This window comes from Pygocentrus nattereri, chromosome 17, assembly GCF_015220715.1.
Source record: "Pygocentrus nattereri isolate fPygNat1 chromosome 17, fPygNat1.pri, whole genome shotgun sequence".
Lineage (NCBI taxonomy): Eukaryota > Metazoa > Chordata > Actinopteri > Characiformes > Serrasalmidae > Pygocentrus > Pygocentrus nattereri.
In genome coordinates, this window is record NC_051227.1 from 18,905,758 (window position 1) to 18,977,846 (window position 72,089).

General features: G+C 39.4%; 4 protein-coding genes across 5 annotated transcripts; all 4 read left to right on the forward strand.

Annotated features, from left to right (window-relative positions):
* Positions 1 to 11,226: 11,226 nt before the first annotated feature.
* On the forward strand, positions 11,227 to 33,468 carry zbtb32 (zinc finger and BTB domain containing 32). 2 transcript variants are annotated; one of them, XM_017720820.2, is made up of 5 exons: positions 11,227 to 11,322; positions 17,899 to 18,979; positions 23,245 to 23,345; positions 27,429 to 27,602; positions 32,512 to 33,468. In XM_017720820.2, exons 2-5 carry the CDS (start codon positions 18,015 to 18,017, stop codon positions 32,739 to 32,741), a joined length of 1,470 nt encoding a protein of 489 aa, XP_017576309.1. In that variant the 5' UTR covers positions 11,227 to 11,322; positions 17,899 to 18,014; the 3' UTR covers positions 32,742 to 33,468. The 2 variants fall into 2 exon arrangements, with proteins under 2 accessions (XP_017576309.1, XP_017576310.1); XM_017720821.2 differs by lacking the exon at positions 11,227 to 11,322 and adding an exon at positions 11,629 to 11,824.
* A 10,282-nt stretch (positions 33,469 to 43,750) lies between these two features.
* On the forward strand, positions 43,751 to 44,686 carry LOC108441353 (olfactory receptor 52J3-like). The gene has a single exon (XM_017720843.1). It carries the CDS (start codon positions 43,751 to 43,753, stop codon positions 44,684 to 44,686), a length of 936 nt encoding a protein of 311 aa, XP_017576332.1.
* A 4,571-nt stretch (positions 44,687 to 49,257) lies between these two features.
* LOC108441354 (olfactory receptor 52B2-like) lies at positions 49,258 to 50,238 on the forward strand. Its single transcript, XM_017720844.1, has one exon. The coding sequence runs from the start codon at positions 49,258 to 49,260 to the stop codon at positions 50,236 to 50,238; it is 981 nt and encodes a 326-aa protein (XP_017576333.1).
* A 7,171-nt stretch (positions 50,239 to 57,409) lies between these two features.
* Positions 57,410 to 58,366, forward strand: LOC108441380 (olfactory receptor 52K2-like). The gene has a single exon (XM_017720864.1). The coding sequence runs from the start codon at positions 57,410 to 57,412 to the stop codon at positions 58,364 to 58,366; it is 957 nt and encodes a 318-aa protein (XP_017576353.1).
* The last annotated feature ends 13,723 nt before the right edge of the window (positions 58,367 to 72,089 follow it).

Below are 72,089 nucleotides of genomic sequence, written 5' to 3' on the forward strand. Positions count from 1 at the left end.
TATAGTCGGGCTCACCTCAACACACAGCTTGGGCTCTGGGTCCAATCTTCTTGAGAGGGGCTGGACTTTTTTCTTTTCTGGAGTTGCCCATGGTGAGAGGCGGCGGGCAGGTGTGGGCTTTCTCATAGCCCCTCGACTCGGCACCTGTATGTTGGGGTTTTCCCCGGTGGACGAGAGGGTAGCTTCCCTACGCCTTCAGGTTGGGGAACGGGTCCTGACTGCTGTCTGTCTTATGCACCGAACAGCAGTTCAGAATACCCAGCCTTCATAGAGTCCTTGGGAGGGGTGCTTGAAAGTGCTCCTCCTGGAGACTCGATTGTCCTACTGGGGGACTTCAACGCTCACGTGGGCAACGACAGTAAGACCTGGAGGGGTGTGATTGGGAGGAATGGCCTCTCTGATCTGAACCCGTGTGGTGTTCAGTTTTTGGACTTCTGTGCAAACCACAGTTTGTCCATAACGAACACCATGTTTGAACACAAGGATGTCCATAAGTGCACATGGCACCAGGACACCCTAGGCCGCAGTTCAATGATTGACTTTGTAGTCATGTCAGCGGACTTGCGGCCATGTGTATTGGACACTCGGGTAAAGAGAGGAGCTGAGCTGTCAACTGATCACCACCTGGTGGTGAGTTGGATCAGGTGGTGGGGGAAGATGCCGGTCAGACCAGGCAAACCCAAACGTATAGTGAGGGTTTGCTGGGAACGTCTGGCAGAAGAACCTGTCAGATTGATCTTCAACTCACACCTCCGTCAGAACTTTGACCAGATATCAGGGGAGGTGGGGGACTCAGAATGGGCCATGTTCCGCTCCTCCATTGTTGAAGCGGCTGACTGTAGCTGTGGTCGCAAGGTAGTTGGTGCCTGTCGGGGTGGTAATCCTCAAACCCGGTGGTGGACACCCCAGGTGAGAGATGCCGTCTAGCTGAAGAAGGAGTCCTAATGGACATAGTTGGCCTGTAGGACACCAGAGGCAGCTGGCAGGTATCGACAAGCCAAAGCGATCTGCGGCTTCAGTCGTTGCCAAGGCAAAAACCCGCGTGTGGGAAGAGTTCGGTGAGGCCTTGGAAAGTGACTTTAAGTTGGCTCCGAAAAGATTCTGGCAAACCGTCAGGCGACTCAGAAGGGGAAAGCAGTGTGCCACTAGCACTGTCTATAGTGGAGATGGTGTGCTGCTGACTTCGACTGAAGACGTCATTGGGCGGTGGAAGGAATACTTTGAGGACCTTCTCAATCCCACCAACACGTTCTCCAATGAGGAGGCAGATTCTGGGGACACGGGAATAGGCTTGTCCATTACTGAGGCCGAAGTCGCTAAGGTAGTTAAAAGCTCCTTGGCGGCAGGCCTCCAGGGGTGGATGAGATCCGTCCCGAGTTCCTCAAGGCTCTGGATGTTGTGGGGCTGTCTTGGCTGACACGCCTTTTCAACATTGCGTGGACATCAGGGGTGGTGCCACTGGATTGGCAGACTGGGGTGGTGGTGCCTCTTTTTAAAAAGGGGGACCAGAGGGTGTGTTCCAACTACAGGGAGCATTCGACTGTGTTCCCCGGGGTATTCTGTGGGAGGTGCTTCGGGAGTATGGGGTACATGGCTCTTAGCTACGAGCCATTCAGGCCCTGTACAAACAAAGCAGGAGTTTGGTTCGCATGGCCGGCAATAAGTCAGACTTGTTCCCAGTGGGAGTTGGACTCCGTCAGGGCTGCCCTTTGTCACCGATTCTATTCATATTTTTAATGGATAGAATTTCTAGGGGCAGTCATGGGATGGAGGGTGTCTGGTTTGGTGACCTCAGGGTCACATCGCTGTTTGCAGATGATGTGGTCCTATTGGGGACATCAGGCCGCGAACTTCAGCTTTCACTGGATCGGTTTGCAGCCGAGTGTGAAGCGGCCGGGATGAGGATCAGTACCTCCAAATCCGAGGCCATGGTTCTCACGCGGGAAAGGGTGGAGAGCCCTCTCTGGGTCGGGGATGAGCTCTTGCCTCAAGTGGAGAAGTTTAAGTATCTCGGGATCTTGTTCACGAGTGATGGTACAAGGGAGCGGGAGATTGACAGGCGGATTGGTGCTGGGTCAGCAGTGATGCGGGCTCTTTACTGGTCTGTTGTGGTAAAGAAAGAGCTGAGCCATAAGGCAAGGCTCTCGATTTACTGGTCGATCTACGTTCCCACCCTCACCTATGGTCATGAGCTTTGGGTAATGACCGAAAGAACGAGATCGCGAATACAAGCGGCCAAAATGAGTTTCCTCCGCAGGGTGTCTGGACTCTTCCTTAGAGATAGGGTGAGAAGTTCCGTCATCCGGGAGGGACTCAAAGTAGAGCCGCTGCTTCTCCACGTCGAGAGGAGCCAGTTGAGGTGGTTCGGGCATCTGGTTAGGATGCCTCCTGGACGCCTCCCTTGGGAGGTGTCACAGGCAAGTCCACCGGGGAGGAGACCCCGGGGAAGACCCAGGACACGCTGGCGTGACTATATCGCCCAGCTGGCCTGGGAGCGCCTCAGAATCCCTCCCAGGGAGCTAGTGGAAGTGGCTGGGGAAAGGGAGGTCTGGGCCGCATTGCTCAGGATGCTGCCCCCACGACCCGAACCCCGGAGAAGCAGAAGATGATGGATGGATGGATGGATGGATGGATGGATGGATGGATGGATGGATGGATGGATGGATGGATGGATGGATGGTTTTCTTAAGTAAAGTTGGGGAATGAGTGCCATGAACAGGAGTCAGACTTCAGAGTCAGACTTCTGAGAGTTTCAGTGATACTATCCCTCAAAACCCCACTCATGAAGAAAGAAAGGATCAAATGAATTCTCTGCACACAGATTTGTTCCTTCACCCTAAAATTGGCACCTTCTTTTAACTAGTATGATATTTGTTTTGATATTTGCTTCAGTGGTGCAGCCATCCTCTAACCCCACATCCTGCATTGTACGGCAAAGTAGTTAAACCAATGAGATTCTACTGTTAAACTGTACTACACAGGAAAGAGCTTGCATTTTCAGTAAATGGGTATAAGTGAGAAAGTTTGGGTTAGGCACAAGTTACTGTCTAACCGCAAACCTTGCATCAGGAGGTCATTTGGTGGGGCAATGCCCCACCAACCAATCTTCAAGACTCACCAAACCCACTACTTTTTTTTTTAGTGACAGGTTTCAACAACAATCAAAGTGAAACCAAACGTTTCACGCCCCCCACCCCAAACCCTGCACCCTCCATATTTCTCGGATGCCCCACTCATAATTATGTTCTGGTGCCAGTGTGTGACGCTAGCTATGGCCCAGGTTTCATCATCAAGATATGATTGTGTTTCAGTTGCATTCTGATTGGTGTTGGAAAACGTACTACATGATTCCATGGAAAAAGATCATTTGACCTAGATCATTTGGCTCATAGAGTGATGGGAAGAGAAACATGACAGTTAGATACTATCCCTAGATAAAGGAATTAAAACAAAGGAAAATCATAAGACATTATTTAAAAGATTATTATTATTTAAAAGACGATGTGCTATTATTTCATACCATTTGACAGAGCACAACAGAGCTCAACACAGCTGATGTCAAGAAATCCAATGGGGCCAGCATGTCTGATCAGATCTTGTAGTGTGTGGGCTGAGGTGATTAAAAGATGAATGATGACAAAAATGTGAAAATGTGTAGTTTGGGCCACTGTAAGTTCATAATCACTCAGCAGGTTTTTATTTATGCAGCTAATGCCCCCCTTTTTAAGATCAATTGATTCTGTGGAGTCTTTCCAAAAGCAACTGAAGACCTACCTTTTTAAGCAGGCATTTGGATAATGGTCAAGGCAGCTAAGGCATTGCCAGTCCTGTTTTTGTTTTAAATCTTTTGTACTGTGTGTCATGTTGTATATTTTATAGTGTGTTGTGTTTTTTGCAAAGCACTTTGTGGCTTGTGTCTGTGAAAAGTGCTGTATAAATAAATTTTACTTTATTTTTTCTAATGGGCTGCCAAATACCAAAACCTTAATTAAAATAGTCTTTATACCCAGGAGCTTAAAACAATCATCTGTGTATTGATACTTAACATATGAGCATTGATTTAGTAGCCTGTCAGACCTCCTGGTGGTACATGTCCAGTACTTTTCCAATCATTTTGGAAATCTTGCCTTTTTTCCCATTGTTTATCTTGATACTAATACTAATACTAATTGGTCAAAGAATGTTGGAGATGGAGCTGCCGGGTAGAAGGAGAAGAGGTAGACCTCAGAGAAGGTTTATGGATGTAGTTAAGGTGGACATGGAGATGGTTGGTGTAAAAGTGGAGGAGTCCATGGATAGGGCAAGATGGAGGCAGATGATCCGCTGTGGCGACCCCTAAAGGGAGCAGCCGAAAGAAGAAGAAGTTTATCTTGACATACTAGCATATTGTTTTTTTTTTCATTAAATAATAATCTTTTGAATGACTTCTTAGGATTTTCCTTTGTTTTAATTCCTTTATTTGTGAGTAGGGATAACATCTAACAGTTACATTCCTCATCCCACCACTCTACGTAGGCCAAACAATCTTTTTTTTTTTTTTTTTCCGCGGAATCATGCAGCACTTCTTCCAACACCAATCAGAATGCAACTGAAACATAACCATATCTTGATCATGAAACCTGGGCTATAGCAAGCTTCACACACTTACACTTTCAGATTATGCACACGTACGTTCACGAATCCTAACCAATGCGGACTAAATGTGATTGTATCAAAACAAACATGACTGCGGCAGTTATGTGTGCATTGTGCAAAAAAATAATCTTCAGTTTTTATAGTAATTGAGAAGAATGAACATCCTGTTTTAATAGCAGTGTGAGTCAGTGTCAATATCACTGCAGTGGTATCTGGATGATACAAATCGCAGCACAGCTTAACAGTCTTTTGCGCATGACTTCAACACTGCATTTCATGCGAGACTGTCAGTGCCCTCCCCCCCAAGCCCCCCCCCCAAGCTAAGATCATATTGAACACGTTTAATACCAATTCATTCAGTCAAAAAAAAAGTTCTCAGAAGTACATTTACCCATTTTCTTATCTCATAAATTCCAGCCAGGCACCAATGAAGAAACAAAGAACTTTTAAACATTAAAAACTTTTTATGTACTGAGATATTTTTCAGATTTTAGTCATTATAAACGCCATAAAGAAACCACAAACCACAGCAATGCTTTGAGCACACGTATATACAGCCTGTCTTCAATAATTATCACACATGCACTAATTGTTCTGCAACACTGTCTTGAAGATGTCGCGGTGAGTCAGTTGGTTAATGGTCCGATGCCTTAAGTGTTAAACTGTCAGTAGGCTGGAGGTGATACTGCCCTTGAGGTTTTGCAGAAGGTGGCTCTTGAAATTACTGTCAAGCACCTCAAAACATAGTTAGTGGTCCCTAGCTGCTCTTTGCTTTTTAACTGACATTTCAGTGTGCTCGTACCATATAGCATTAATCATAACCACATGATCAGTCAGAGGTGTAATGGTTGGCAGGCAGTTATGAGTTTTCTTAAACTCTCTGCTTCAGTAACTGTATTTGATAATGTCAAATGGAAAAATGGACATAGAGTTAAATGTGCACTCTTAGTAAAACAGGCTGTATTTTACCAGAAAGGCTTCTATGACATAGTGTAACCCATTTTTGGTGCTTTATAGAACCATTCTTAAAGAGCTGCATACAAATTTGCCCACCACAGAGAGTATTAATATTTGTACTACTACTACTACTACGACTACAACTACCACTACCAATAACAATAATAATAATTGATGCAAGAAACAATACTTTGGAAACCTCTAGTCCTAAAATACAAAGAGCTGATCTACATTGGAAGCCACTGTAATATAATCAATATACATTTACAGCATCGGGTAGACACCCTTCTCCAGAGCAACTTATAATTTGAGCATTTTACATAGGTAGATAAAGGCAGTGCTAAGAGTCTTGCCCAAGGACCCATTGGTATAGTGCAGGGTGCTTGCCCTGGCAGGGGATTATAGGTCATTATAAGTATAGAAGATACCAATTCTTAAAAAAAAAACATCATGCAGTGAATAAACTGTTATGTTGTTTGCGTGGACCCCCATGTGTACTGACAAATGAAATGAACCATTTTTCCTTTAAGCTAAACATATTTTCCTAACAATTTGGCCATTATTGTGTAGTATTGTTTAGGCTTTAAACTATAGGAGGGTTTACTGAACTTTTTAAACTAAAAAATGAGTTTAAATATATGTTACCCCAACATCATACAAGCTTTTTATGTTTTCTTTAAACATCTTGTTAATTAAACCAAGTGTGAGAAAACAAATGTTTGGCACCAGTAGCTTGATGTTGACGCAACACAGGAAATCCCATAGAGGCACTAGTGGAAATTGGCATTATTACTGTTGTAGTGACCTAGTAAGCAAAAGATATATAACTACTTATAAGGTAAAGATTTTGCATTAAACACTGCTAAATATTAATATGTTTATTGTTGTATGACAAAAAAATATTTAAATAACATAATATGAACATAGTATACAATGATGGGTCACAAAGTTTGCTGATATAATTTCTTGGCAACAGCGGGCCACTTTGAACAAACTTTCTAGGAGGAAACATTGTTTACTGTGATTAATGATAAAATATAACTTTATTAATAAAGCTGAACATTATGGATTATATATTTTCTGTTATTCCTATTTAGAAATTTTAAAAAGCCATTTGGCGGGGTACAGTACAGTGATTTAACCATAGATAAGTAGGTTTTTTCTTCCTCACATCGTGCGTAGGAGCAACCACTGATAAAATCACGCCCAGCCTCGAATGGTTTATTACCTTTTAAAGATCTTGTGGAGGCAACTGTAGAAAAAAAACACCTTCATTTCAACTTTCTATTTGTGCAATAAGGCCTACTTTTGCCATGCTTACTAATGCAGGGCATCTGGGCTATATAGGAACATTCAGAACTGTGTGGAATGAACTTTTTTTTTCCATGATTCAAAAAACCAGAGTTGTGACTGGGACAGCCAGAATAGGGTACTTCCATTAACTGTTGACTTACCCCAGTCAACACAGTTCTTTACAATCTTTACAAGAACGTCATGACACTGTCACTGGGACAGTACCTCTCTTGTCACTGGGGTGGTACACTCAAAGCTACATCTCAGTACCTTTAGTCAGGGAACATCATTGTACCATAATCCATTGAAATTATATTTTCTAAGTTGTATTGACTCCACACACCTCGTCTCGTCTCCAGGCTTTTTATTTTATTGTTCTGTTTTAAAACATACGATTATGAAAAGGTGGGAGGTCTGGGCCTCATTGCTTAGGATGCTGTCCCCACAACCCTAACCCCGGAGAAGCGGAAGATAATGGATGGATGGATGGATGGATGGATGGATGGATGGATGGATGGATGGATGGATGGATGGATGGATGGATGGACGGACGGTTGGATGGATGAAAAGGTGTGTAAATGTACTTTTCCACTGGAAGAAACTTACAGAAAGTACACTTGGACCTTTAAACCACTGTTGTACCTTCAAGAGGACATTTACATTTGTACCTTGATTAATGGAAAATGTACCTGAAAAGCACCTTCATTTCTAACAGTGTACAATAAGTTCCATTGACTGCTGCATTTCTTTTTCTTGACTGTTGAACTGCCATCTAAACACCTCCACTCCTGCCACTGTTCTTAAATATAGCACACCTCTCAGAACACCTACCATGTAAAGTTGAAAGATGGGATACCCCTCATTCAAAGTTGACAGTGAGTAGGTTTATAGTGGCGAGTCTGTGGCAGTTTCCCTAAGTGGTTTCAGTCCCAATAGTACAGTTTCAGAGTGTATCACTTCCATATAGACTCAAAAGCCGTTGAGTACAGTATGCAAAACCTGACATTTCCTTTTAAAGCATAGGGGGCAGTCTGGAAATTACTGGACCATTCAAACCAGGAACTGTTCTGTGCTTACATAGTCTGAAACATCTAGAATCATGCATCTGCATCTGTTCAAAAAATACAGGAACAAATGTGAATATAACTACATTATGAAAGTGAACATTTCACTAATGTCACTTATAGATTGCTTTCAGAGTCTCCTGATGTTCATCTGTGAAATCAAAAGATTGCATTAGATTACATTATCTATGCAAAAGTAGCTGTCTAATATAGGAAAATTGTCAAAAATGCGCAACTACAATTAGCCCTGTGTAGATCTAATTTTTTAAAAAGGTACTCAGTTTCTTTTTAAGCGAAAAGGAAGCATGGTTAATGGTCGTGGTCTCTATGGCTTTACTAAGGTGCTGTTTCCTGTGAACTATAGCCTTATAAGAACATTCTCACACCTAACACTATCATGCCACAGGTGTACGCACAGCAGATGAAAGAATCGCAAGTGGTCAGATTCGCAAATAAACAAATAGGATGTTCCAGTTTTTTGCATTTCTCGGAAACACTTGGACGTTTTAACTGTTGATGTCTTTGTCTTTGACATGAATAAAATAATGAAAATTGTTAAACACATCAAGGCTGAACTGTATGTATAAGCAATTATTATAAAACATAATAGCACTTCATACAAAGAATGAACTCGAGTAAGTGTGAATTCATTTCTGAAGGCAGCCGTTAAAAGCTATGCACTAACTTGCCGGGATTGCTAGTGCTGATGCCCATTCTAATAACACTGATTAAATTACCATCTGTGGTTATCATAAGCATGTCAGTATTGTTTCACAAGTAAGACTGTTTTCACACCCAGTACTGTGCAAAAGTCGGTGCACCTCAGCATGCTACTGAAGACAACTAATCTTGCCAACATGTGTGTTTTTTGCCAGTACAAACCACTGTATATCAGTAGAATAGATGAACGTTAAGATAAAAACAATGATAATTTGGGAGGAAAAAAAAAACGATGCTATCTTGTGAGTTTCTCTGTTTCATGTCGCCAAGTCATTTCATGGATTTCCTAAAAAAATTGGATAGTTTTCTCAACAGATCAAACTATCAAACTAACAAAACGTAGTTTTTCTGAAATATTTGTATCATACATTTGATATTTTCCAGAAACAGAACTCTGAATGCCCAAAATAATAATCAGTATTACAAACGCAATGTGCAGCAGACTTAACAGGCCATAAGCCTACTGATAGATGGATGCCCTGAACACTAACTTAGCACAACCCTATTTTTACATTTGTAATGCACTTGCTTGCTAGTTCTACTCAACATTCACGTTGAATGAGATGTTATTTGTCATGCATGGTTTCTAGTTGTAGGCTACTGTAGGCCTACTATTTTATTATTTCAGTCACACCTTTATTTTCAAGGTCTGAAATGATTCTGACATGGATAATATGTTGCTATTTTGAGAAAACATAGTGCCACTATCTCAAGATCTCAAAAGAATGATCTTGGGAAACATGATGTGGCATGAAAATGAAATCAATAACTTGAGATCTTCAGAAAACAACTAAAATGAACTATCCATTGCTGTAAAATGATGATATAAATAAAACATGCATACCCATGGCCTTATAGGCTTGCATCAATGCCCTTTAACATAAGCTGTTTGATGCATTTGACCAGGAAACCTCTCTAACATCAAACTGAAATTGGTTTTACACAAGAACACTTGTATTACGTAACCTTGGAAAATATTGTAATGTTGCGTTGGAAGATAGTGATAGCGATTAACCTCCAATCTGAATGGTTACAAAACAGGTATATCAGAGCAGAATTTCACATGCGAAAATGCTGCAAATCTACCTGATATATCTGGAGACACAACACTCTCCAATCAAAAAATCTGCTTGCCTGGACCACCAGGTTAAAAGCCTTTGCAAGTATGCAGAAGTTCAAACTATCATGCAAATTGTTAAGATCAATTTCTCAATTTCAAACAATCAGATAAAAAACATTTTAAACCACTGAGGCTAAATGAGGTTCTTGCAGCAGGATCTTGCACCTTTAGAAAGAAATCAGGAGAATATGCTGCATGTAAAGTGGCTGTTTCCGATTCTTTAGAAGGATTCTGTGGTGTCAGATAGAGATAATGATCATTCTAAAGAATGAGAGTGGGCAAAGTTGTGAACAGAACACACATAACATTAGATGTCATCAGAATGTAATTTTTCACCCAATAGCCCACCCATCCAGCGTGCAGCGCCCCAAACAGATGAATATAGCAGCATCTGGTAAAAGGTATTAAATTGTCAATAGTGGTACCCCTGAACTCTCTGGCCTGGTATGCAGCTTCACTACCTTCAGATAAGAAAAAATTATTGAACCAAATTACTTTGCAGCTGTATTTTTCAGTTAATCCAACTCCATACAAGGCCATTCATTTTACTTTTCTATTTTAAACCTTTACGTCGTGTGCACCTTGTTTTTAGGAAAGTGTACATTTTAAACTCATGTAAGGTACAAATTCAGATCTGAAGACAAGACTCGAGGGTACATTTATACTGTTTGTACCTTGAGAAACAAAAATACACCTGTACAGCATCCTTTTCACACCTTTGGGAGAGGACATGGGTGCGAGGATGAAGGTGACAATTTGATAGATAAACAGGGGGATTTCAGATGCCTCTGGGAGTGTTTGATGTTGAGACGCGTTTCAGTTGTGGCTCAACACCGCACAATCTCACTATTTTTTTCTTTATTGGCTGTTTTCCACCTCTTGACATTTTCGAATTGTGGATTGATTGTCTGAGAATGAGTGGGCAGGAGAAGAAAAAGAGAAAGTTAGAGCCGATTCTGTAATGATGTTAGTGAAAGAGCACAAACAGTGAGAGAATGTTGTTTGATTACTACTGTTTAACTTGCAGTGACATTAAAAATAATCAGGATTAAAGCAAAGAGTAGGCTAAGAAAGATGAATGGTTTATTATGAAAGGACCACAGAGTGTGTGCAACTGATTCATGTTATAACACCATAATAATACTATAATAATACATTAATAATATTGTAATAAAATAGAATTCTTAAACTTTTTGCCCCACAACCAAAAAATGCCATTGATTATTCTGCAATTTGGCAAATGTATACATCTGCTTACACATAATGACAATATGTACCCACTTCTATATTGTAACACTATGGCTATGAAAAGAATTAATCACCTCCTTAAAATGTGCACCAAAACAGACCAATCAGAGGAAGCTGATGAGTGAGGGGAGGGGTTGACCAGAGTGCAGAGGTAGCCCTACTGTAGCTCACCTACATTTAGTCCTCCACAGGTCGATGTCATTTCTGGGCAAAGCCACAATGCATGTGTGTGTCTGTTTGTACACTCACCCATATCAGGACATGGCCTGAACCTCGAATGCACTGGTAAGTTTCTCTCACTGTCTGTCTCTGTTTCTTTTTCTCTCTCCCCTCCTCGTTAACTGAAAAGAAAAAAAAAACATCATAGATAGATTTCAAAAGCTTCCGTGAAAGTGTCACATTGATTGTCAGTCTGTTTGTGGAGAGTCTCAGTTTGCAGGCCTGGAGAGGATGTGTCATTGCTAAGAGGTTTTCCCCTTTTTACTCATGGGCCTCTCTCTTTATCTTTCTTTCTCTGTCTGGACCTAAACTGAGCACTTCATTTCAGCAGTTTTGTTTTTCAGTGAAGTCTGTAAGTTAGCGCCCTGCAGATGACCTTTTGCAAGAGCCCGGTGCATACGCTGTTAGTCACTATTGAGGAGACGAGCATAGAGCACTAGCAGCTGTGATCAACAACTCTGTAATTATATGATCAGTAAAGGTGATTTGCCGTTAATCGATGACTTGGCTTATTTGCGTAGGGATCAGATAGTAATCAAGGGCTTACACTGTAGGAAGTACACAACGGGTGAGTTGACTAGTTTCAACTTTCTGCCTAGCATAAGAGGCTGATAGATGATCATGTAGAGCACACTTATGTACCTGTTATAGCCTTACCACTAACTGTTAACAAATTTTGTGGCAGTAGATTTTAGTCAATGTAAATACACGTGCTTCTTTACTGACCAAGAATGCATGTCTTCTGAAATAAACTAACAATTACATTTAATGTGCACAGCTGTGAGATAGATTTGACAGTCCTGTAGAATAACTAGCAGCATATGTGACCTGTAGCGATCTCAACCTATGAAAGGCAGCAGGACATTTGCAATATGTACAATTGCTTATGTATATCTGTATGCTTTCCCATATATAATTATCCATTGTCAGTGTATGTTTTATCAATCATGGATAATTGTAAATTTTGTTGATTTTTACAGGTTTAAACTTTTACGACTTGATAAGTGGTTAAAATTTTTCATTTTTATGTGGTCTGAAACATTATTCGAAGTCTTAAGCAACATACTGCAGAATTTCACCGAGTGCAATTCTAGTAGGCCTGGACCAACATGTTAAATTATAATTGAAGAATACTTTTATGTTTTCTTCAGACGTGTCCTCGTTTCCGTATAACTCTGTTGAGTCGACCTGCCTACATAAAGCCAAAGCACTTTATTTTTCACTCTCACTCTAGATCATTATACCTCTGAGAGTATGAATATGAAGAATTACTCTTTAAGTTGATGGAGAATCTATATGTATATTAAAACCATAGAAATTTAAACTAATTTGAGTTTAAACTGCCATCTAGATTTCCACAATTTTCACATTCAACTGCATTTTCAGGAAGAAAAATACTTTAAAAATTATGCTGAAGGGCAAAATTTGTGGTATTAAGTTGGTGTTTCTTTGGAACACAACAATAATAATAATGAAAACAGCCATTCTAATTTTAGTTGACTACCTGATTCATCATGATGACTACTGCCTACAGTACGTTTGGAAGCTGTTTCGATCATTCGCATATAACATTATTGCAGTCTGCCAAACCAAAGTCTATTTAATACTAAGTCCAAACAAGTTTATTTCTCATTCACAGGTCAGTACGTCTCAAATGTTATAGTATCATAAAAGCTGCACTACACATTGGTAAAGGTAACCTTCAGCGCTTTGCCGTGTCTTTTCCACTGGACTTGCAGTGCACTGGACTAACAGTGTTTTCTGACAATGCACTATTCCAGTGAGGAGACACTTTTGGTTTTGTTATTTAAGATGCTTCTAGTGCATCTATTTCAAATTTAGACACAACATATTTCTTTGGTACTTAGTTTTTGACTGTACTTATGAATCTTGAGCATAATAAAGATATGTTTGATAAATAAAATGGACAGAGGAGAGATGTCCCATGGTAAATTTACAGGGGAAGGAGAAAACCTTTTTTAATGGAGGGTTATATTTTAGAGTAATTCTGATTCATTTACTTTGGCCCATTCACCATCAACTGTTCACACATCATGAAAGACAGCTAGTGTTTTGAAACTTGGAAAAAAAAAAAACCAAACCAAACCAAAACAAAAAAGAAGATTGCATCAAAATGTTACATCAAAATAAAGTTCTATATTGTAATGCTACTGCAAAAAAAAAAGAAAGAAAAAAAAAACATTCAAATCGCATGTGGTGTCATTATATAAGACAATACCATTGGTTGGGAAGATGACAAGAGGTGGCAGTCATGATAAAGGTGAAGGAGCTTCCTCAAGTTCTCAGGGACAACATTATTAACCCCTTAATCCAAAGTTTATTTTAATTCATTATGTATTGGAATGCTTATTATGCAGTAACTAAAGGGACTTCAGTGCAAACTGGAAGCTTATTCCCAGCTTATAATAGTGGGTTATAAAACTTTGGGCACATTGGTGGGCACTGGCCACTTCTAGAGTTAAACAATACTCAACGTTAAGAATGTTTTTTCCCTTCTTCTGTAAAGTCACCATTTTGTAGATATATTTGTTTTTTGGACTGCTACAATATGCAAATGAAAAGTGTACTAAAAGGCAAATAATTACCCTCATCCAGCTTTGTCTAAGCTTTTAAAATAAAATGTTAAAAGACATCACAAACATACATTTGAAGCTGGTCCATGCACTGTAAGTACATTAAATGACGGAAATAAAGGTGTTTTGAATTCTTGGTCTCTCTCACTGTATTAGATGTTTCACAGCTCTTCATTTCTGGTTAGCCGACGTACTTGGCTGACATAAGACTACTAACATAACGCCACACTTTTCACAACCAAACATTCTACAATTCTAACGTACAGCATAAGCTGTATTTTTTTGGGAAATCATTTCCAAGAATTTTGGCAGCACTTTTAAGCAACTCTAACTTAATTCCAACTAGTTCATCATATATATTATTCACACCTACACAAATGTTGCTAGCAATAACTGCATTTCTCAAACTATAACTGTACGCATGAAGTCATTGACACATATGTCACATTTGTGGTAAATTTACTTTTACAAGTAATGCAATCTGAAGGCCTATATTTCGTGTCAAGTTCCATGCAGTCAAATATTTTTTTAAATGGAATGACGATGCTCATGATTTCCTTTATGTGGTTTCTGCTATAAGAAAATGTGATCTATAAGATAAGTGCATGTCATTTATACTTTATTCTCTATTTGAAGCTTTTGCAAAACAATTGAACTGGTTATTTATAATATATATATATATATATATATATATATATATATATTGGTCAAAGAATGTTGGAGATGGAGCTGCCGGGTAGACCTCAGAGAAGGTTTATGGATGTAGTGAAGGTGGACATGGAGATGGTTGGTGTGAAAGTAGAGGAGGCAGTTGATAGGGCAAGATGGAGGCAGATGATCCGCTGTGGCGACCCCTAAAGGGTGCAGCCGAAAGAAGAAGATATATGTATATATATAGGTCTCCAAGATTTTACCATTCAGCAACACTGCAAAGCGATTGGGTTACCATTAAGTTGTAGCAGCGAGGATTAATGGGTTAAGTCAACTTAGCATCAATTCCAGTCATTTGGAAAATGATCTCTATCATACACCACATCTACTTTCCACCCAATCTGTCATCATCACAACCAGACTGAGGGGGCGTGATCATATCTTTAATATACACTCACACGCATGTTTGGCAGCCGATAATACATTCTTTCCCAAAAAAACAGATTTCACTAAACAGACACTAAGTCATTGAGGCTACTGTAGTGTACAGAGCATGATGGAAAATTGTTTACTCGTCTTAGTTTTGCAGAGAATCGGTCAGGATAGCTATTGCTGGCCATTGCTCCATAGAGTGTATAGCTCCAAATGTGAATTGTTTTAGTCCATTTTTAGATTCTCAGATAAAGCAAATACATCATTTATTTAACCGCTTAAGTGGCCAGGGCCCACCAGGGGGCCCCGAGGTTTTATTAAACACTTCTTTTAACCTAAGAATAGTTCAGCCAGGTTGCATTGAAGTCCCTGTATCGACTGAATAATAAGCCCTATCTGAACTAATGAGACTGAAATTTTATGGGGTCAGAATAAGCATATAAGTGGTAATGCAAATTACTTCAATTGTCAATTGTTATTCTCTACACAAGATGTGCTATTAATCGCAGCCTTTATTTCTACACAACTTTGAGCATGAAAAACTTTCTCAGCTAGACTCAAACTTTACCTTAATGTGCCTCTGTTTTCCAGAAATAGAGCATATGGCAGCGTTGCAAGTTCTCCGTAATTCTGTGACGTATAGCCCCGTAATCAAACGATGTACCACTCACCACATCACACTGTTACTACAGTAGATGTGTATCTTAACCAACCTACTGTATCACTTTGATACTGTTGTTGTTGATCAAACAAACTTGCAGCTTTGTCTTATGAGAAGCTGCGTACAGGCATTAGTCAGAGTTTCACATTCTAAGGAGGTCTGTGGCTTCAGCTTGAGCTTTAGGACAAAATTTCAAAGATGATGCAAAACGCGAAAGTCATTCTCCGGCTGACGAGCCTAGACAAGCAGACATACACCTCCTACAGTCTGTTTTATTCAGATGAGACGCATCGTAATCTTTGCGAAATGGCCAAGAGTTCCACTTAAACAGAGACAGCAGACTTTCACAGTGTCGATGAGTATGTTGGCTGACAGTCTATGGAGGGTAAAGGTGCTATGACGCTAACCTCTTGTGTAGGGGTGTTTAGGGATCAATCGATTGTTTAAATGTTTCTGTGGTGTTTGGGTATTTTTTACATTAATAAGGGTGCTGAAGAAACATGTATTGGATGATTTACATGAGGTTTGGGTGTCATTACCAGGCTGCATTTAAAAAACAAACAAACAAAAAAAAACAATAGGGGCAGTAATAAATGACTTCAGCCTACATGACCTTTCCACACTGTGGAAAATAACCATTGACATGACCTGCCTGCATTCCTCTGCTGGAACATCCATGTTTCTAATACATTTATTGTATTATATGTATTTGTAAAATATGTGGGATTCAAGGAGATCAACCCATGACTCTCTTTGTGCAAGTAAAATTGTGAAAGTATGCCCTCCTTTAATGTACAATATCATCATCCTAATTGTATGCAAATCAATTAGCATTGATGTGGGTGACAGTAAAGGTCTTCGGAGTACCGTCTTTGTCAGCCATGGAAAAATCTCATCAGAACAGCACAACTAAAACCATGGAAGATCTAGAAATTATCGTTGCTCATTTGCATCTGTCCTTGAGTCCACGCAAATATGTGCATTATCTGAGATTCTTAATACATTATTTTAAAACAATAGATAGACCCACTGGGGTGGCTTTCATTTTTACTTCATTTACAAGGTACTATGTGTAGCTAATGAAACAAACTATGCGAGGAATGTAAACTGGATATAACAGAACCACTGGTAAGTCATAGGAAAACATTAGCTCTTGTAATAAATTATTTTCATGTTTTTAGAGAATAAAACATACATTCATCATTGTCATAGCAAAAATTTTTATTTTCATGTTTGTAATTTTTTAACTTTTTTGCATAATTTGAAAATTCAAGCAGCCATTTACAATTTAAAATAACTTTCATCCCATTACATTTACTTCCATTCCAAGTTTACCCAGGTTTTCAGGCAATCTGAGGTGTATACAAGGTGTTCTACCATATTATGTATTATCGCTGACCAAAGAAAAACAAGTATCTCCAAAATAGTAACAGGAGAAGGTAAAAATACTAATTTAATGTCAGTTAATGTAAAGAAGTTTTATTCCAAGTGATTTTAGAACATTTCTGTTGGTCCATGCATCATGAAATGTATAAATGATAGCTGGTCAGTTAAAATGATATAGAAGAAAAATGGACTACAATGGAGATACACAGTTTTCATTGGACAGCGACAATATTTAGAACAGAGAACCTAAAGATGATGTGTTTCTGTAAATATTAGCACAAAATATCTATTTATTTGTTAATTGTAACATGTTGGAAGAAAAAAAAAACATAAAATGTAAAATGTGCCACTATTTTCTGCAAAATTAACGTTTGTTTTTTTGCAATACATTCAAATCAGCAAAAAATCTGTATTTGCGCATTAAAATATACAGAAGTGTGTTCTTTGTAGAGGATGTGTTAATGTATGTTCAAAGAAAATCAACAGTATATATCATATGACCACTCCATACTTTTGCACTGGATGGTGCATGTAAATTATTTCAAATGTTATTTACTGATTGACTTTGTAGATCATGAAGTTTATTTAGTCTATCTGGGCATGCTTAGCTTTTTAGTTGTCAGCATTAATGCCCATTCTTTGCTTTTTGAAGAATCAGTGGGTAAAATAGGGTTGTTTTCAAATGATGCCGTTGAAGAACCACTTTGGGTTCACTGGAAAAGAAATTCAGTGAATGATGATAAAGTGTGTGAATGTGAAGAACTTTTTAAAGGTATTCTAACACAATGTAACAGTGTCTATATTTTTTTCTTTCTCAAAAACTGTACTTCTGAGCAGAGACCCATTTGAAAACCTTTATTTTTCAGGTTTGCCTCTTCATTACAACTCTCCTCATTTCTTTTGTTTCCTCTTCATCAGGTTGAATGGAGATTCCCAGCACATGGTCCATCCTGAACACCTTACCCAGTGTACCTCTTCCACCCTGCTGTTCCTCTTCCATTCTCAGCTATCCCCTCATTCCAGAGTGAGTTGAGATGATCCGTATTTACAACCCCCACCGTTTGCCCTACATGCGTCAGGCAGAAACATTCCTACGGGCAGGTACTTTATGTGACACTGTCCTCATGTCGGATGGGCACGTTTTCAAAGCTCATGCCTTGGTGCTAGCCTGGGCCAGCAAGAACCTTGAGCGGCAGCTGACCAGTCAAAATCCAGGCACAGGCTATCACTGTAGTGTTGATAATGTTTCCCCCCACACGCTTAAGCAAATCTTGGACTATGTGTACAGTGAATGGGTGGACATCCCTGATGGGGATCTTCCAGAGCTTCTGAGTGGGGCTCAGCATCTGGAGATTCAGTCACTTGTGGAGCAGTGTCAGAATCAGGTGGAGATCCTAGAGAGGGTTAAAGATGCAGAGCAGAGGCTGTCTCCCAACGTTGAAATAGGGCATTGTGATTCAGAGGCATGCAAGAAAATCCCCTCTTCTGATGAGGCATCCCCCATTAGTTCTTCTTTAGATTCACCACCTGTGACACATTCTGACCATGAAAGGTCACAGCCTGTCTCTAGTCCATCACCTCCCCCGCCACAGAAGCCTCCCTTGTCCATGGTCATTCCACCTACTGCAGCTTCCAGAGATGTCACAGGCTCTAGTTTGCCCACACCACAAGGCCCATCCTCCACACTCCACTGGCCACCACTAAATCCTTCACGCCGGATGGTCCTCAGTTATAGAGACCTCATGGCAGTCCACACCTTTCGGGCCTCCCAGCATATGGTTGCCTGTTCCTATCCCACTCCCATGTACCCCTTCTTTCACCGCTCCCTCCAGCACCAGGTGCCTACCTCTCTGCTGGGCTACCCTGGCCTAGTACATCCCTACCATCATCTGCTCCGCCCTGGCCCTCTGGCCTTGGATAGTCCGACAGGACAAGGCCTCAAGGGGAAGAATGATTCCATCAGTGCAGTGCTGGATGGAGCAGCACAGGACAGAGAAAGGTAAGACACAAAGACATGCATCACTGTCTTATGTATTAAAACCATTTGAAAATGACCAATGTCCTTTACATTGTGGGTGCATTTTATGATGAATGGATCCATAGAAATGGCCCAAAAGAAATTTCAATAAAATCTCCTTTATTAATATGTATAAAAGTTAAGAGTATAAAAGAGTGTTTTTTTCCTTTCCATTTCTAAGTGAGAGGTTTTGTTTTGACAGCAATGACATGCAACAATGACAAATGTGAATTTAAATGGATATGGCAATGTCAACACACATGGTATTATATCTGTACAAAAAAATTATGAAAACACAGATCACCGGGTGTCATATAAACAAATATTATATCTAAACAAGCTTATTGTGGAAAAACACAAAAAAACATATTTGAATAGGTATAGATTCTAAAATCTGATTGGGTGAGACACTTTTAAATTAATTGTAAAATACTTTATATACCACACATATGACTGTATAGATCAGGTGAATTTTGTATTATTGTATTATTAAAAACCATTATACTGTTCCAGGTATAATCTTTGTGCATTATGTTGCTTTGCAGTTATGGTTTACCACCAGCAACCTAATTTGCTTAGTGTAAGAATTGTTCGTAATGATTATTATTAATAATTATTAATAATGAATTATAATATGTATTGGGCATTGCTGTATTTTACTCTGCTTTCTGTCTGGCCTAACAACACTGCTTCACAGTGGCAAATCCAGCACAGCACACAGTCTTAAGCGGCTTAAAGCTTTATCAAAAACACCTAGCTAGACTATTATAGAAATCTTTTAAAGTCTTGAAATCTGCCACAATATTGAGTCTTTGGACATTCACCTTTGTTGGAAATCCTCAACCTTGTCAGACCCTATTCATTTTCTACGGCACTTATCTTAGGATTTATGGAATTTGTCCTCATTCAAATGCAAAAGATTATTTGACTGGTGTAGTTAAGCCGACTGGAAAGTGCAACTTCTTACACAGTCGTGTTTTGTAATGCATTTCTGTAAAGCAGCTTGCGATATAAGGGAGTCCTCTTTTTATTTTTACTCATACTTTCACTTAGGTATAATTTCTAGGTACTTTTCCCACCTCTGCATAATGTTGAGTTGCATTAGTGCTGAGAAGTTTATTAGTTATATAACATGAAATGGTACACTTTTTCCACAAGATTTTCCCTAATCACACTTTAAAACTTTATTTTTTTACTGTATATAAAGCTTGTTTTGAAGCACCACTTTACTTCTTGAAATGAATAACACTGAATGCAAAAATCGTTTTGTGTTGAGGTTTTCTTGAAATAATTTAAAATCATTATAATACTGAAATGTTGCTTCCACATCATTACGAACACCATAAATACATATTAACCCCTTATTTGCCCAAAGTTTTACCACACACTTCTATAACCTGAGAATATCTCAGTTTGCTTTGTAGCCTATGTAATTACTAAATAATACGCCTGGGATTTTAAGGGTTTAAAAAGCTATTGATGGATTTAATTCCAACACACATTATAGACCACTTTCAAGACGTTTTATTGTTTTCATGACACACATTGTCAGGGGTGGATTTCACACAATAAACATCAAAACTTCATTAAAGAAATAAAAATCTTTTCTGTTATACATCAGCTGCTATCCATCTCAAAAACTCTATATCCAAAACTGTTACAGATGGATATACAACATTTTGAAATGAATTGTTTCACTTACAAACACTTTTTTATTGATTATCATACTGCATTCATAATAAGATTAGAGTGCGATCTTATATGTTGTGTCCCTGGTATGTTATTTGGATCTAAATAGGTGAAGCCATAAGGTTTCATGTGTGGGCCCAGACTTCAATTCCCCACTCTCATAACTACATACTTATTAGTTTCATAATTGCTACAGTATATTTAAGTGAATAGTGAACTTTAATAGTAAAGGGTTACTAATTGACTGATAAACGGCTAACTTTCCGACAGACATTTTTTCCTCAACCACCCCTCCACCTCCACAATCTTATCACAGGTGTCACCAGATTATTCGTGACACTGCTGTTTAATTAATGCTTTCCTATAATGGTGTAACAACTCTTACATGTCTAGAGAAGGTAGATTTTTTTCATTATTTTTTGGCAAAAAAATAATAACATCCTGAAACCTCTTATACACAGTAGCACTGTACGTCAGTGTGTGAGCCTTTTGCACTGTACTGCCCACTCGGTTCCTGTCTGTGGAGTGTTATGGAGCAAAAAGTGCTAATACTATTGGGATGGAGAAACAAAGGGGAGACCCCTTCGTTGTCCCTCATTACTCAAACAACATACATGAAAGTTTCTTTTCATCTCCATTAGAGAACTGTGCGCTGTTTCAGTCTCATTTTTAGCCACCGTCTGCTTCTTACAAACACACATTCGCTCCATTCATGCAGTCGTTTTCTGACATTTGCTTGCTGGCAAGTGAAACAATACCTAGCCCACTTGTGCAAAGTGAGTGAACTTTGCACATACAGGCTGTCATAAATGAATCCTTACTTTAAATACACCCAGCTTTGTTTCATATTTTCTAGCATTCGTAGTTGTAACGAACTGGAGTCCGTTAGTCAAACAGATAACACATACCCTGGCACAAATCTGCTCCTGTTCTATTTTAGGAGGAAGAGTAGGAAAGAATCAAGCCCACAGATCTTTTCTCCCTCCTTCTATAGATTTTAATCTGTGTCCATCTTCATCTTGGCAGAGGAAACCATCGCCTTCTTGCTTCGCTTCCTGTCACACACATTCTCAAATGCTTTTTCACCCGTTCATGCGTTTTTTGCTCTTTTCGTTTGAGACTCACAAAGAGAGGTGATGTAAGATCCCGTGTAAGTGAGTTGTTTTTTTTGTTTTTGGCCGGATTTGAAGTCATTTTGAAGTTTCACCAGATGTTATACACCAATGTTATACATATGTATGGGGTTTTTTTTATGCTTAGGCTCCTGTATGTATTGATGTCCACGTACATGTGCATGGCGCATATACATTCATGTTGGAATTGCAGCAGTGATCTTTTAAATTGTAAATTTTTAAAATGTACATTTTTAAAGTGTATATTTTGTTGCTGATTTTCATTTTTAGATGGATGCATTTTATTTTAACTCATGTACAAAATAATTAGCAAACAAAAATTCCTGAACGACACCAAAGACTAACTAATAAATAATACATGGAATTGGCAGTGTCCTTTCCAACCCATGTAAATGCCTTTGTGTGTACATTTAGTTGATGTCTTCCATATTTTGTTGGATTTATTATATTTTTATTCATCTATGGGGTGAAAATTAGGATCTGCAGTCCAATTTTCTGCTGAAAGTTTCTTTAGAAAACCAAATGTGTATTCTGAAGGCTATAACTCCAAATAATGATTGTTGGCGACTTTATTTTTGAATGTATTTTGTTCAAGTGCCACTGCTGACCAGCCCATACAATTTCAACAGTTCTGGTGGTGCTTTGCATTGTTCTCTCTCATTCTGGAACATACCCCACATAACAAATTCTAACAAAAGTTGCTGATTTCTTTGCTTTTTTGGCAAAATTGGATTTATTTACGATATACGATGTGATATTGGCAGCTCTGTCAGCATGTGACACTATACTTTCTGATGGTTGAGGTGCTATTGAGCAGTTACATCCTCCAGGTAAATTCTCTTAGTAACAAGCTGCAAGCAAATCACACGTTTTATCATCTCAATCATACAACTGTGCGGTGAAGTGTCAGACAGCCTTGCAGGACTCTATTGTAGTTCTGCGGGTGCTGTGCATGTGTTTATCAGAAATAAGCATCAGATCCCAACAGTGCAAAACAGTGCATACAAAATGGTGCCGGGTTCAGAGGATTATTACAGTTAAAACACTTACTAGGTGACAGTAGACTGATGTATTTCCAAACTTCCGTGAGAGAGGGGCTTTCATGGCATTCTCACACTGGTCAGAATTAGCTGTGGTTGGTCAAATACAAGGCCAAAGTGCTTCTTTGGCCAGCAATGTAAACCACCTACACATGATTAGACACCTCAGATTCGGTGACATATGTTGTTCTTCTTCTCTGCCATGCAGTCAGTGGTAGATGGTGTTGAACTCTTTTGACTCCAAGTTTACATGTGTGTGTATATTTGTGTGTACATTTAAAATGCTTAAAATAATGTTAAGTCTTTATAAAGTTTCTCAATTTATCGTGAACATAAGGAAATGGTATTGCAATGCTTAAGCTACCCTCTTCTGTTCTTTCTGCAGCAAGCCAAAAGTGCAATCGGAAAGGGAGATGCTTTGTAGACACTGCAGCAAGCCGGCTGTTGAAAGCTCATGGAGGCAGGCATCCAGGACTGCAACTTCAGGTAAACTACTACACACGCAATAATGATGCTTCCTATATGCATTGGCTACATCAGTCAGCCATAACATTAAAATCACCTCCTTGTTTCTACACGCATCGTCAATTTTATCTGCACTGACACTCACAAGGTGGTGGTGTGTTAGTGTGTGTTGCGCTGGTATGAGTGGATCAGACACAGCAGTGCTTCTGGAATTTTTAAACACTGTGTCCACTCACTGTCCACTCTATTAGACACTCCTTCTTTGTTGGTCCACCTTGTAGGTGTAAAGCCAGAGACAATAGCTCATCTGCTGCTGCACAGTCTGTGTTGATCATCCTCTAGTCCTTCATCATTGATCACAGGATGCTGCTCACAGGACACTGCTGGCTGGATATTTTTAGTTGGTGGACTATTCTCAGTCCACTGAGGTGTTTAAAAACTTCAACAGCACTGCTCTATCTGATCAACTTGTACCAGCGCAAAACACACTAACACACCACCACCATGTCAGTGTTACTGCATGGCTGACAATGACCCGCCACCCAAATAACACCTGCTCTGTGGTGGTCCTGACCATTAAGGAACAGAATGAAAGGGGGCTATAAAAATATGAAGAGAGACAGAGTGAGGGCACTTTATAATTTTTGTAATTGTAGCACTACAAAGTGCTTCTCTATGGTAAGTGGAGCTGATAAAATGGACAGACTTAGAAGAGGGTGGTTTTGGTTGATTGGTGTACAACATTGCAGAAAAAGTAAAAAAACATGTACATTTTGAATCATTTTGTGATCTGGACTCTATTCTGTGAACACCAGCAGCTTCTTTCATTTGCAACATGTTTGTCTATATTCTTTTCTCAGTATGGGTGTCTTAACAGCTACACATCCTTTTACACTCATACTGTTGAGTTGTCTTCTCACAGTGGAAGGATAGAGAGAAACACCTGGGTTGTTTTTTTTTTAGATCTGAAGCAGTTTGATTTTCTCCTCTCTCTCAAAGATGAAAGCTTTAAGTTCTTTTTTCTAATTGGAACAGCTTTGAAAGTCTTGCACAGTTGGTAGGAGTCCCCGATACCTTTTAATCATTTCTTGAACTCCAGTTTCAGAAACTCCTGTTTTTTTTCAGTTATTTTTCTTTGACCTTCCTCACCCTTATCCATTTTTATGCAGGTGGATTATCTTATATCTAGTCTCCTCAGAAATATCTCTTGAAAAATGAATAACTTAGCCTTGCTGACTGTTTTGACTGACAAGTAAACTAATGAAAGATTAAACCTGTTAGAAATTTGGAAGAAGTTGGTTTTTCTACAAAGTCAGGACATTTTTGTCCTGACAATGAACAAAATACAAACACAAGCATGTACAAATTAGTTTACCACCCTGGTAGAGAAATAATCTGAATGTTCATATCGTGGTCTTCATTTTATTCGTTATGGCTTGACCTTTGTAAAAAGATATTTACTATAGAAGTGAAGGCACCACATCACTTTACATTTTTTCTTGTTAATGTATTGCCTGTAGACAGGTAGGTAGGTAGCTAGCTGTCTAGATAGATAGATAGATAGATAGATAGATAGATAGATAGATAGATAGATAGATAGATAGATAGATAGATAGATAGATAGATAGATAGATAGATAGATAGATAGATAGATAGATAGATAGATAGATAGATAGACATTTAGGGGTCAAAGAGAAAAGAGAAAGAGAGCATTGTGGCTCTCTTGTGGTACATTGGTGTGCTACTGCGGTCGCCTGGCAAAAGGAACTGTACAGTATGTTCTGCAATGCATGCTGATTGGCTGTACAGTGCACACAGTGTGGAAACATGCAGACGTCATCTTTCACTCTGTGTGTTTGTGAGAGAGATTGTAACATGATATCAGATGCACGAATGTCTTTTTGGCAGTACAGAACAAAAAACAGTTCAGTGTTAGAGCGTTATCTTCCAAACCCATTTTATGTTTGGTATAATAGAGTGAAACAGTGCTGTTATAATTTATTAATGCACAATGCTGTCATTGCATTCGCACCATCCTTTTACTCAGCAAGAGAAAAACTTGGGGAAGCTAGTTGTCTCTGTTATTGAAGGGGTTTTTTATGTTTCTGTACAGCATCCTGTGTGTGATGCGGTGGGGGGACGGTGGGAGGTAATGGGAGACAAAAAGAGAGCGAGTCAGAGAAAGAGACAGAGGGAGAGATTGTGAGTTTGGATGTTAGTAAATAGGTGATAGGCCACTAAAAGCTTTATGTCATTCTTGCAAATTGACTCAAACTTCCATATGTCCTTAGTTCTCACAAACTATCTAAACAAAGACAAAAGTGTTAACCACGCTTTTTTTCTTCATCTTTTGAGCTGTATGAGAGAGAGGATGTGGTGTGTGTGTGTGTGTGTGTGTGTGTGTGTGTGTGTGTGTGTGTGTGTGTGTGTGTGTGTTTCTGTGTGTGTGTTTCTGTGTGTGAGTGAGTGAGTGTGTACACAGTGAGCAGTACAGCAGGTTGCATGCTGAAAGTTGCCACAGGATGTACTTATCTAAAAATGGGCCCCTTCGCAGCACGATGGCGAAGTTGGGATATCACTTAAGGCCTATAGTTTTTATCATATCTCACCCTCAAATCCACTTCTTACACTTGCTATTTATCCATCTATCCATCCATCTATCTATCTATCTATCTATCTATCTATCTATCTATCTATCTATCTACCTACCTACCTACCTATAATAACAACACACTCATAAAATGTAAAGTGGGCTTCAAACAGTTTTGCACTTCAAAAGCAAACCCTGGACATTCCTGTCCTCACTTTTGCTACAGCTGCAGTAACACCAATCTGTCTACAGAAAAACCCATTAACCTTCTCAAATAGGTAAATAAATTCACCAATAGGTTACCCCATCTCTGCCTGTGTAAAGGAAATAGGTCAGTTTAGTATGAAAAATAGTGTCATTTGTATCTGTTAGTTCACTGACCACAGTGACCTGCTTATCTTTCCCCTTGCATGCTGAAAGAGGCTGAAGTTATCAGCGGAAATGCACGTATTATTCTCAATTCGTAAATAAGAATGAAAGTGTCTTACAATGTGTTTCAAACGTTTAGGTGGCCACTCTGTTTTGTCCTGCACATAGACAATGTCATTGGCTTTTAATACATTTTTCTCATTATTGGAGTGACTGGCTGACCTTAAAGTCTACTATTAGAATAAAGTACAACTGACCTCACACCAGAACCAAGTCTCATAGATGCATCTCACATGCAGGCAGCTCTGTCTGCACGGTAGTAGGCTTATCGCCACTTCAAAGCACAGATAGATCTTGAAGGTCTCAGAAAGGTGAATGTGTATGTGCGAACAGGGGAAGGTGTAAACCAAAGTTGTGAGCTGACCAGTCCATGTGTGAAAATGGAAAAAAGCACCAAACCAATGCTGCCTTGTGTCTATTTCTGTTGGTGTGATCTCACTGGTCTACTGACCATGAAAAGCTGAAAAAAAAGTTGTTTGTCAAATGTACCTTTCAACCAGAGCACAACTCAATATACCTACATTTAAAGTATTTATTTCAAATTATATTCATTTTGCATGCTTGTGAAAGGCTGCACTGTTAAGCTAGATCGAATGTCTTTAACATTATTGAGTAATTGAGTTAATATAATAATAGAAGGAAATTCTAGTTTCCAATCTGCCAGGCTTCAACTAGCTTCAAGTAGCTACAATTACATCCAACTCTGTAGCATAGCATTTTAAACTGGACACTCAACATTATGCAATAGCTCTAACAAACACTATAGTGTCCTAATAGTGTTCTATTGGGCTCAAAAAAATAGTGTTAGTAATACTATATTAATGTAGAGTTCTGTAAGGCAACTGTTCTGTAAGCTTATTCAATCTCACAACAGCAACTACTAAAGAATATGTGGGTGGGCGAAGCATGGATGGGTCAGTTGGTCAAACACCTTCTTGTACATGGTTACATTTACCATTTGTCTGTACTGAGGCTCAACACAACCTACCAGAAATTAATTTCTATTACAAACAAAATGGTGAGAAATGGTGTTGCAACATACCATATATTATTTCTCTCTCTCTTTCTTTCTCTTTCATTACTAGGTTCGGAGGAGGCGTATCATGGGTGTAAGTTCTGTAAGAGAGGTATGCGGGAGAAGCGATCGCTGCGGTCACTCAGGAGGGGTCTCGGGGGTGAGAAACCCTACCAGTGCAAACACTGCAGCAAGAGATTCAGCCTGAAACACCAACTGGATACACATCTCAGAGTACACACAGGTACAAAATCTGAAAGTGGCCTTGTGTAATGAAAGGTATACTTATCGTTATTGGACACTGTTAGCTGAGGCTAGTTGTTTTGACACAACCAAACAAATATAGCCATTCCTTTCAGTGCTTCCTCCAAAGCTTCACCGTAAAAACACACATGCTGCCTATGCTAGAATGCCTGGATGCCAGTATCAACTTGGGTGATGCAGCTAATTATCTGGCTGGATAACTCATGTTATGTTTCTGTTCAGATGGAACCCAAAGCCTCTTTATAAGCTTCAGATGGCTCATTATCTTTAGCTAATTTTCTTAATTAGTGTGATAACAAACAACCACTTGAAGCAAAACCTCACTCCTCCAAAAACTTCACAGGGAAGAAAACACATTTTTAACTTTCAATGAAAGTTACTGTAACAGGATATTATTCTTTTGGTCTGTTTGTCATGGAATTTTAATGCAAGGTAAAGAGCAGCTGGTGCTTTCACATTTTGATAAAAAATAAAAGTCAAAAAGACAAAAAGATAGATACAAGGAGTTGCTCCGACAACAATAAGCTTACTGGCATTGTTTGAGAACTATTATGTTAGCTAACTCGTTGATATGAAAATTGACTGTGCTGAATCATGTTAGGAAGAAAATGTGCTGTAATTCAAAACAGCAAACCTGCTAAAACTCATTTGTGGCCTCCTCAACTTTTAATTTATTAACCCTCTGAAAATTACAGTTATTACTGTCATTTGGCTATAGAATTAAATGACATTAATTTATCTGTCTTGTTCATGTTAACATCCAACCAGAGGAGATAAGAAAAGCACTTTACTCCGTTAAGTAGCCTTTTGTTCTTGTATCAGTCATTTTACTAGAAGCCATTTTATACTCTTATTTGAATATATTGTTATCAATAAATATAACTTTTTGATGATTATACTAATCTACGTTCTTTCTGTTTTATTTTAATCCAATGCACATTTAGTGCATTTCATTTATCCAGAGAGGTTCTTCATCCTGATTTGTGCCTTCTTACTTACTTTCACATTATAGTGAGGTCACATTTTAAATCACTGTTTTGACAGTTAAATACAGCCAGTCATACACATACAATGAACTAGCAGTTTGGATGAAAGCGAAGTGTAGCTTCCATAGCATAACAGAACGACCACAATGCAGAGGTAGATCACCCCTGCATGGCCTCTTCCTCCTATGTTTTCTATACAAGCTACCAAAAGCAGTGTTTGAATTACCTGTGAATTATCTGTGGGTTCGGAGGTTATGGATACTGAACCATTATCGTACTTATAACAACACAATTCTGCTCTACCTCTTCTACAGCAAAGTTGCCAGTGCATGTTGACATGAAGTAAAGGTGCGTGTGAGTTTTCGCGCACATCAGTTTGTCAGGTTCTGTCCTGTGGTCTATTTTATCTGCGTAAAAGACAGGAAAACATTAGCTCCTCTCACTCTGATGCTTGTATGGGTGTGCTACTCGGTACTTTATATTTTTTCTTACTGCTCAATCGGTGTTTAAGGTTTAGCTCCTGCCTTTGAACTTCATGTTGCAGTGCGCTGTGGGTGCAGGCTCTACCAACTTTGTCCTGCTACAAGTAGTCTTTCACTAGATCCTTTCAAAATCTTACTCAAGTAATTACTTAGATGACTACTTTCTTTCTGTTTTATCGACATAATCTGATTTAGTAAGCATCATTTTAAAGTTCAATAGTTAGGCTGTTTGACCATATCTGCATTTAATATGTTAACGTAAAATACATTTTCAAATACCTACAAGCACAAATCTGATATCAGTTGACAGATCATACTTTAAACCAAATTACTTTGTTTATTTCAAGGAGCTGTTTAGTGAAGGACAGCATGTTTCAGAAGTCAGTTATTTTCTTCTACTGAGTCAAATAACCCCTCAAGTGTGATGAGGCAAGATTTTCGGCTTTCTTCCAGCATGCACGGTGCACACAGCTAATCAGCACTTGGATCTCCTTAACTGAACAGCGAAACTGCAGAACGTCCCTGTAATTACGTAAATCATGACAGCCGATGATGGAGTCTGTCTATCAGCCATTGTGTTCAGATCAGTCTGCCATATTTTGAAAGCTATGAATGACTTTTACAAGGAATATAGTATCAGTGTGGAGGCTTATCTGATTCTTGTAAAGAACAGGCTTACCAGCCTTTCGGCTCACTACACAAGATGTCTCATTAGAAGGAGATCCCTGTAGTTTCACATTTGAGCTCTGATACACATGCGGTACCAGCTTAAAAGTTTGGAATCACTTGTCATATCGATCACGTTTATATACATATACAAAATAAATGGATTTCAGTTTTATGAACAAGACAGTAAAAGATATTTTATGTGTTTTGTTTAATATTTATTTGATATATCTTGGAAAAAAATGAACTAAATTACAAATAACATACACTATATTTTATAGTACACATAATATTCACTTTATTATGATTTCATCATTGATGCTATACAGCTTTTAATTATTAACAGAGCTCTTAAACTACCCGTCCTCAGGCCACATTCAGTGTGTGAGGCAACTTTATATGACCTGTCACAACTTTACAACTTACCCTTAACCTCTATTTTTATTTATTTATTTACTGACTAAATATTTACATCCGATTGGTAGAGTTGATGCTGCTGAATGATGTGCACTGAGTGGGCATTAAGTGTAATTTATCCATCCATCCATTTTCTAAGCCGCTTCTCCGTCAGGGTCGCGGGGGGATGCTGGAGTGTAATTTAGTTATCACTAATTTATTTATTTATTTATTTTTATTTAAAGAGATTGTTAAATCTGTTAAAAACACGTCACTCGCAATAACATCACTTATGTTTGGGAGTCCTACCTAATTCTGCTATTTTATGTAAGTTCACTTGATTCAACTGAATGCTACAATATTTATTAAAAACTCTGCCTTGGGATCCCTAACCTCGGATCGCAACCTCCTTGGGGGGTCCTGATGTGGTCCCAGGAGGCTGAAAGAGTGGTTCTACAAAGACATATACTGTAGAAAATTCAGAGAAAACAATTTTGATGAGTGCAGGCAATTTCAACGCGTGAATAGCTCCACAGGCCATGAAAGGCAGGCTAAAGCCACCGATACAAGAATGTGAGTAAAAGTTGCCTGGTGAAAAAGCTAATTCACTTGAAGTGAGTAATTCCCTCCAAAACCACCTCAGATCAGGACCACTCACACCCATCTGCCTTTTGCTCCACCACTGCGAAGCAAAAAGCAAAGCAGCAGGCTTGTATGTCCGTGGCTTCATGATGATTATGAATTTTGATTGGTTGGGCTTGTTACTGAGGGGGGTCTTCTGGTTTGTGGAAAAGTGTTGGCTATGGAACGCAGGTCCAGTCAACCCATTAAATTAGCAGACTTACTATTTGATTAGTTTAATAGGGTGTGGGGGTGAAATGTTCTTGACTGCACTCTGGGCCGCGCTATGAAAAAGGTTAGGAAGCCCGGCTATATATGTTATGTAGTTTAAATGCTCACTTGGGAAAAAGGGGACAAATTTTCCTGCATTTTTTTAAATCTTGAAGGAAAACATATCACTAAATATGCATTTTTTTATAGTTTCCTCACTCTCCTACTAGTTCTACAGGGCTAGCATTTTATAAATATCTTATACATAATCAATAACAAGTCCATTATTGAAAACTTAAATTGTTAATTCCACACACGTGAAAGGTGATTCCAAACTTTTGAATTGTACTGCATTGGAATCTTGCCCTCAGCTGGCCAGCTGGAACCTCTATAAAGCATCATCAATGCATAGCCATGTTGACAGTTTTGTATGTGTATACATATTTAGACTTCATGCCGTGCTCTAAAGCCGTGGTGGCACCTGCTGTTATCAAAAGAGGATCTTGGGTGATCCAATCATAAGCAGACAGCGCTAAGCATAATTGTACCAATATAAATGAGATCCAGTATGTCTCAGAGAGCACGTTGGGAGGTGGTCGGGGATGCATGAGTGTTGCTGAGAACGCCTAATTAAGTGTTATTACAGCACAGATGAAAAGCACAGATGTGGCTTCTTCTACTGCATTTCCTCTGAAGTTTGTTGTGAAGTTGTATTCATATGATCACTCACAGCTTATGATCAGGACTGGGTTGTGCCAGTTTTGTAGTCTTTACTAAGTCCTCAGTTAACAGTAGTTTGTTTCAAACTAAACTTACTAAATTTGGTTGTACTACAAGTCATGTTTAACTAGTAACTACTACCTAACACATACATCCTTGAAGAGAACCAAGACTCAATACAATATTGAATACAGAGATAAAGAAAAAGTCTGGCATTGGGCAGAAATACCTAGATTAACTAATGATAACGGCTGACTACTGTTAGTGGCTTGAGACAGATGTTGTGCCAAGTGTAAACAGGGCCTAAAATACCATCTCTGAATATGCTTACTGCATATACTGGTTACTTTAATAGAACTCCCAACCATCTTACTCCACCTTGCTGGTGCATAGTTAGAGACTGTGTCTGTTCATGCATTTCACTTGTGTTATCCAACCTCTAGTCCTTCATCGATGGTCAGTTTTGAATGGCCTATTGTAAACCTAGCAGTGACACATATGTATGTAAGACCTCCAGCAACACTGCTGTGCCTGATACACCTATACTAGCATCACACACACTACCATGCCACTGCAACATTGGTGTCGATGCCATAATATCTGGTTAGTGAGGTTCCTATTCTGGTCCTTGCTAATAATGGATGAATTACAGGGGTCATATCATCTATGCACCAAGCAGCCGGTAACTGTGAGCTTAAAAAATAAAATGCCCAAAGAGTGTTTGTAAAAGGTATATCCTTCCAATAAACTGATCTTATCCTCCTTGACTCCTTGCCTCACTGACCCTCCTACCCCTGTCTTTATTCAGGTGAGAAGCCTTTTGAGTGCAGGCTGTGTGGCCAGCGATCGCGTGACTACTCAGCCATGATCAAACACCTGCGCACACACGGTGGGGCCACACCCTACCAGTGCACTTTGTGCTTGGAGTTCTGCAGCAGCCTGGCCACCATGCAGAAGCACTTGAAGGGCCACCCCACCCAGGATTTTCCACCAAATTGGAACCTGAGCAGCACCTACCTCTACACCTGCCACACTTAGGATCCAGCACTCCCGGACAAGTCAAGGTCACTGTCTTACAGTGGTGAAAGATGAAAAGATACAATATAACATAAATCTTATATTGTATTATATTATTTTATATTATAATATATTACTTTTACTTATTTTATTAAACAAGGTTTTGTAAAAGACGTAGCTTTTCTATAATGCAACATATATGTCTGCAAAGGTCAAAATATTATTCTGAATACGTATCTCCTGAAGGACTAGTACTAAGAACAAGTAAAAATGGACATCTCTCTCTCACTCTCTCTCTCGCTTTCTCTCACACCCAAATTCTCTTACTTATGATGGATATTTAGAGTTGTGTTTAATTTCACATAAACCAGGAACTGATCGCCCTTTTAAGACACTGTACCAGTGTAAACTAAATTAGAACTAAGATACCTAAAACATATTCAGAGTTTCATGCCTCATGGTTGCTGCTTGTAATCCCTTTCCTTGCATTTACATAAAATAACCAGGTGCCCTTTCAGTTTAGAAGTTTATCACAGTGTCCTTCAATCTGGAATATGTTCTCATGCTATTATCGCTTTTGTGATTTTTTTTTTAACAGTGGTGTGAAAGATGTTAAAGCCATTCTTAGTACTGAGTTCATACATGAGCCATTTATGGCTTGTACATTTTATGAATTAAAGCATTATTATTACCTTCAGGAATAAATAAATGAATGGATGAATGAGTGGAAATAAATAAATAAATAAAAATAAATACATACAAAGTGTGTTTTTGTTGCATTTCATTTCTCTTTCTGGTCATGATTATTTGTTACTTGGCACCCTCTTGTGGACAGATCAGTTTTTACAATATACCTCCGTCCACCTGCACCAGACCATACTACGCATAAGACAGGGTCAGAATATAAAAAAAAAAATCAGTGGAACATGATTTCAATACTCCAGTACAACACAAGCAGGATTGAACCCACTTACATTTTGTAGTTGCCAGAATGCCAAGATTCACAGTCATTGGGTCTGAGTAGCTCCAGCAAATTCTTTATGCTACATTTTACATGTTACTGTTCTTTATGCTACAATGTGACCTTGTAACTGTTAAGAGTTGGGAGTTATTAGCTTTATTTTGACATACTATTCAAATAAAGTGATATATTGATATATAATAATGATATATATTTTACATATATTACACTTCTGATTTATTTCAATGTCAAGCAATGCCAAAAAATGGACAAATGTAGCGGATAGTTTTATATCCATAAACAAGACCGCATGCACAATAATAAAACATCTATATACAAAAAAACTATTTTGGTGTGGAAGGTTTCAAATCTGCACTTCGAAATTCCTCCACTAGTTTCAAAGCGCTGCGAGAAATAATTCAAACTGAAATGCACCACATTTTTGATGTCGCCAGTGATAACTATGACTCTTAATGGATAAAGTCTGTCTTGAGTCATCTTAAGCAGTTTCCTGGCACTTTCTCTCCCTGGTTCAGCATATGAGAGCTTTCATAACATAGGAACAACATCTGAGGATGATGAGGAGTTGTATCCCAATTGAGGACTTCTACCCCAATGTGGGCTACGTCGTCAGTTAAGACAACTACTTCTAAACAGTTATGCTCCAGTTGCATAGCTGCCCAAGCGTAGTTCCTTAGTGTGCTCAGCTGTGCATGCTGGTGAAACCAAGAAAAACAGCTGCCAGTTTTGATTAGCATAAATTCCGGTTACCCCCCACCCCACCCCCACCCTTTTCAAAAAGTTGTAGCTTTTTGAAAAGTTCCTTTGTAGCAATGCGTTTGGTAGGAAGAATTACAAATACATAGAACTGCTTGCTGCAGGTAGACAGAGACATATTTATATCCACTTTGCAGATGTGAAGCTCACACATCCAGCCCTTTGCACCTTAACCATTGCCTTCCGTCACCATGCTTGTTAAGGCCAATTTTAGCTTAGAGGATGTAGGTGGAGTCATGGTTACTAAGGCTTTCATGCTTAACCACAGATAACTACAGCCATGTTCAGGACCTTGTAACTGCCCTTTGAAAGTTTGTGCACCTGAAAATGTAAAATTCTGCTCTTGATATGCTGCAGCTGAGCGATTTCTGCAATGCTTTGTTGCACTTGGGTTGGCGCAGATGCCCAGTCTGTTGAATATCTCCACAGCAGGTTGTTGCAGTTACTGAATCATTGCGTTTTCTTGCCACTGTGACAATCTTTTGGGTTATACGGATGAACAATGCACTACCAAACATTCTGTCACTCTCTATTTCTAAATGTTTTCCCATTTATTTATTTATTTAGATTTGAGCTGCACTCTATACAATATCTCTGCACAATAATAAAGGCGCCAAAGCAGCTTATTTGGCATAATTTCGCAGACGACGTGACTGATTCTTCAAAGAAATGTTTTATAGAAATGAGATGTGTGAGCACCAAGAACTTTTTAAAAAGCCTCGACACAACATACAGGTTCTTTATCAATAAAAGGCATTTCCTGGAACTGTATGTCCAAACCAGTACTCATTCTGAAACCTTTACCTTTAAGGCTGCTCATTGGTTTAAGTTGAGTTCTTCTTCTTCTAACTTGGTTTGGCAGAGATGTCTTTTGTGACTAATCTGTCACAAATGAGTTCTTCTCTTAATCTTCAAAATTCACAAATGAGTTCACCTCTTAGTTTTAAGAGTTTATTACCCTGTTTCACTTTTGCTCGTGCTGAACGCATACCTCTCATAAAACATGTTCCAAGTGTGCTCGCCATGATTTTGTCAGGACTTGTCTGGCCTCCACCAACATATTGCTGTTGTCGGAACAAAACCTTTAATCTCCATTTTTCAATTTCTGTCATAATTTGAAAACGCCTATTGTCTTTTACATTGTGTGTAAATTTCATGATGAATGGACCAACAGAAATGACCCAAAATTAGTTGAAAAAAATCTGGTTCCACTGACATACATTGAAATTAAAGAAGGTTTTTTTTATCCTTCTCCTGTAAAGTTACCATTTTGGACATATGAGGTTTTGTTCACACAACAGTGTTTATTAAAAAAATATCATAAATTCAAATTTCAGAAACATGCCATCTTTAAATAGCATTTCACCCAATATTCTAGTCTTTTCAATGTAACATGCATACATTTTTATTTTTGGGCCTATTTCATCATAGACATATTATGTTGGAGAAAGCATTCAAAGTAATCATATGTATGCATGTATTTATTTATTTATTAAATAATTTATTCACTTGGATATTAGCCATACACTTGGAATACTACACTTTGTTTAACTAGGTTTAACAATGATTAATAGCTTGTTATGAGACTATTTTGAGCAATAAGCTCAGGTGGCAACAAAACACTAACAAAACACACTAACTTCATCTTAATTATGAGCCAAGAGAGCCAATTAAGCTGCTCCCTGCGTACCAGTAGCCTCAAGAGATTTATAACACAAATAACACTAATGGAAAGAAAGTTTCGTTTTTTTGTATTTTTCTGACCACCTTTTATTTCTATACTTTCATTTCATCCTCACACCAACAGAACGCGCCTCTGAAAAAGGACTAAAAACACAAGAGTCCAATTAAAGTCCAATTATAATGGCTCCTGTCTTATGATTACTGTGGGCAGTGATCCCCATGTTGATAGACAGGTATGAGCGTTTTATTTATTTATTGTACATCATTGTGAGCCATTTTCAAAGTTTGTCCAAGTTCTTCCATGTGCACTGCCAGGTATGGACATTTTCAGAGAAATAATTAGACTCACTTGGGTCCTATTCACAGGTGGCGAAACATTAATATGCTCAGAGGCCTACAACATTAGTAATGACCAAAACATGATTCAATTACGTGTTGTCTACAGAACTCTGTAGTTCCTTGACCAGTTTGCTCACAGCTAATTGAAGGACCCTTGGTCCTCAGTCCCTGTAGGGCAAGAGTTCCCAGTTTTTTTTCAGTCCATTACTGACATATATATATATATATATATATATATATATAATCACAGATCACCACAAATGGCATGAATGCAGGTTTTCATTCTGACCAAGAAAAGCACCCATGCTTCCACTTATTTAATCCGTTGGTTCCACTCTTCAGAGAACTGATCATTGAAGTGAAAGGTGCTCTTGCTTGGTTGGCCCTTTGCAGATAAGGTGACCCTGATCTACAGTATGTCAGTGCTGGGCTGAAGTTCAGTCTTTTCTGACACCAGCAATCACAACCACTACTACCAAAATGTTTTTTCAAGTCTAAAGGAGCACCAATGCTGCTATCACAGCTTTGAGGTTCATAAAACTGTATTTAAATGTGCTAGACATGTTCTAAAGGAATAGGTACAGTGCTGCATTAAAGTATTCCCCCCTCATGATTTCATCTATTTGTCATCCATATTTGTCTCACAAAATGAGTAAACATTTTTTTTTTTTTTTTAATATAATAATTTAATTTCATGAGGGAAACATGTCATCCAACATCACTGGCCTTGTGGGGAAAAATAGCCTCTTTAATTATTAAATCAAACAAAGATAGTTAAAAGCTGCGTTTAATTAAACTAGCTACATTATGGCTCAATGACTTCTGGCCTTGTTTAATCCAAACTGTACTTAAAAAGAAATGTCCCATCAATGTGTCTAACACATCTTGACAAGCAGCAAATATCCGTGATCCGAAGCTCACAGTTGGGATATGCAGGAACACAATGATCCAAAGCACAAGAGTGAGCTCAACTCTAACTCTAAACCCTAACTCTGAAACCTATTTAAAAATAAAAAAAAGTTTTGAAGTGGTCTGAATGCCCTCCAATGTGGCTGAATATAATCCAAAGTAACGTAAAGTAAAATGCCCTTAGAGAAACATGAAAGACTGATCTCCAGTTATAGGAAGCATTTACCAGCAGCTGTTACTGCTAAACATTTCACAACCAGTTATTAAGTCTAGGGACAAATACTTTTTCACAGCACTGCAACTACAGCCAACTGCTAAAAACTGAAAACTGTGCTCGACACCTACGCCCATGTATCTGTGAGATCTTAACTGTCTTGTTTTTTTGTTTTTTTTTAAAGATTTACATCACCTGCACATATTTATAGACTGTTTTCTTAAACTAACAATAAATGCTGTGGTTTTCCACCACTGGCTGGCGTGTCATTGGAGCCTGTGAGTGTGTGTGCACAACAGGGCCTTAAGAAAGGGCTCATGGGTAGCATCGCACTCCTGAATTTAGTGACATTTGCTGTTGTTAATGTTGTTTATTGGGTTTGAGATTTGTTTTAAATGCTTTATTGTTAAGGGGTGTGGGTTTAGTTAGTGTAGGCCAGTGTTTACCATAGGGAGAAAGCATATGGCTAGAAGTGACCTGCGTCCTATTTCAGTTGCTGTTTAAGTGGCTTTTCTATTCCTTAGTCACATGTTCCTTAGTAAAATGACTTTTTACAGAAATTGTAGCCTCATTTAACTCTCCTTCTGACCGACACCACCCTTGTGTCAAGAAAAGCAGGTCTCTCCTTGCTTTCTCTTTATGGTAAACACTAACCTACGCTAACTGAAACTAGGCCCAATACAGTACATAAAGCACATAAAACAAAATAGGAAACAAACAAGGAAATATCTTAAACAATAAAACAAACGGCTTGCCTGTCAGTGCCAAGGAAACTAATCCCAAAGGCATTATTAGCAGCACTGCTCATTACTACATAACAGTCTGTGTACAAGAGTAGCCGTCAGACTGGGGATGAGTCCCTATAGGTTAATTACAATATGATACTACTAATAGGACATCATTAACAGAATTCCCTATTTGTCTCATTAGTGAAAATACTTTTAAGATGATGAAACATCTTGATGTTTAACTTGTCCCAAAAGACCCTCAGACATTAAGGTCATATCAAAAGAATGGTGTAATTTTAAATAGATTATTCTTCACATATAGCATAAGCAGAAATTCTGTCAAAAGAGTTGACTAAGTGTAGATCCTACTCCAGTCTGCATTCTGTGCTGACTTGTTATGCACTTAAAAGTACTATTTTTTTCAGAAACACTGGCCCTTATTCTTCAAAATTGTAGTCTGATCTCACAATGAGTGCGTGCAAAATTAACCAACACATTTGTTTATCAGGTTCATATTTGGTATACATGTATGATCAAACTTTTAACTAACCAAACTGCTATCAATGTCATCTACAAGACAAATAATACATGCACATGGCAATCCAGTACAAATGGTAATGCATTATTTTACATGCACACGGATGTAAACTAATATTGTATTATAATATAATGTGTAATATTATATTATATGTATAGTATATGGAATGTAATATACTAATATTGTATGTTTCATTTAAAGACGTATTACACTGTGTATTTGTTTTATAATTTGACTTGATTTCATGCACTGAAGCCGCTCTTTTGTGTCAGGAAGTACATGCAGAGTAGCTCGTACATCATCAAATATGAACCTTCTCTTATGCGACTTTGATAAATAAAGGCCAATGGTTTGTTCTGGGTCATTACACAGTGACAGTATAATACTTCTCGGTGACTGGAAACTTTAAAGAATGAAATTTGTCACGCTTAGGAAAGGGTGTCAGGACATTTGATGTCAAACATTCATGTGTTCTCTTAATGTCTGTCTTTCAGAGGCCTAAACTTCTGGGGAAACTTCTGGGGAAATATCTGAGTTAGGGTTAGTCACCACGCTATAGCTTCAGTATTACTGTTTGTTTGTATTCTGAGAAAACATTTTTAGGATTTCACATCATTTAATAGAAATGTTTTACAGTAAAATGCAGAATTGTACTGTGAAATAAATGCAGAAAAGGCCGTTTTCAGCTTTGGTGAAATTGCAGTTCAAGTGGACTACAATACTACTCCAGGATATGACAAGTAAGGGCATTAAATAAGATATGCTAAATAAGATATAAGTAATTCAGAATTCAGTCAGAATGACTAACTTTTCACTGACCTGTGTCACTTCTGTTGATTTAATTTTTTTTTTTTAAATATTTACTATTATCTAATGCTAAATGTTAGGTTTGTATACTTTTTGAATGTTTTCTTTTTCTTTTTTCTTTCTTTTCCTTCTTTTCACAAGTGTTTTGTGTTCCAAATGACAAAGTTAGCCCACTTAAAATAATACATAAAAAATAAAATAATTAAAAAAAAAAACAAAAACAGTAGGTGGCGACTGCTAACTGCATTCTAAATCACTCATTTAAAGGTTTCAATGGTTGTCTGCAAAGAGCTGGTTTAATAAAAGCAACCATTCAAATCCTTAAAAGTGAGTGATCCCCAGGTGTATGTTCACTGTATCATAAAACAAGCTACCACTTCAAAAAAATATTGATAGCTTATTCGCGGGAATTTTCCTGATATCAGTACATGTGTACCTTAATATATGCTGAGTTAGTTGATCTGTGAAAATATAGGAAATTACTATATTTCTACAGCAACAGACAGTCATAAACTTCGTGAAATCACAGCATGTAATTGTTTACTGTTGTTTGTTGTTAATATTGTGCAATAAATTACCGTGAAGGTAATGTGAGTAGTAGCCAGTACATTATTGTAATGTACAATATACTCAATTCCTTTACAGTGTAATATATCTTAACTCACCACTATTAATCACTGCTTTGACTCTTAGACCTTGTTCACATTGCAGATAAAATTAGAATGTATTTCTTATAACTGACGTTTTAGACAGAAAATTCAGGTGGTCAATTCTAATATGTATGGTCAGATTGTAGTTGCCATACAGACCCCCTAGAATTTTGATTTTGAGACATGCTGGGGGTCCAAGGTTAATTAGGCAGTCCCCCACCCAACACCCCCCGGCCCAGGACCCCATATTTTATACACCTGGTGTCTTTGTCTTGGCTGTGTCTTCTCTTAGCAACACAACTTTTTTAATTTCACTAATAATATGTATGTAACGTTATCTGTCTCAATATGGATAAAAGGAAAAAATAGGTACAAAATTATTGTGTGGACAGATAATATAAAGTTTTTCATACAGACTAGCCCGTTATCTTATCAAGTAGCATTCCTAACTGGCTATTTGGCTAGTTGTGTTTAACAAACTTAAAAAGTGTGGCTTTTAGAGGTATACTTGAAAATGTTAATAAATGCCTAACTGATAGACTTATGAGCTAACTAAAGATCAAGTAAGTACACTAGCAAATTTAGTAGTAGTAGTAGTGCAGAGCAAGAGGAGCTGCTTGTCCTGGGTAGCCAATAGCTGCTGGTCTTGGATGATCAACTATAGCATATAGCATCTATATCCATATGGCAGCTCCCTTTATGTCCTTACTGAAAGGTAACCTGAGGAAGATTAGATGGACTGAGATAGCCTTCCAGAGGCTTAAAGAAGCCTTCATCACAGCTCCCATTCTCAAACATCCTGACCCCACGCTGCCATTCGTGGTAGAAGTTGACACCTTGGAAACAGGTGTAGGAGCTGTCTTCTCAGAGAACTGGAGATCCCTCTAAGATCCACCCCATAGCATTTTTTCCCCCACAAGATGTCACAGGCAGAAAGAAATTATGGTATCAGAGATAGGAAGTTATTAGCAGTAAAATTAGCCTTGAAAGAATGAAGGCATTGGTTAGAGGGACCTAATCATCCCGTTTACAGTTCTGACAGACCATAAAATTTTGGAGTATATACAAAACATTAGAAGGTTGAATGCAAGACAAGCTAGATGGATTTTTGAGAGGTTTCAGTTCAGCATCACTTACCATCCTGGATCTCATAATCCTTTTCTAGGATCCATCAGAAGGATAAGGATAGCCCAGAAGCAGAGGGTGGGAAAAGGATCTCCACAAGTCAACATATCCTCAATCAGGTGGGAGATCGATGAGGTCATTGAGGCAGCCCTAAGAGACTATTCCCACACAGCGTCCACCTGGAAAGCTGTATGTACCAGCCCCCTTCCGTGGTCCTTCTTGACAGTTATTGATCGATTTTCTAGAGGTGTGAGAATTATTCCTTTCCAGAATATTCCAAGTGCTTTTGTAACAGCTGAAGCTTTGTTTAATCATGTACTTAGATTTTTTGGTATCCCGAAGGAAATAGTTTCTGATCATGGACCTCAGTTCACATCACGGGAATGGGCAGCATGTTTTGAGCACATTAGTGTTTCCATAAGTTTGACTTCAGGGTATCATCCACAAGCTAAAGGATAATGCGAGAGAATGAAGAACTGGGTAAATTCTTGTGCATATTTTGCCATGAGAACACTTCAGACTTGTATAAGTTTTTGGCTTGGGCTAAAGCCATGTAAATAGACATACTTTATTTTATTTCTCTTGTACCTGAATTTATGTCTACATTTATTTCTATCTTTCCTCATAGTATATGTAAGTTTATGTGGAATTATATGTGTTGCTACTGAAACACTGCAATTTCCCTGTGGGACCAATTCATTCATTCATTCATTCATTCATTCATTCATTCATTCCTTCCTTCCTTCCTTCCTTCCTTCCTTCCTTCAATCCTTCATTCCTTCCTTCATTCCTATCCAGGACCAACACAATCAATAGCTGGGTTAACTATGATCAGTACATTCATCACCTTCATAAACTGACTACCCAAGATCAATGCAGTCAGTACTAGTACTAACAGGCTGTACAGTATCAATGCAGTCAGAAAGCACATTTATTTACTATCCACCATAAATATAATTAATAGTTGGCTATCCAGGATCAATAAAGTCATAAACTGGATTAAATGACTATCCAGGATAAATAGTGATTAACTGGGTTAACTGATCACCCAGGATTAATACTCTCATGAACCAGATTCCAGGATCAATGACATAGTAACAGGATTAAACAGCTATCCAGGATCAATCCAATCATGAGCTTATTACTTCATCATCCAGAATCAATACAGTCAGTAATAGGACTAACTGGCCATTTGGGATCAAATCAATATAAGTATTAATTTGCTATCTCAGATTAACACAGTCATGAACTATTAAGTATGCAGATCAGTGGCGATTGGCTATGCAGGAAAGAAAATGAATGATTATGCAAAATGATGAGTGCCACTTATGAAAATCACAATGTGTGCTACAGTAAATGCGACGTACAGCATGAACACTGACATGGTCGTGGTGTGTTAGTGTGTGTTGCGCTGGTATGTGTGGATCAGACACAGCAGTTCTGCTGGAGTGTTTAAACACTGTGTCCACTCACATTCCACTCTATTAAACACTCCTACCTTGTTGGTCCACCTTGTAGATGTAAAGTCATAGACAATAGCTCATCTGCTGCTGCACAGTTTGTGTTGGTCGACCTCTAGTCCTTCATAAGCAGTCACAGGACACTGCCCTCAGGAGGCTGTTGGCTGGACATTTGACATTTCATTGGTTGATGAACGATTCACAGTCTAGCATTGACACAATGAGGTGTTTAAAAACCCCAGCAGCACTGCTGTGTCTGATCCACTCATACCAGCACAACACACATTAACACACCACCACCACATCAGTTTTACTGCAGTGCTGAGAATGATCCACCACCCAATTAATACCTGCTTTCCTGTGGGCAACCTGACTATTGAAGAACAGGGTAACAAAGTATGCAGGGAAACAGATGGACTACAGCTTGTAACTGTAGAACTAAAGTGTACCTATATGGTAAATAGAGCTGATAAAATGGACAATGAGTGCAGAAACAAGGAGGTGGTTTTAATTTTTTAAAGAATCGCTGGTCAATGTAATCAGTAATATACAGCCATCTGAGTTGTTTGTTTTTTGTTTTGTTTCCATGCATGATGCTCTATAGGACTGTCAGAGGTTTCACTGGTGTTGTCATGGAGACCAACGGTGATGATAAATGCACGCTGCTAGTCAGGGAGAAAGCAGTTGTCTAGTATTGTAGTGTTAACATCTTTTGCCTTTGACACAACAGGTAACAAAATGTGTTATTTAAATGTACCAAGGTGGTCGAGTTGTTAAACTGTTTAGATTTTAATGTATTATTTTTGTTGTGACCTGCAGGTTCAAGCGTATGATTTCTAATGGAAAACATGTCCTTCACTGTCAACTTGGAGATTAGTTTGGATCCTTTTTTTATCCCGTCTGGAACAAAATATCCAATATTTTTCATTGGACTTTTTATCTACCTTTTTTCTCTTTTCTGTAACCTTACACTGTTACTTCTTATCATATTGCAGCGGAGCCTTCACAAGCCTATGTATTTCATTCTGTTAAGCCTTCCTCTGAATGATCTAATTGGAATTACTGCTATGTTCCCCAAGGTGTTGTCAGACATTGTAACAGAAACCAACAAAGTCTACTACCCACTTTGCGTCCTTCAGGGCTTCCTGCTTCATATGTATGGGGGTGGTGTTTTGTTTATCCTGGCCGCTATGGCCTTTGATCGCTACGTAGCCATCTGTCTCCCACTCCACTACAGCACCCTAATGACACCCAGGGTTGTGGTGACTATTATAGCTTTAGTTTGGGGCCTGGACTTCATTATGATTGTTTCACTTTTCTCCCTCCAGGACAAGCTTCCCAGATGCAGATCCATCATTCTGAACGTGTTTTGTGATAATCCCTCTCTACTGACACTTACTTGCGCCAATACTATGATAAACAACATAATTGGTCTGTTCTACACAGCCGTCATGCAAATTATAAGTGTTTCCATTCAGGCATTCTCATACATAAAGATTCTGATCACCTGTTTGGCCACAAGTCATTCTGAAACAAAGGGCAAAGCCATAAATACTTGTGTGGCACAGCTGGTCATTTTCCTCATATTTGAAGTTGTTGGGACTTTTAAAATTCTCTCACATAGATTTACATACATCTCAACAGACCTGCAAAAGATTATGGGGATGCTTATTTTTATAGTGTCTCCACTTCTGAATCCTATAGTTTATGGCCTAAACACAAGTGAAGTGAGGAACTGTTTCCTAAGGGTATTCCGCAGGAAGATTTTTGTTTAGAAGGTAACTTGTTTTTTTGTTTTTATTTTATTTTCATGCATGACAAAAAGTATAAAACCAAAAACTGTGAGTTTTTATTGTTTCTTGATTTAAATGAACAGGTCTTCAGAAACGTTACAGGTTTGTCAAAATGTTCCATATAGTGAAAGTATATCACACTAAAACATATTTGGGTAGAATACAAAAGCTTGTAAGTTCCTGAAACACATGTTATGGAGAATGTGAACTGGAAACACTTTATTTGTTGATGGGCCTTTGTAGATAATTAATAAACTCTGAACAAATAATCAGTAACGCATCAAGAACATGTCAGTGGAGTAGCAGTAGTGAAGCATCTGAATGCCTTGAAGTAAATGTCTTGTAGATGTTCTGTTGATACATTACTTACATTAAGTCAATGTGTTGTTAATGTGTTACTTCCATTACACAAGACCTAACCCTAACCCTGGCCCTAATCCTAACCCTAATCTTAACCTCAACCCAAACCCTAACCCTGGCCCTAATCCTAACCCTAACTGTAATCTCAACTTCAACCCAAAACTTAATCCTAACCCTCACATGTTTTTGACATGTTACTGAGAGTCAGTTGAGTGTTTGTGATCTAAAAGGACCGCTCAAAGTGTCACCTGTGAATTAAATTAATTTAAAGGCTTTAGGCAAAACATTAAGTTAAATTATGTGTAATATAATAGGTCACATCTAAAACCAATGACCATAAAACTCTGTCAGTTCCAGGTCCAAAAGCTTCTTTAAGTGTGAGCTTTGTACTGCTACATTAAGCTCTGTAATCCTACTGCTGTTTACACTCAGCCAGTCATGATTCCAGGTTGGCACACTGGTCTTAGTTCTCCATATGATTCATCAGACATTTGTATTGTTTCACATCGTCCCTTAGTGCTCTGTAGTTGTCATTTAATTTTACCTTTGTAAAGATCTGTTTGAATGTATCCATAAACATTATAGAGACCCGAGATCTCCTTTGAGACAAAATAAAGGCGCTCATCAACTAATTAAATAGACCTAGTAAGAAAATTACCTGGGGGTTTGTGGTTAGCCTGCATGTCATATTCAGTCATTGGAGATGTGAACTATGTATGTATGATTATGGCAGTACATTTGCTTGTTTATTCTGAGGGACTTCTTTTCTCTGGAGTACGAGGCACTCATTCAGATCCATTTTTAAGTGTTTAAAATGTTATATTTTAATGAGGAAAAATCTGCATACTGGCTCAGAAAAGTAAAAGCAATATACTAGCCTTGAAAAATAAACACATTTAAAGAATTTGGTCTCCTGAACTTGATACTTTTGGAGCCTTGAAGACTTATTTGGTATGAAACACATATACTGTATATCCTTCCTCTTGTGTTAGCTTTCTGTTACTCATGTTAAAACAATTATTTATTATCCAATTTGTTTCTTACCTCTTGTTTACCTTGTTAGGCTGTCTTATCCATGAAAGTATTGGTTTTAATATTTTATAATTATTGTTGTGGCCTAGTATATTAGAAGACATTTATTAACATGTAAATATACATATATATATAAATTTATATATATATATATATATATATATATATATATATATATATATATATATATATAATTTTAATATTATTTACTCTAGTAACATCTATGGTGTTACGGTTCCAATTTGACGCATATATAATTACTTCAAGAAAAAGGCAAAAAAACAAGTCTTTTTTGAAAAAAACTTTAACACAAATACAAAATGAAAAGCAGAACTAGTAATAAATAATATTTTAAAAATTAAATAATTAATTAATAAAATGTCAAACAAACAACAACCAATCAAGCAAAACAAACCAACAGAAACCAAGTACTATTTTCATAGATACTCTGTGCGCAAGAACATGCACGTGTATTTTTGTATTTTTATTTGCATGTGTGGTAAAAAGTGACACTGTTAGTGTGTTCTTTACAGAGATATTTTTTGCAGGTGAAGCACAATGTGTTTGTCTTTCTGTCCTTATTGCTAGGGCAGACCTGACACCTGTTTCTTTTAGAATCAGATGGTCTTACTGGGGTTGTGGCTGTTGTGGTTGGTGTTGAGGCAGGGCTGGATGAGGAGGATGCTCTTCGTGTTGCTGTAGGTGTGGACGGAGTGCTTGGTGAGCTCTGCAGCTGTCTGACCAAGGCTGCAGCAGCTGGGTCTCGGGGTACCCATTCTCTTTGCTCAATGTGCACCTTGACAAGGGAACTTCCTAGCTCCTCAAGAAACATCCTCCACTTGTTTTTTTTTTTGTGAGTTCCACCCTTGTTGAATGTTGGTCCACAACACAAATGCATTGTGTGTGGACACATCGAGAATGTTGTAAAATACAACCATTGGCCATCTCCTGGTTATTCACTGGCAATGTAGGTGGCAGCGAATAACCAGTCAGCTTGTCCAGGTTGTCCACTCCTCCTTTGTTTTTGTTATACTCCAGGATGATTATGGGCTTTTTGTCACTTCCTGATGTCACAGCTGCATCTTTGTGAAGAGTGGACATCAGTATCACATTCCATTGTTTTTTTTGCACAGTATGAAACAGCAGTGGTGGTGTCTGTAAAAACAAACTTTGAGGAAAGTGGAGCCCTGTCCTTCATCTGCAAAATTTCAGCAGGCAGCTCAGGTTTATTTATTTATTTATTTTTTTACTGTGCCCACCATGGGTAGTTACCTCCTGAGAAGTTCTTGTCCAAGGTCATAGCTGGTAAAGAAATTGTCACAAGTAATGTTGTGACCCTGCAGTCCAGAAGCCATATTGAGAACTACATGTTTTCCTTGTTGTTTTTCAGGAATGCCGCTTGCAGACTTGCCTGTGTAAATCTGTAGATTCTGTAGCTGGTTTTTGCATCACAGGCTGCCCAGATTTTTATGCCATATTTGCCTGGCTTACTGGGCATGTATTGCCGGAAGGGGGACTTTCCAAGGGAGAAAACGTTCATCTACTGTCACCTCTGGCCCTGGGTTGAACATCAGTGTAAGGAGCTGCACCCATTTCTCCCAAACATCCCTGATGGGAGCAAGTTTGTCAGATTTTGCTCTGATGTCTCTGTTGTCAAATATCAGGACCTTTGATATCATTTGAAAGGTCTGAAGTGACATTGTTGCCCGAAAAATATTCCTGTCTGTCGATGCCTCATTGGCCTCAGTGGCCTCATTGCTGGATCTGTACACTCCACCAAGGAGAACGACACCAATGTAGGCATCCAGGCATGAATCATGAATGTCATTCCACATGTTGCCATGGACTTTTATTCCTTCAAGGTTTGTCATAGCAATGATGACCTTTTTTTTAGTGACGATGGCATAAACACATCAAAACATGTCTTGATGTCGCTTACTCTCGTCACAGCAAACCTTTGATGACATTTGCAGCAGCTGCCCTACCATGTACGTCAGGAGGTACTGAGCTCCGACAGATGTTGCCACTTTTGAATTTGAATGTGTGAGTGTGTGAGTCTGTGTCTGTCTGTCTGCCCTGTGATGGACTGGCGACCTGTTCAGGGTGTATCCTGCCTTCCACCCGATGACCGCTGGGATAGGCTCCCTTTGTTTACATAAATTTATATTAAAGAAGACATGGAAGTGTGGTCTCAAATATTCCTGGGAAAAGGCAAATAAATAAATAAATAAATAAGAAGCTATCACTTGTGAGAAATCAGAAATGCAGAAAGTTTTGTTCCATCCTGTTAGTGATGTGTTCAAGGTACTTACAAAGTGAATCAAGGGGACCACAGTTGTTTGGAAAGTTGGCCAAGTAGATATCACCAAGTATTATTGGCATAGCTGTGGTAAGATAACCTTGTCTTGTAGTATTTGGCCAAGAGGCAGCATGTATAAATTAAATATGAGTGGCACAAGAATTGAACCCTGGGGGACACCACAGGTCACTGACACTTTCTCAGAAATATTATTTTCAATTTCCACCATATAGTCCCTTCCTTACAGGTATGAATAGTTTGTTAATAGCAATGTTAATCCAGGGTCATCATCAGAGTAGGACCTTCTCTGCATCTTTTGGACTCTTCAGGTGAGAATTATTACTGTTCACAATCACTATTAATGTAATGCTGCTCTAAAAATCACATTAAATATCACAATAATTGTCATGAATCAATATCAGCAAATTTATCTGAAGATGGCCTTAGATGACTTTGATTAGGAGGCATTTATGGACTTTTGAGAAGCACTAAATGGTGCTCAGGTTTTGTGCTCCTGCAGAGCCATGGTATAGACAGAGAGATCAGCTGGGATTTTGAAAGGACTTAGCTCTAAGGCAGAGTATATAAAAGTAACATGCAAGGCAAACCTACAGCACATTTACATGTTTGGACTCATGCATATCTACTATATTCCTTATATACAGTGCTACTTTGTTGCTGATTCTCTCCATGTTTTCTTTTTAAAAGGTGATAAGAGATTTTGGTATGTAGGTTTATTCTAGGAAAGCAATCTGATTATCATTTAAGAGATTAATCAAGCTGTGAAACTCTTTCTGCATAACATATTCTGTTCTTCTTCCCGCTGTAGGTAATTTAAAACTTAATACACAACATAATACAAATGGACTCTAATTTCTCCATATACACAATATATTTGACTTTGGAAACTCTGGACATACCTACTTCTAATATTTTGCCTGCATTTATATTTGGAACCCTTACATACTGTGCAGTTCTGGTTTTCAATATGACTGTATTGCTAACAATTGCTTTGAACAGGAAACTTCATAAGCCTATGTATGTTCTACTGTTTAACTTGCCAATCAATGATATGGTGGGTGCCACAGCCTTTTTCCCTCAGCTGGTGTCTAGTATTCTGTCACAGAGTAGATCCATCACTTACTCTGCTTGTTTTGTACAAGCCTTACTGACACATCTGTATGGAGCTGGAGCATTTCTCATTCTCAGTGCTATGGCTTATGACAGATTCATTGCCATTTGTTGTCCATTGAAATATAACACATTTATGTCTCCAAACAACCTGATGAAAATTATAACTATAATGTGGACCTTGCATTTTATTTTGATTGGTTTACTACTTGCAGTGAACTACCGCACAGAGATTTGTAGCACAAAAATAGTGGACATCTTCTGCAATAATCCATCTTTAATGAAGCTTGTTTGTGGAGATATAACTGCAAATAATTACTATGGACTGTTTATAATGACTTTTTATGATGGTCTGTCTCTGCTGATAGTAGCATTCACTTACATCCAAATCCTAATCACAGTTGTGGTTAAAAGACAGTCTGAAGCCAAAAGTAAAGCACTTCAGACCTGTGGTACACACTTAATTGTTTTCTTATGTTATGAATTCTGTGCATGCTTTGCCTTGATAGCTCATAGAATTGAGTCAGCACCCCAAAACCTACGAAGGGCCTTAGGTGCTTCTGTCATGATATTTCCTCCAATACTTAATCCGCTAATATATGGTCTGAAAACAAAGGAAATTCGACAGAATCTTATTTTCTTCAACCATAAAAAGGTCTTTCCAACAAAACAGAAGAAAAAACTCAATCAGGGGAAAAGACAGCTGCATTAAAAAACTGGTTATGTTGGCTGCTGTTGGTTACTTTTCATAACAACTTGTCATTGCAAGTTGCAATTCTATGACAGATTTAAGATAAACTGAATATATTATGATGAGCTCTCTTTAAATATATGTTATGCTTTTGCTCTGTCAGTTGAAAAAAGCCAAAATGGTAAATAAAATTGATTTTTTTAACCAAATTAAAAATGCCTTGTAGTCTTAAAGGGGATTTGTCACATCATTTCTTAAAGTAATAACAAATGCTAGTGCCCAGACACAGATCCATTTGTTAAAAGACCAAAGCAATAAGATTAATGGTTTCATTTCTTTTGGATTTTGCATTATGCATTCTTCAAACAGACACCAATGTATATATTGTATTTATGCATTTACATTTATGTATTTTGCAAAAGTTCTTATCCAAAGTGACTTACAAGTTAGATCATACTCTACTAAATAGCATCTTCTATCAACCAGTTTTGTAGCTCTGAATGGACAAGGAGATTATCAGTAATAAAAAATTCAGAACCCCAAAAATAAATCTTTGAATTTCTAAACTACATCTACTTTTAAATCAGTTACTCCAACCTGACGAACCTGTAGTTTGCATTACTGCTATTGGAATTCCTCCCTTGCAATTGCTATTATGTGTATGCATGAATGTAATTTCTTTAAGTAAAACATCAACATTCCTTTTCCTTCAATCACTGCCATCTGATATCAGTGTGTGTCTTCTGCTTCTCCCTGAGACTCTTGAAAATTCTCTAGTCTGTTTCAGCATTTAAGTGAATTACATTAAGCCAAATTCTTCATTTGTAGAACAAAATTAACACGGACTATAATTTAGCAGCAGGTTATGGGTTTCTGTTTCCACCTGTTGTACCACTAAATCAAAATCAGGAAATATCCAAGAAAACACACACCATGCACCATAAAACATGTTTGATTCCGTCTGTCACTCAAACTCCAGTCTCTTGATGTGCTCTCATGTTCTTTAGCCTCTAAACAGGTGGCATTTGAGCATCTGTTACTGAAACAGCCTGTACTGCGGTGGGTTTTACACATAGCCGAATAACTACAGTAGTGTCGCCCACCAGGGTACAACTCAAAGCACCACAGAACAATTCTATTTTTTACGTTTCTGTCACTTCAACACTAGCCATTCAAATTTTCCCTCTCAGATACGAGTTGTTGTTCTCTAAACAGGTGTTTTCAACCATCCATTTGCTGGAACCAAGCCTGTAGTTACACTGGGAGGCACCGTGCACTCAGGTTAGCTTAGCCTAGCAGGCCACAGCTTAAAGCACTACAGAACAGGCCCGATTTCAGCTTTTTGTCGCTCCAACACCGGTTGGTCAACTTTGCTCTTGTTGTAATAACATTTTATCATCTATGCCTGTGATAGCAGAGCAGTAAATCAAATCAAACTTGCTTTGTTGTGTTTGGATCTATTTCATTAAGCTAAGTTAGCTAGTAGAGAAGCTGGGTAGTGGCTTAGCTAGGAGTGTCCAGCTTCAGACACCAGAGATTCAGTTTCAGCTTTCTGTTTTTCTAACATCAGCCACTCGACTTTGTGTCCTCAGATATGAGACATTATCATTAAATTTGTGGCAGTGAATCTTTTGTTAGTCAGAATCGAACCTGTTCTGTGTTGAGCAGTGCTGGCAGCATGCTGGCTAAACTAACACTAACCAGCTACTCTCTTCTGGTTAGTAGCGCCATATAAGGTGTAGAAATTGGTGTTAGACTGAAGCTTTGATGTTTATTGAATGGTGGATTTAAAATTGTGTGCTGCTTTCATTGATATGAGCAAACTGAACTTATTTGATTCCTTTCAGTTTGAATTAGCGCAGCAGGAAGCTGTGGCACAATAGAGACATACACATAGAACCAATCAGTGAATAACTTTGTCTTTGCATCATCCCCCGAACAGTTCTGTGGCCCCGAGTACAGTAGCCCGATTTTGAACCCAAAGGGCACTCTTTGTAGTATTAACGTACATCCAAATCCTAATCATAGTTGTGGTTAAAAGACAGTCTGAAGCCAAAAGTAAAGCACTTCAAACCTGTGGTACACACTTAATTGTTTTCTTATGTTATGAATTCAGTGCATGCTTTGCCTTGATAGCTCATAGAATTGAGTCAGCACCCTCCCACCTACGACGGACCTTAGGTGCTTCTGTCATGATATTTCCTCCAATACTTAATCCGCTAATATATGAACTGAGAACAAAGGAAATTTGACAGAATATTATTTTCTTTAACTATAAAAAAGTCTTTCCAACAAAACAGAAGAACAAACTCAATCGGGGGAAAAGACAGCATTAAAAAATTGGTTATGTTGGCTGCTATTGGTTACTGTTCAAAACAATTAATCATTGGTCAAGATTACACTTCAACGATAGCATTAAGATAACCAGAATATTTTATAATGAGCCCTTATCAAATATGTTGTGCTTCTGCTCTGCCAGTGGAAAAAAGAATAATATACCAAAAACATATTTATTTATGTATTTTTATTTTATTTTTTTAGCTATTAATTAGTAGTTATTAGTAGTACTACTAGTAGTACTACTACTAGTAGTACTAGTAGTAGTTATTGTAACTGGGGGCAGTCATGGCCTGGAAGTTAGAGAACTGGCTTGTGACCGGAAGGTCGCTGGTTCGATTCCCAAAGCCGACAGTACATGACTGAGGTGTCCTTGAGCAAGACACCTAACCCCCCACTGCTCCCAGGGCCCTGTGGATAGTGCTGTCCACTGCTCCAGGCAAGTGTGCTCGCTAACCCCTATAGTGTGTGTGTGTGCTCAGTAGCGTATATTTAGTGTTTAAGTCGACAAATGGGTTAAATGCAGAGATGAATTCTCCCTGTTGTGGGACTCATAAGGGTAATTTAGTCTTAGTTCTAATTATGGCATCATTTAATATAGTCATAACAAATATTGCCTTAGTCAATAACAGTGGCACCGTGTCCAGCTCAGTGAGATATGTACTTTCATACATGCCTGTCTTTTGAGAGGCCTGTAAATCACCTCTTCTTTCGTATTTTTTTTTTAATGTTATCAGTGCAAAATGTACCTATTTCACCAGATGCGCCATACCACATAGTTAAAAGCACAAAAAACAGCTTTACCACAGAAAAGTGTTAAACATCACATTGAAGCTCATTTTACACTGTACTCATTTAAATTTATTGGAATAAATCTTTTTAACATCCACATTGTCTGTAAAACCATGGCTCTTTTGAAGTATTTTCTCCCTAATTTTAGTCATGTCCAATTCCACTCCCTAGCTTGGTCTGCCCCAAGCACATAAAAAAAAAAAAAAATTAAAATAGTTAGGAGGACTAGCTAGCTACTTCCTCTGAGTGATGTGAAACACCAAACTGTTACTAATGCAATGTCATTTGACAGCAGAATGTGCATGGAGGAGAATGCTAACTACCAGTTCTATCACATTTGTGCTTTCTTGGACTCCCTGCCATGGGTGGCTGTAAAATCACAAGGGATTGAACTCATTTCCTAATAATACACTCTTTAAAATGATGGTTGTTCAAGATTTATATAATAGAAAAAATGTTCTATAAAGATCCATGAGCACTCAAATAGCCCTTTGCATGATAAAAGAGTTGTTTGCAACATGAAAGAGTTCTTCAGAATGTGTTATAGATCTGATACGGTGTCAGTCTTGAAACAATACAATAACCTTTATGGGCGCTATATTTTCAAAAAGGTTCTATTTACACAAACACACACACACACACATGCACGCACACATTTTCTAAGCCGCTTCTCCCTCAGGGTCGCACAGAGGGTGCTGGAGCCTATCCCAGCGGTCACTGGGCGGAAGGCAGGATACACCCTGGAAAGGCTGCCAGTACATCGCAGGGCAGTTTCTATTTGCAGTGCCATGAAAAAGTATTTGCCTCTTTTGCTAATTTCTCTTATTTAAATGTTTTAGGTTTATTCAGCTAATTTTAATAGAAGATGAGTACAACACGAGTAAATGCAAAATGCAGATTTATATCACCCAAGTGAAAAAAGTAACTACCATACTAAACCTAATCACTGGATGTGGCACCCTTAGCAGCAATCAAATGATTGCAATAATTTGTCTTTTACATCACTTTGGAGGAATTTTGGCCCACACTTCTTTGTAGAATTGTCTTCATTTGACTACATTGGAGTTTTCGAGCATAAACTGACTGTTTGAGGTCTTGAGATGGGATTCAAGTAAGGACTTGACTGGGCCACTTCAAAACCTAATTTTATTTCTTTTAAGCCAGGTAGACTTGCTTGTGTGTTTTAGATCATTGTCCTCCTGCATATCCCAAATACACTTGAGCTTTAGGTCACACAAACTGACAGGCAGACCTTCTCCTTCAGGATGTTCTGATAGAGAGAAGAATTCATGGTTCCATTAATTATGACACATTGTTCAGTTCCTGCAGAAGCAAAGCAGCCCCAGACCATCACACTACTACCACCATGTTTGACCGCTGGTATGATGCTCTTAGGGTGGAATGCGGTGTAACCATTATACTAGATGCCACGGGACCCATGTCTTCTAAAAGATTCCACCCTTGACTCATCAGTCCACAGAATATTGTCCCCAAAGTCTTGGGGGTCATCTAGGTCAGCTCTACTTATTTTGCTTCGCATAAAGTTAATCTTGAATAAATTGAACTGAAAATAAATGTTGATGTGCCTTTGATCTCGAACTTGCATGAATCACATTCGAGTTCCAAAGGACTGCAGTAAAAGCGCTGTAGTAAAACGACCAAATTAAAGTGACTTGCCCTTCCTGGATTGGGGCTTGTGTGGTCTGGGGATCTTCAGAGCTAAGCCGTTGTAGGGTCTCCCAGGGTGAACAGGTCTGGAGTGAAGACCCAGACTAACGCGATCTAAAAACCTTCCATGAAAAATGGACACAGAAGACTGCACCCTGCCCAGGAGAGGGTCACGGGTACATACTCCTGGAGCCAGCCCTGGGGGTGGCATCCCTTGGCGAGTGCCTGGTGGCTGAGCAGCCCACATAACCTGATCAGAATCAGCCCAAAGAGGCAATGTAAGTTATAAGTGATACTTTTTTAATCCCTCAACCGGGGAAATTCCACCTCCGCATTTAACCCATCCATGAAGTGAAACACCACATACACACTAGTGAATACACACACACTAGGGGGCAGTGAGCACACTTGCCTGGCGCGGTGGGCAGCCCTATCCACGGCGCCTGGGGAGCAATTGGGGGTTAGGTGTCTTGCTCAAGGACACCTCAGCCATGGACTATCGGTGCTGGGGATCAAACCGGCAACCTTCCAGTCACAGGGCCAGTTCTCTAACTTCCAGTCCACGACTGCCTCCATATGTGGGGACCATGTGGACCCACCACCCACAAGGTCCAGCATGTGGGAACATTGCAGTGTCATATATGGAGTGGAAGATGGCGGGGAGGCCCTTGGTGGCACAGGCCCCTGTGACAGAAACTGGCTCTTGGTATGTGGAATGTAACCTCGCTGGGGAGGAAGGTGCTGGAGCTTGTGCAGGCAGTTGGAAGGTACTACTCATATATAGTTGGGCTCACCTCCACCCACAGTGTCAGCTCTGGAACCAAACTCCTTGATAGGGGTTGGTCCCTTTCCTGCTCAGGGGTTGCACAGGGTGAGAGATGCCAGGCAAGTGAGGGAATATGCATGAGTACCTGGCTGGTGGCCGTGCAGCTGGAGTTTGTCCCGGTGGATGAGAGGATCACCCCAATGCGAATTAAAATCACAGAGAGGAAAACTCTGATTGTTGTGTGTGCTTATGCACCAAACAACAGTATTTCGCCTTCTTGGAGAGAGTGGGCGGGGTTCTGGAAAGGGTCCCACCTACAGACTCCATAGTCTTATTGGGAGACTTCAGTGCTCATATTGGCAATGACTGGGAGATGTGGAGACGTGTGATTGGGAAGAACAGCCTGCCAGGTCTAAACCCAAATGGTGAATTTTTATTGGACTTCTGTGCTAGGCATGGATTGTCCATAACAAACATTAAGTTCAAATACAAGGATGTTCATAAGTGTGCATGGAGCTCCTTGGGTCAAAGGTCAAAGATCGACTTTGTTGTCATTTCATCTGACTTGGGACCATATGTTTTGGACACTCAGGTGAAAAAAGGTGTTGAGCTGTCAACTGATCACCATCTGGTGGTGAGTTGGATCAGATGGCAGGGAAGACTGGTGGTCAGACCCTGTAGGCCCAAGCGAATAGTGAGGGTGTGCTGGGAACGACTGTCAGAGGCCCCTGTTCGGAATGATTTTAACTCCCACCTCTGAGAGAACTTTTCTCATTTCTTGGAGGAGGTCGGGGACATGCAGTCTGAATGGAAACCACCATTGTAGAATCTGCCAGGTGTAGCTGTGGCCAAAAGCTTGTAAGTGCCTGTCAGGGCAGTAACCCAAGATCCCCTTGGTGGACACCGGTGGTGAGGGAGGCCATCAAGCTGAAGAAAGAGGCCTTTAGGGAATGGAAGACTCCCGATTCAGCAGATAGGTACCGACAGTCAAAAAAGGTGACAGTTGAAATGGTGGCAGAAGCAAATCCAGGGTGTGGGAAGAGTTTGGTGAGGCCATGGCAAAAGACTTTCAGTTGGCCAGGCACGGCCAACTGGGACAAGACCCAGTTGCTCAGATCTAAGGCTGTTTAGGATCAACATGAAACTGAAAGATTTATATCATATTAACTTTTCATATTCCCTTTTTAACAAGCACTAAAGGGTAGTGACTCTGCTTGTATCCCAAATGAGATGGAATATCTTTGTCTCAGCCTGGTACTGTAAGTGCCATGTCACTGAGAGAATGATCAGCTGGGATTTGGAAGTGACTTGCCTCTAATGCCAAGTGTATAAAATCATACTGGGCTACGTTGCTGCATATTTACACAACTGAATTGACTGACATCATCTCACCTACACAGCTACATTTTGTTGTGGCCTAATCTCTTTTGAGTCTTTGTTTATGTCAAATTAATGCGCTCTGAAATTTTGGCACATGGGCTTTTTTTTGTGAAAGCAGTCTTCTTACTACTTAAGAGAAGATCAACCAAATTGGGCAACTGGTTGGCCAGTTGTCCACATTCTGCATCAATTATTACATTCTTCCTGCCTGCATGTTCATTCAAAACTTGAAGCAAAGTAAACAACACAATGGATTCAAATTTTTCCATGTATACATTTTTGACTTTTGAATCACTGGACATACTTCCATTTACTATTGTTCCTGCATTCATATTTGGAACTCTTACATACTGTGCCATTCTGGTTTTTAATATGACTGTACTGCTAACAATTGCTTTGAACAGGAAACTCCATAAGCCTATGTATGTTCTGTTGTTTAACTTGCCACTCAATGATATGGTGGGTGCCTCATCCTTTTTTCCTCAGCTGGTGTCTAGTATTCTGTCACAAAATAGATCCATCACTTACTTTGCTTGTTTTGTGCAAGCCTTACTAGCACATGTGTATGGTGCTGGGTCACTTCTCATACTCAGTGCTATGGCTTACGACAGATACATTGCCATTTGCTGTCCATTGAAATATAACACCTTGATGTGTCCAAATAACCTGTTGAAAATTATTATTATAATGTGGACATTTGATATTACTATGGTTGGTTTACTATTTGCAATGAACTATCGCAAAGAGATTTGTAGCACAAAAATAGTAGATTTACACTGCAACAATCCATCCTTAACAAAACTTATGTGTGGGGACACAAAGTTAAATAACTACTATGGGTTGTTTACAATAGTTTTTACTTCAGGTATGGCTGCACTGATAGTGGCATTTACATACATCCAAATCTTAATCACAGTTTTTGTTAAAAGACAGTCTGATGCCAAAAGCAAAGCAATTCAGACCTGTGGTACACACCTAATTGTGTTCTTATGCTTGCAGTTAAGTGGGCTTGTTGGTTTGATAGCTCACAGATTTGAGGCAGCACCCCCAAACTTACGAAGGGCCTTTGGTGCATGTGTGATGATATTTCCTCCTATAATTAATCCTCTAATATATGGACTGAAAACAAAAGAAATTAGACAGAATCTTTTCTTTTGTTGTAAGAAAGTCTCTCCTACAAAATGGAAAAAGAAATGGAATGAGTAAAAACAGTTATTTTTGCAAAATAACATGAAAACCGTTTCATTTTTGCTGAAATAAAAAGCAGTTGTGTTTATATGAATTATTTGGTATACCACAAAGACATTTTATTATCCAGGCACAGATCAATTGGCAAAAAGGACAAAGCAGAAGCCAAAGATAATTAATTCATTTCATCACTACTTTATTTTATTTTTTTTACTTGCTGATTTTTTACCTCTGAGTTTTTCAAAGTCTGTCCTGCTGATAGTGGAATTCTCATACACCAAACCTTTAATCACTGTTTTTCTTTAAAAACAGTCTGATGCCAATATGAAGCAGTCTAGAGCTGTAGTACACAATTATTTTCTTATGCTATAAATTCATTGCATGATTTTCCTTGATAGGGCCTTACATGCTTCTGTCTTAATATTTCCTCCTATATTTAATATTCTAATATATGGCCTGAAAATAGAAATTCAACAAGATGTTATTTGCTTTTTATTTTGTAAGAAAGACTGTTCAACAAAAAAGAAAAACAAACTTTGTTGAGTGAAGAAAACAGCTGCAGCAAGGAACTTACTAGTAGGTATCTTGGCTGCTGCTGGTTACTTTTCATAAATACTTGTCTTTGGCCAAGACTGCACTTACGACAGCTTTAAGAGCAACTGAATATTTTATGCCTACATTAAATATTTTTTGTTCTTTTGCCCCCGTCAGTTGAAAAAAAAGGCAAAATACTAAATTATACTGACGTTTTCTGATTATTTTATTAACCAAAACAAAAATGGCTGGTTGTCATTAAGTGTATTAAGGCATTATTTGGTATTGTAATGACAAATGCCATTGACCAGACACAGATCTAGGTTTTAAAAAAGCATAATGTTTTTATTTTATCACTACTTACACAAGCAGGAAGCTTTGAACTTTTGGATTCTGCATCCACTTGAAACAGATACAAATGTAAATATTATATCTATGCATTCACATTTATGCATTTTGCAGAATCTCTTATTGAGAATGACAATTATAATCATATACTACTAAATAAGATAGATGTATGCAGAATCAGCATAAATGATTATCTAAGATGCATTCTTATTATCAGATATAAATTTCAAATTTCAATACTTTATTGCCATATCAGTCTATACTTCCCTGAGAGGAATTTCTTTTGGTGCCGCTCAAACAAACACAACAAACAAACAGTATACACTCCTGCACAAAACATAAACAATCTCAATAAAAATAAGAAATATTGATGTTAAATAAACAAGGTTAATATTGTGGAATGAAGTTCAAAAATCTGATGGCAGAGGGGTAAATACTATTACTAAATCAAGATGTACAACATAAGATGCTTTGAAACCTTTTGCCAGAAGGGATCTTTTTCAAAAGGTATTGTGCTGAGCGGGAGCTGTCTGCATAGATTGAATGCTTTCTTTTCCATCCTTTTGGCGTATATAGAAGCAACAGATGGAAGTTCACAACCAATGATTTTGGAGGCAGAATGCACCAATTTCTCTAGCTGCTCTCTCTCATATGCAAGTTGTTCAACTGTACCAGACGCATATGGAGAAGGTCAACACACTTTCCACTATAATTGACCAAAAGTGTACCAAACAGTCTCTAGTCACACCAAATTTCTTAAGCTGTCTCATAAAGAAAAGCCTTTGATGAGCTTTCCCCAAGAACACAGCAGTTTTGCTCTCCCACTTGAGATGAGCTTATGGTTACCCTATGAACTTATAGGAGGCAACCCTTTCCACTTCACAACCACTGATAGTCAGGGGCAGCATGTCCCCCTTCTGTCTCCTGAGGTCAACCACCAACCCCTTTGTCTTTTCAATATTCAGGCTTAAGTTATTCTCCCTGCTCATCATTAGGTACCAGTCCCAGCAATGTTGTATTATCTGCAAACCTACAATACAATTCAACAGAATCAGAACCTGATATACAATCACTGTTATACAGATAATATAACAAATTAGATAAAACTCAGTCCTGGGGGGCACCAGTATTAAGAATCTAGGGAGTGGAAACATCTAGATAGATAGATAGATAGATAGATACATAGATAGATAGATAGATAGATAGATAGATAGATAGATAGATAGATAGATAGATAGATAGATAGATAAGGCTTTATTGTCATTCGCATCACATGTGGTACATGAGGTGGAACGAAACATTGTACTCATGGTTCCAGTTAACTCCCAAAAGTAACAAACAATAAATAGAAGGTGCAAATAAAAGGTACAAATAACAGCAGCATTAACCACAGCAGCATGAGTACGAGGTAGAAGGTGTACATCTTAATACTGGTGATGTATAAGTGATATGTATGAAGTGACATGTGTTAGAGCTGATATACTCAAGGCACTGATTCAGTACAGCAGCAGAGATAAATAAGTGGACACGAAGTGCCATTGCAGTGACATCTAATTGTAATTTAAGAGCTGTTCCTCAGTCTGGTTGTTTTACTCTTAATGCTCTGCAACCTTCTACCTGAGGGGAGCGGGACAAAAAGTGTGTGTGCTGGGTGAGTGGGGTCCTTCATGATGCCAGTGGCCCTTTTTCTGCATCTGGAAATGTGTAAATGTCCATGGTGGTGGGAAGGCTGACTCCAACAATCCTCTGTGCAGCCTTCACCACCCTCTGTAGAGCTTTTCTTTCTGCCGCAGAGCATCTTCCGTGCCACACAGTGATGCTGGAACACAGAACGCTCTCCACCACACAACTGTAAAATGAGGTTAGGACTGAGCTCCCGAGGCCAGCATGCCTCAACTATCTCAGGAAGTAGAGGCGCTGATATGCCTTCCTGATCAGGCTGGAAGTGTTATTACTCCAGGTAAGATTGTTACTTAGGTGTATGCCCAAGTATCTATAACTGGAGACCTTCCACTGCAGATCCTCCAATGTGTAGGGGGATGGGAGGGATGGTGTTGCCCCTACTGAAATCCACAATCATCTCCTTTGACTTCTTCACATTGATGCAGAGATTGTTCTTACTGCACCATCTCTCCAGGTGTTTCACCTCCTGTCTATAGCCAGACTCATTTACTATTTGTAATGCATCCAACCACTGCCATATCGTCCACAAACTTTACAATATGACAGCCTGGATGGACGGCTGAGCAGTCATATATGAGCAGTGTAAACAGGAGGGGGCTCAGCACAGCCCTGAGGGGAGCTGGGGCTGAGGATGATGGTGGAGGAGGAGATGTTGTGGATCCTCACAGACTGCGGCCTGTTAGTCAGGAAGTCCAGGATCTGACAGCATATCAGGCAGAGTGCTCAGAGAATGTGCTGACCAGCTGACTGATGTTCTCACAGACATAATTAACATCTCTCTGAGCACTGCAGTCGTTCCAACATGCTTCAAGTTCACCATCATCATCCCTGTGCCGAAGAAGTCTCCAGTGTCCTGCCTCAGTGACTACAGTCCCGTTGCAGTCACTCCCATCATCATGAAGTGTTTAGAGAGGCTTGTCATGAGGCACATTAAAGACCAGCTTCCTCCTTCACTGGACTCACTGCAATTTGCATATCACCCGAACCGCTCAACAGACGACGCCATCTCCACCACACTCCACCTGGCTCTTACCCACTTGGACAATAAAGACACCTACATCAGAATGCTGTTCATAGACTTCATTTCAACGTTCAACACCATCATTCCTCAGCAGCTGATTGGGAAACTGAGCCTGCTGGGCCTGAATGCCTCCCTCTCTAACTGTATCCTGGATTTCCAGTTACAACATGTGGTGTAGATGTCAATGTTGAAGGGGAAAGAGACCCCGATGATCTTCTCAGCTGTCCTCACTATACGCTGTAGGGTCTTACGGTCTGAGGCGGTGCAATTCCCAAACCAGTCGGTGATGCAGCTGCTCAGGATGCTCTCCACAGTGCCCCTGTAGAAGATGGTGAGGATGGGAGGAGGGAGAGAGAGCCTTCTTCAGGGGGGAGATGAGCCCCCTCCCATCCTCACCAACTTTAAAAGCTGAAGTGGGCAAATGAGACTCTGCTCCATATATTCATGGTATGCAATTCTCTGCTGAGTGTTCTATCAGAGATTGTTGTGAAGGACTTGCATTGACTTCTAGAAGCAATTCTTGCCTGGCAGTGATGCAATTTTTATGCACAAGCCATGAAACACACCAGCGGTCCGTGTTTGTCATTTTTGTGTTTCAGCCACAATTCTGATGATAATTGCTGTAGACTTGGATTTTTGCCACTGCTGGTAGACTTATATGACTGTGTGCTTCGATACACCTGTAAATTCAGCTACTTCCTTCACACTGTGACATTGTAACAAACCTCTTTGAAGGTTACTGACTGCTTTATCTGAAGGGAACTCTAATCCAGCAGCTTGTAACCTTACACAGAATGGAAACACAGCTTTATACTGTGTGCACAAAGCAAGTATTTACACCCATAATATTTACAAAACATACAACCAGTCATCATCCAGTGTTGTATTTGAGAGGTCTTTTGAGTAGTCTCTGTTTGAAGAAGGTGTGATCTCACCAAGTAAGCAGCTTGAGTACAAAAAGGTATCATGGTAATACTTTACCAATACTGTATGGTAGATAATAAGTAACTAATCAGGAACTAAGCAGGAACAAATGAGTAGTGCTGCCTTAACAGTTATGTAACTACTCTTAACTATCAAGGACTAATCGGTAGGTGATAGTGAACTAATGATTAGGGTAGTTCACTATTAACTAAACAATAACTACTGGGTCTCATACAGAATTACTTAGAAACTATGTTTCCTTAGAATGAATATTCATAAATTACTGATTAATTCAACATTAACTGCTCAGTAGCTGAGTCTGACAAGGTTCCTGCTAAACCGTTAACTGACTGTATTACAACACTTCTCACAGTAATGGAATACACTACACATTGTGTAGACTCTACAATGAAATGGATTATGTCCTCCATTTCTATACACAGAGCCAGGTATCCTCAGAGAAGGCTGGGGCATCGCAGCACTGTACCGACTAGTGTCCCACATGTGTTTGTTTTGATCAGAAACCTTAAAAGTATAATGTCCAGTGGGACTGCTAAAATACTATAGTATTCAGTAGACCAGTCTGCTTACCTCTCCTCTTTAGAAAAGAAAACACCATTCTTTTCTGCAGGAGAATGTGTGCCAGTGTTTCTTCTGAACAGTAGTTCTCCTTTAAAGTCCTCTTTAGGGCAGGGTCAGTTGAAGAGAGGGCTCATGGAAATATCTGACTGTGTCCTCCTTTCAAATTCACTTGGTTCAAAATATTACCAAGTGATTATGTAATTACTGTCTGTTAGATAATGAATGAGGTGTTGCTGTTCTTCATTAAGAGCTAATGACAATCAGGAACTATATAAAATGAAAGAATAGTAACAAATAATAAATAGTAATCCTGATCATCATTAACTCCTAATTCATTAGTAATGAGTTACCATGTGTTTCACTTTATAATACTGTTCCAGATCATAATTAACTCGTAGTTCATTAGTAATGAGTTACCATGTGTTTCACTTTATAATACTGTTCCAGTTCATTATTAATTCCTAGTTTGTTAATGTTGAGTTAACATTGTTTCACTTTATATTGTTCCTGATAATCATTAGCTCTCAATGAAGAACAGCAACCCGTCATTCATTATCTAACAGACAGTAATTACATAATCACTTCTCTATGACACTCAGTAGTTATTGTTTTGTTAATAGTGAACTACACTAATCATTACTTCACTATTACCTGCTGTAGTAGTCTTCATAGTTAGAGTAGTTAAGGTTAAAAGTGTTAATGAAGTACTACTCAATAATCCCTGATTTGTTCTTGATTAGTTACTTATCAACTATGAAACAGTATTGTAAAATGTTACCTTTTTCACTTGTGGGGTCACAAAGAATAATAAGTAATAGTGATGTACAAGTAATTATTGCTTCATTAATGACTAAGTAAGAACAGCATAATAAACTCATGTACATTTTTAAGACTGTTCACCAAACGCATTAGCTTTCATTTCCATTTTAATACAATAAACTTTAAAAGTTACACTAAGCTGTGCCTCTGTAGAATTTCTTACACTGATCATTCATAATATAATAATTGGCAGATGGTATAACAGTGTCTGCCACATAGTAAATAGCACAAACAACAACTATTCAACAGAAGTGACACACAAAAAATGGCAATAAACATCAAGCTTAAGCTCATTTTTCATTTTTCCATCCATCCATCCATCCATTTTCTAAGCCGCTTCTCCGTCAGGGTTGCGGGGGGGTGCTGGAGCCTATCCCAGCAGTCTTCGGGCGAAAGGCAGGATACACCCTGGACAGGTCGCCAGCCCATCGCAGGGCAGACAGACAGACACAGACAGTCACTCACACACTCACACCTAGGGGCAATTTAGCATGTCCAATTGGCCTGACTGCATGTCTTTGGACTGTGGGAGGAAACCGGAGAACCCGGAGGAAACCCACGCAGACACGGGGAGAACATGCAAACTCCACACAGAGAGGACCCTGGCCGCCCGGCCGGGGAATCGAACCCAGGCCCTCCTCACTGTGAGGAAACAGCGCTACCCACCACGCCACCGTGCCGCCCCTTTTCATTTTTCCTTTACAAGGAAATTTACAACATCAGTTTGGTATCAGTTAACTAACCCTTCACAAATTTACTGTTGCTAAAGGATAAATGACTAAAATTTGTTCGCTTAATTTGGAATTTTGACAGACTGCTTTTGTCAGGGTAAATGTGAAGCTATGTCACGTGCTGTCAGTTTTTGTACTCTTTTTTGGGGGGTTAATTTAATGAAATTACAGCAAAATGACCAGAATACAAAATGCTCTGCTGTGAGAAACAGAAAGTTGTGTTGATGCCATAGCAGCGTGTGAACCTTCATTTGTTACGAATATCTGAAAGCAGCATTTGAACTTCCAAAGCAAATAAAAAAAATAAAAACATCAGCTGTGGATTTGTGTGTCTGATAAAAGGATCCATGCTTATGTACAGGGTTGAGAAATTGCCTCTTAAAGTTAAATAAGAACAGACACCCCCCCCACACACACACACACATACGTACACACACACACACACCTGTTTTTTTTATTTTAATTTGCTGTATTTTCATTTTATTTTCATAGTTACGGTAATAGCTTTTTCTGTATTTGCTGTATTTATGGTAAAGTTCCACTATTCAGCCAGTGGGTGGCGCTTTTGGCGTCAGTGGGGATCGATCGGAGAAACTAACTTTCAGCTCTGAGCATGCGCAGTTCAGAAATAAACTGGCGCTGGCTGGAAGAGACACTAATCACTGTCTCCTTTCTTCATTGATTCACAGGTACTTTAAAAACTCCCTTTTCACTGTGTTCTGATGTATGAGCGCTGGAATGAATGTCAACGAGCATATTATATGAAGAGTTTCTGTGGTTTTGTTGTGTTTACAAGCAGTATAAAGCGTTTCATGGCCACATTCAAAATAATCAGTTTATAAGCTGAATCTGTTAAAAAGTGTTCACAGTAATGCGTTCTAAAACTGTAATGTATGTGAATGAGCAAGTTTAAAGCTGTTAACACTACGTGTTAATGCCTGAAAAATACAGTGAAGTCGGGTTGCATTGTACCGCTATAGCGTATTGTGAAACAGACGCCATTTTGGCTCTGCTCATATTCATCATGGAGACCGTTGCGGTGTGAATGGACACCATTTTGGCTCAATTGTATGTTCTCCCCTGAATATGTCGGCCATGTTACGTGAATCGTTAACGCTGTGTATCAGAAAGTGTTGATTATGGGTAAATATGCACTTTATTTTTTTTAAATAAAATTGGTTCACTTTTTTTATTACATGTTTGTTAGAAACTTAATGTTGTCAATGAGATTTAATATTAGTATTATTGTCTCTGTAGAAGTCGCATCTTATGCACTGATGTATTTTTGTACTGGAAGTAAAGTGTGAATTTATTCAAAGTGACTAAAAGAGATAAATAAGTATTTTGATACTAAGTTCAGAAATAAACTGGCGCTGGCTGGAAGAGACACTAATAACTGTCTCCTTTCTTCATTGATTCACAGTGGTTCACGGTGCTGTCTGGCCTGTGTACCACACGCTGTCGGCCCAGATAACCCCTAGGTCTGGCGCCGGCAACAATTGGGGGCTCGTCCGGGATTTAGCGCCACCTAGTGGTTTAGATGTGACCTGTGTTGACTCTTACTAGTGCTGGAAGCTTCAAGGAAGGCTGCGGTGCTGTGCGTCATCCTGAGGGTAAAGGCTACTGGTGTCCAGTCATAATGGCCACTTCCACACCACGACGTATGTTAATTTTCCAGATTCAGAAAAGACTTTCAGCGTTGAATGTTGAACAGCTGCAGACTGTTGTACATGCAATTGATGACGGTGAAGAGAGACTCAGCTCTGCCAATCTGTCTGAGCCAGAACTTTATGAACTGATTGTTGCTTACATTAGAAGTGAGAGACTAAGAGCCATGGAAGATGAGGGCATGTCTCACCTTCTGTCCCTCGAAAACATGCTCAATGACTTGTCAACCAGTGATGTTAATTTAGCCAGAACTGATGCCGTTCCACCCCACTGAGATCAGACACCTACTCACCGGCCCGGGCAGGCTACTCCACCTCCCCACGCTGACATAGACATTCCGGTTTTACCCAGGGATAGCACCCCTCTGCCACCACTCAGACCTGTGACTAACAGCGTGGGTGGTGTTTCTGTGGGTAGGTCCAGTCCATCTTCCTGCATTCCTGACCAGGTGGTGCGGTTCACAGATGTAGCTGCTCTGTTTCCACGGCGAGAATTTAAGCTACATGGTGGTCAAATCTCTGATACAGGGTCTGAAATCTCTTATAGTAGTCTGTGTAAACAACTAGATGAAGGGTTACAAGAGGGGTTTAGTGAGTCTGAGGTGATTCGTACAGTACTCAGGATAACTAAGCCTGGTACCTTCAGGGATATGCTCACTAATAAAGATGACTTGACAGTAGATGGATTGAAACGGTTGCTTCGTTCCCACATTCGAGATAAAAGCAGCACTGAGCTCTTTTTAGAGTTAAGCAATGCTCGACAACAAGAAAAAGAGAGCCCACAGCAATTTCTGTACAGATTAATGGGTTTAAAACAGCGTGTTCGTTTTGAGTCACGACAGCCTAGTGCAGATTTTTGTTATGACAGTAAGCTGGTGCAGGGTACCTTCCTTCACACACTCTACCAAGGGTTAAATGAGAAAAGTAGCTATGTCAGACATGATCTTAAACCTTATCTTTCAGACTTACAGGTTAGTGATGACTGTCTTTTAGAACAGATCACCAAGTCCACAAGTGAGGAAGCAGAAAGGGTAAAACGCCTTGGAATGGCAGCAAAAACTCGAGCCGTTACTGTTAGCGTAGCCCAGCATAACAATGCTGAGCAGACTGAACCATCCAAACTGACCAAAGTTGACTCTGAGCTACAAGCTAACCGTGAAGCTATTAGGGAGTTGACAGTACAGGTGTCGTCACTGACTCAAAGCCTAGCTCAGCTGACTAAGCCTCCTGAGCCTTTATCCCCTGGGGTTGGGGCCTCATTTTCAGCTCATGATCCAGCACCAATAGGTGAAGTAAGGGGCAGATGTCAGAACTGTGTGCAGCGGAGTAGTGCAAGCTGTCCTCACTGTTTCATTTGTGGTCAAGAAGGACATAGGGCCATTGGCTGTCTGCAGAGGAAGCCGTCGGGAAACGGGGTCGGGTCACTGGAAGAGGGGCTCCCAGTGACCGTCGTCAGTAAAAAGCGCCCCATAAAGAAAATAGAAATTGACACTGTTTCCTCCGTGCAACAAAATATGCAGAATGTAACACCCACAAAACGTGTAGCGCAACTCATAGGCAAACGATGTATGGTGTCATGTGCTATCAATGATGTCCCTCTTCAAATGCTGCTTGATACAGGAGCTCAAGTGACCATTGTGGGGAAGGCATGGGTAGAGAAAACATTGCCGAAACTCAGAATACAGCCTCTCAAAACACTGTTTAATGATCGCTTGTTTGAAGTATTTGCGGTTAATGGTACAGAAGTGCCCTTTGAAGGTTGGGCTGAAGTTGACCTTCACATATGTAGTGAGAGTCAGGGACGTATAGCCATTCAGGTACCAATATTAATTGGTCAGAGCTCTTTTACTTGTCCCATTCTAGGTAGCAATGTGATTGCCGAGGTTATCAAAGAAAGTAAAGAACAGTTAAACAAAGTTGATATTACTGCTCTACTGAAAGAGGCTCTGAGTGTGAGTGAGAGTGTCGCAGAGTCACTGGTTTTGGCCCTCCAGACGCAGGAGCCTGATGACATAGTCTCCTCCTTTAGGGTGAGAGCTGGAAAAAAAGGGGTATCTGTTCCTGCTGGACAAATTTTTGAAATCAAGTGCCGACTCAGAACCAAGCAGAAGGGAGGAACAATGCTCTTCCAGCCTAGTCCTGAGAATGATTGTCCAGAGGGGTTGGAGCTGTTTTCCGCTTTAGTAAATGTCCCTTGTGGGTTCTCAAAACTGGTTGGAATTCCAGTTCACAACCTAACCAAGCACAACATCTACCTTCCTAAAAGAACTGTCCTAGGTACTCTTGAAGATTTTAGAGAGGTACAGCCAGTTCACTTTCCAGCTGCCCAGATCGGTGCCACACAGCTGAAGGAAAGTGAGCAGAGTAAAGTATGCAAGGGAGCAGACCAACGTTCTCATAAAGCCACAGTTAGGGGGAAGTGGAACTCTCCTGTCGACTTGTGTCACCTTGGAAAGGATGAACAACAGATAGTGAGAGAGATGTTGTATGACGAATCAGATGTATTTGCCAGAGATGATGCAGACATCGGATGCATCCCAAGTTTGCAACTGAAAATTCGTCTTCAAGATGAAACGCCTGTACAGAAGTGTTATAACTCCATTCCAAAGCCTTTGTATAAAGAAGTAAAAGATTATGTACAGAATTTGCTTGATCATGGTTGGATAAGGAGGTCTATCTCACCATATTCGTCTCCGGTTGTATGTGTCCGGAAAAAGGACAAGAGCTTACGTTTGTGTGTCGACTTCCGAGAGTTGAACCGCAAGACGATTCCAGACCGCCACCCACTTCCACGGATTCAGGATCTGCTTGACAACCTTCGGGGTTACTCATGGTTCTCAATACTCGATCAGGGCAGCGCTTATCATCAGGGCTTTGTTGATGAGGCTTCCAGACACCTGACCGCTTTTAGTACACCGTGGGGATTATATGAGTGGAATCGTCTGCCATTTGGACTCACGAATGCGCCTGCGGCGTTCCAAAGATGCATGGAACGTGTCCTCGATGATTTGCGTGACGATTGCTGTACCCCTTACTTGGACGACGTGCTCTGTTTTTCAAAGACGTTTCAAGATCACGTCCAAGACCTCAGACGAGTACTGTGTCGCTTGCGAGAGTATGGTGTGAAGTTACGTCCAACGAAATGTGAACTATTCAAGCATCAAGTGAGATATGTAGGGCGTTTAGTGTCAAGTGAAGGTGTCCAAATTGACCCTCAAGACCTTGAAGCAGTGTTACAGCTTAGAGAGAGGGAGCCAAAGACTGTTGGTGAGGTCAGGGCTTTGTTGGGTTTTTTAGGTTACTATCGGTCCTTCATTCATGATTTTTCGAGAATCGCACGACCACTGTTCAAGCTTCAGGAGTGTCCTAGTGAGCCCAGTCAGAAACTTGTCCGGGGGAAGAACAAAGTCAGGAGCCACAGCCATGGTCAGCTTCCATCCAGGACACCAGTGCAGTGGACTTCCGAGCACCGTGCCGTCGTGTCTCGCCTTGTAGATGTGTTGACCAACCCACCCATATTGGCATATCCAAATTTTGAACTACCATTTGTCCTACACACCGACGCATCCAATGAAGGCTTGGGGGCTGTGCTTTATCAGCAGCAAGGGGGCAAGCTACGTGTTGTTGCATACGGATCAAGGACACTGACACCTGCTGAGAAGAATTATCATCTTCATTCAGGGAAGCTTGAATTTCTCGCTCTCAAGTGAGCAATCTGCGATAAGTTTCGGGATTACCTGTATTATGCGCCCATGTTTACAGTGTATACTGATAACAACCCCCTTACTTATGTCTTAAGCACAGCCAAATTGAATGCCATTGGACATCGATGGGTGGGTGAGTTAGCTGACTTTCACTTTAACATCAAATACAGGCCAGGCAAGACGAACACTGATGCGGATACCTTGTCACGGTACCCAGTGAAACTCCAAGATCACCTGAAAGAGTACACTGAAACAATGCCCTCTGAGATGGTGTCTGCTATATGGCGGGGAGATAAAGCTCAGCAAAACAATGATGTGCCATGGGTGGCTGCACTGCAGCTAAGATCAGGAGACACCGATGAACCTTCTGTGAGTGGGCCTGTCATTACCCCCGAGGATGTCAAAGCTGCCCAGATGGAGGATGATGCTATACGTGAAGTGGTAGGATTAAAGGAGAGAGGTTGGAATCCAAATGACAAAGACAAGCGACATATGGGATGAGAGACGCACAGACTAGTACATGAATGGAAAAGACTGAGACTGGACAATGGAATTCTTTACAGGCAGGTGGGTTTACGAAAGCAACTGGTACTCCCATGTAAGCTAAAGCCGGTAGTGTTGAAGCATCTGCATGATGACATGGGGCATGTCGGGGCCGATAAAGTGATCCATTTGGTAAGAGAAAAATTTTACTGGCCATTTATGCAACGTGAAATTGAAGACTATGTCATACGTCAGTGTTCATGTATTAAACAGAAACGACCAAACATTCCAGACAGAGCAGCAATGGGTTCTATTACAACCAGTTCTCCGTTCGAACTTTTGCCTATTGATTTAATGTTCAATCTGAAGCCTGTGGAAGAAGCACGAAACAAGCAGGAGTATGTGCAAAAATGGGCATCAAGGATGCGGGAAGCGTACGAGATCGCAGCTGGCAACAGCAAAAAGAGTTCGGAAAAGGGAAAGAGGTATTATGACCAGGGGATTAAAGGTGCCATGCTACAACCTGGAGATTGGGTACTTGTGCGAAACATGTCCGAAAGAGGTGGCCCAGGCAAACTGCGTGCATACTGGGAGAAAAAGGTGCACCGTGTCATTGAAAGGGTTGGAGATAGTCCTGTGTATAGGGTTCACGAAGAATCGGGAGAACGAACTGTACGTGTGTTACACCGTAACCTCTTGATGTTGGTAAATGACTTGCCATTTGAACAAGATGAGCGGACTGACGGGATACAAAAGAGGTCCCCGAAACAAAAGCACCCTCAAAGCAACCACCGAGTTGAGGAACAGTGCGCTGATGATTCAACTGGGGACGAAGAGTTCTTGTATAATCCACGACCTTTACCTTTGTATGAAAGAAGAATGGACCATGACCAGACCGTTCAACCAAAACTCCACAGTGGGTTAAGAGCAGGAGCACCAGAATTTCAGCATGTGACACAGGTAACGGGAACAGAAGGTATACAGCAAGACTCCGTACCAGTAGCCGAGGCGAGTCGGGCTCCAAGACAAGATGATACAGTGGTTTCAGAGGAAGTTCAGGAACCTTCAGGAAGGGACCATACTCCAGATAACATAACTTCAGAGCAGTCTTTGGAAGAGGATGACTCTGACAAGTGTCTGGAACAACCAGTGAGAAGGTCCACCCGAAATGTAAAACCCAGAGAAGTATTCACTTATGAGCAGTTGGGACTACCTTCATACCAGCCTTGGGGAACAGGAGTGAAC

Coding starts and splice junctions, on each gene's coding strand:
- zbtb32 (XM_017720820.2), top strand. CDS start 18,015: ATGATCCGTATTTACAACCCCCACCGTTTGCCCTACATGCGTCAGGCA. Junction 18,980..23,244: donor GCAGCACAGGACAGAGAAAG/GTAAGACACAAA, acceptor TTCTTTCTGCAG/CAAGCCAAAAGTGCAATCGG. Junction 23,346..27,428: donor ATCCAGGACTGCAACTTCAG/GTAAACTACTAC, acceptor TTTCATTACTAG/GTTCGGAGGAGGCGTATCAT.
- LOC108441380 (XM_017720864.1), top strand. CDS start 57,410: ATGGATTCAAATTTTTCCATGTATACATTTTTGACTTTTGAATCACTG.
- LOC108441353 (XM_017720843.1), top strand. CDS start 43,751: ATGGAAAACATGTCCTTCACTGTCAACTTGGAGATTAGTTTGGATCCT.
- LOC108441354 (XM_017720844.1), top strand. CDS start 49,258: ATGGACTCTAATTTCTCCATATACACAATATATTTGACTTTGGAAACT.